A 72,089-nucleotide genomic window follows, 5' to 3' on the forward strand; every position below is an offset into this window, starting at 1 on the left:
TTATCTTAAACTTTCACATTATTTATAAATATTGTATTACTATTTAAAAACACTGTAAATATTGTTTAATGCTTATTTTACGATAATTTAAATCCATCTAGGCTCCTGCCTAGATCTCGCCTGGGCACCTAACTGCTAGGTCCCAGTCCACTATTTGACTAGCGCCTAATATTTTTTAGGATCTAATCCTAACCAATTTAAGCTTCTTACATTGGCTTTGATATTATTGTTTACAACCGTTTTGGTGGAGAGACTATTTTCTGCTATGAATATTGACTCAAAACTTTGCACTGTCCAATATGAAAGCAACCGCTTCGATTGAATCTTGCACTCTTTTGAATTTCGCCCCTCTCCTCCTCAAATCCTGGCTTCGCCACTGCGTACCATGCAAGAAAAATTGTTCTTCATGTTTTCATTTTTCCATATCTTGAATAGTTAAGATCACTCCAAGTGTTTCATGCTTAATATACTAAATAATCCCAATAAAGTCTTCCTCTTGCACGAATCATCTTGCCTAAACCATTGATCTTCAAATCTAGACCACCCAATAATCGATAATCATACCGCCGATATCCTAATAGAATGTGCACACGGGTTTGCCTGGACCTAATCCCTACAATGGTTAGACTCAACCATGCAAAAGCTATGTTCAATTTTCCATGACCCCAGTATAACTTTTTTACTCCGTTAACAAATGAGAAACAAACCATGTTAATATAAAGCTTCACTATTTCTTTTTCTAACTTTCTGGTGTGGTAATTCAGTTGCAAGAAGAAATGCATCGTACTTGTAACCACCAATAGGCAATAGCATTGCAAGAAGTTATATTTCCACCTCATTCTAAATACAAGATGACTCACTAATTAACATTTTCAATCCATGCTATATTTCTTATCAGTATAGATTGCACACGAATCATTTCGAGCCTCTGCAAAATCATCCATCTGTACCATATACTAGTGCGTATAGAACACATCTAGTGAAGATAATTTGGAGGAGATAAGAATGAAAAGACGATGGAAGAACCGTAGAAGAAATATGAAAACTGGAGATGAACATGATTCTTTGGTTTAAAAAGCACCAGACTTGTCACATCTATTTGGGTTGGCCATATAAGGATTTGCTGGACTTATAAAAGACAAATTGGACTCAAACTTCATTGGAATGACCCAAAACTAAAACAAATAGCCCCAATAATAATAACTAAGAGGTAAATTAATATATATATATATATAGCAAATCTACAACTCATTTGATGAAACCGGACAACAATTTTTATAAAGGGTTTTAACATTAGTACTTGAAAAAGATAAAATTTTAAAAAATTGTAGTGTTAGATTATATATTGATTTTAATTATTTGAAGTGTACTTTTATTAAAATTTATATTCTATTTTTTTATTTATTTTGTTTTATTTAAAGGCTCCACATTAAATTTTGATTTTGTTAAATGCACATTTTAGTTCTTCTAATTATAAATAAACCTAATGAGAAAACATTAAAAAAAATTAGTGACACATAAGAAAATTATGTACATACATAAGTGTATAGGACTGTGCCAAAATATATTAAATTGACTTCTTTTTGTTGAAATGTTTGTATCAAAATATATTACAACAAATAGAATAGCTTCCCCCCGAAATTCGTTCCCTTACTAAAAATCAAGCTCATAGTCAGGCACGAGATGGGATGACAAATCCATGTAGAATTGAGCATGGTGCCCGTCAGTGGAGAGAGATAAAAGAACGGTGGAGAGCGATGGTTGGTTGAAGGTATGAAGCAAGACCTACTCCCTCCCAACCTAGGAATAATTGAAGAAAGTTATCTCCAGTCACCAACATTGGCATAAAAAAGTACATAAATCCTATTCGAATAAAAATAAATAAAAAGCAGTTCCATTATGGTGGTATACTAGCCACCTGCTCTGGAACTTCCATCGATAGCCCTTGATGGTTGGGGGGGGGGGCTGGGCGAGACCTTAATCAAATTTTATTGAATTGTCACTAGGTTTAGGACATTCTTAGCAATTCTTATTCATTCTCGATGGTGGCTAGAAGCTGACTGATCAGCTCGAAATAAAAACGCAACGAGAATGATCAGGAAGGGTTGGGCCTCTCTTGGTTGACCGAAGGCCCTACTTCTCTTCCTGAGCTCATGGACTTTATCATGGAGGGTAATTAGCGAATCGACTACACGGAAGAATCAATCCCCAATTCCTCTGGATGGAAAGGAAGAATGTGGACAAATGGAACCCTAACCGTTCACGAGAACACAAAAGCTTTCAAGCAGAGACAAAGCAGGCAAGAAGGAATTGACTTGCCGATTGAACAAAACGAATTATATTGGCATTTTATTCGATCTTGAGCACCAGAATCGTTAATCTATTAGTGTATCTAAATGTTTTGTATTGAAATGTCTGTATCGAACTATACTATAATGAATTTGTGTACCAGCATTAATCTGAATAAAATGACATGGAATATAAATGCTAACATTTAAATAACCAAGGGACTAAACTCAATTTTGAATCTTGTACTAAGCATTAATCTAAATTCATCTTATTTAGAGATTAAAATCTAGTTTTCTATTTTTGCTCAAAAAAATCTAGTTTTCTATTTTATAAAGGCCTGCATAATTCGTCACTTTTGTCCCTGAGATTTGAAATCGATAGAAGTGATCCCTGAGTTTGACCACCAACAATTATTTTGGTCACTCTGTGAAAATTTATGTTAAATCAGGACCAAAATCACAAAAATACCCTCAATTTAATAAACAATGGTCCAAAATGATTTGACAAAAATTGAAGATTTTTTTTTGTCATTTTATCCTTATTTAATTAAGATTTTTTACGGAATGAGCAAAAGGATTTATGGTGGACAAACTCATGGACCACTTCTATCGATTTCAAATCTCAGAGACCAAAGTAAGAATTATGTCCATCATTACAGTTATAGCTACAATAGTAACTTGGTACTGTTGCTGGTTTCGTAGTGGAGAGTCATTAACTGATTGGGATTAGCAAAGACGACAATATGTAAATAGGTTACATAATGGAACTAAAGTTGTGTACCTTCGAGTTACCAAGTATGTGTTTTCAAAACTTAATTGGTCCAAGTCTTGAAAGAAAGGGTAAGTTGCTTTAGAACAGACTGACAAAGAAACAATAGAAGGAGTGTAGGATTAGCATGGGTTAGGTGTGGGCTGCCCAGTCAAATGGAGGCTCAAATGCAAGATGCTAGCTGAATGATCGGCCTGTCTGGCATTCTTTCATTCACTTTTCGCTTTCAATTCCACTCCCCTTCAAATATAGGGTCGATTAAGATTTGCTTTTTTGGAATACCAAAAGCAAGCAGGATCACATGCGTAGCGAGATTGCTGAGAGTATCTATGTCAAAGAAACAATAGCAATGTTTTTAAACATTATGGGACATAATTTGTAATAACCATATGATTGTGTCATATGGCACTGTTGACATGTGGCATTAGATTGAGTTAGTTAAAGGTTGTTAGTAAGGGTATTTGGGTCTTTTGTAATAGGCCTAATGACTATAAAAAGGAACTTGTAGAGATCAATTTCGGTTAAGTTGTATTCGACAATTATGAGAAATACAGAGAGCATTTCCTTCATCTTCTTTCCTTGTTCATCTTTCTGCCATTTTATCTTTCTTCATCCTTCATAGATTCATAGGTTAATATGGTATCAGAGCAGGAAAAGGCTCATCACCAATTCCTATGCTAGGGCTTCTTCCGCTACTTTGGTGTTGTTTCTTGGGGATTACTAATGTTTCTTGATCGATTAGGTTGCTGGAGTCGATCGCTGGACTGTATGGTTTCTGCGATTTATTGATGAATTGAATCATAATCTCGGTTATTCAATTTTAAGCGATATTGTTCAACTTTCTTCATCTGGGTTATTTGCTGTCAGGTGATATTGTTTAACTTTCATCATCTGGGTTATTTGCTGATTTCTCGAATGTTATTTCTTGGTATTTGCACCATAATTGGATTGAGATTCTGTCATGTTTCTCTTGATTTTGTGAATTGGGTTGGATTTGTTTGAGGTGCAATGGTTAGTTGTAGTAGGTCTGCCAATTGAAATGTTGAAGTAATTTCAAGAAAGTGTCATTCTTTCTTTGTTCAAGATTTTTTTGCAAGAAAGTGTCAATCTTTCGATCATACAGTGTGGTTGGTTGTAGTAGTTCTGCCAATTGAAGAGTTAAAGTAATTTCAAGAAAGTCTCATTCTTTCTTTGTTCAAGATTTGTTTGCAAGAAAGTGTCAATCTTTCAATCGTACAGTGTCAATCTGTTGATCATATAGTTGCTTTGTTCGAAGCTTTCTTGATCTGCATAAAGTGTTATTCTCTCCAGTACAATTGTTGATCATATAGTTTCTTGATTTGTGAAAGTGTCAATCTTTCAATTATGACTGCGTCTGTATTCAATGTTGAATGTGTTTTGGGTATGATTACCATCAGGCTTAGGGAAGACAATTTTGAAAAATGGGCATTTCAGTTTCAATCTGTTTTGCGAGGGTATAAATTGTTTGGTCACTTTGATGGTACAACTCCTTGTCCACCAAAGTTTGTTGTTAGTCTTGAAGCTGGAGTAACTATGGAGGTTGCAGTGGAATATATTAAGTGGGAAGTAATTGATATGGAGTTATTGAGTCTCTTACTAGCTACTTTAACTGATGAAGCCATGAAATATGTGATTGGTTGTAGAACAACATATGAAGCTTGGATTAATCTTGTTGATTAGTTTGCCTCAGTTTCTAAGTCTAGAGTTAATCACCTGAAAACTGAACTACATATAATTCAGAAAGGGTCAGATACGATTAATAAATATATGTTGAGACTTAAGCACATTAGGGAGCAGCTCAATGCTGCAAGTGAATCTATCTCGGATAATGACATAATGATAGCAGGTCTTGCAGGATTGCCAAAAGAATATAGGGTCATTCGTATAGTCATTTTGGCCAGGGAATCAACACTTACTTTGAAAGAATTTATAGCACTACTGCATGGTGCTGAGAGAGAAATTGAGGGAGAATTGACTGCAATTACTCAGAATTTGTCTGCTTTATATGTTCAAGGGTCCAGTTCTAGGTCTAGTTCATCTGCATCAAGTTCAAATCCTCATAGTCATGATCATATTCATGCTATAACTACTGGTACTATAACTGCAATGCTTTATGATTTGAATTCTTCAACTCATGCCAATTAATAACCATACTATTCTTCACTTAAGTCATATGGTTATGGGCTTACTACTCATTCTAGTGGTCATAACGCACCTCGATCACAGTCTTCAAATGGTCAATTTACAAATAATGTCAATAACTATAGAGGACGAAATAATTATAGATGGGGAAATAGTTACAGGAATAACAATGGCTTTAGAGGAAGAGGATATACTAATTCTGGGAACACATCTAATCCTTAATCAAGTGGTTCAAGGCAATCTAGTACTGGAAATAACACTTGGTCTGGAAATGTTGAAGCTAGGGCCAATGTAGTAATTGAATGTCAGATATGTAACAAGAGAGGACACACTGCAGTCAATTGCTTTCACAGGAACACAAATGCTCCAACTACTGGCTTTGTTGAGTGTCAAATCTGTGGTAAGAGAGGTCATTCTGCCTTGGATTGTGATCAAAGAGGAAATTATTCTTATCAAGGTCAGCCTCCAACATCATCATTGTCTGCAATGAATGCACACCAGACTTCAACATTTATGTCTCAAGATGCTTGGTTGTTGATTCTGCTGCGTCACATCATATAACCCCTGATTCAATGTCCTATCTCAAGTAACATCATTTGAAGGGTCTGAGAAGATAACTATTGGGGATGGTACAGGTCTACCAATTAAACATATTGGTTCAACTATCCTTCAGACACCAACACATTCTCTGAATCTTAATAAAGTTTTACATGTACCAGCTATTGCTAGGAGTTTACTTTATGTGAAACAATTGTGTGCTGACAACAAAAGCTGGTTTATATGTGATGAATTATTCCAGATCCCTGTAATTACAAGTTTAAAAGGTTATTAGTTTGCTATAAGGAGTCCAAAGGCTTATTTGGGAAATGCAGTGCAGCATAATATTTAGCATCAAAGGCTCGGGCATCCAACTCATGATATAGTAGCTAGAATGTTAAAACAGTCAAACATTTCAGTTCAAACAGATGTCTAGGGTTCTATTTCCACTTAGGATAGATAAATGTACTTCTCATTTTGAAAAGGTACACATAGATATCTGGGGACCAGCTCCTATAAGATCTCTAGAAGGGTAGGTACTATGTAACATTTGTTGATAAATATACAAGATTTGTATGGATGTTTCATATGAGCAATAAATCTTATGTGTTTTCGATATTTGTCAAGTTTTATAAGTTCATTCTTAATCAGTTTGGTATGTCAATTAAGTCCTTACAAACAGATGGAAGTGGTGAATATACAAGAAAATGTTTTACTTCTTTTCTTGCTAATAAAGGTATATTGCAGTTAATATCATGTCCTTACACTCCATAACAGAATGGAGTTGTAGAGAGAAAACATAGACACATAGTGGAAACTGCAATTACTCTACTCACTAATGTTGGTTTACCTTCTGAGCTGTGGTATTTTTCTTGTGCGCACACAGTACTCTTAATAAACAAAATGCCTTGCAAAAGTTTATCATATAGTTCTCCTTACTTGAGGTTGTATAGGAAGGCACCTGATCTCTTATCACTTAAGGTTTTTGGTTCAGCTATCTTCCCATGGCTAAGACTATACAATATGAACAAACTATAACCAAGGTCAGCGATGTGTGTGTTTTTGGGATATACACAAGGTTATAAAGGTTACATTTGCTATAATATGCAAACCAAGAAGTTCATTATCTCCAGACATGTACATTTTGATGAATTGTTATATCCTGCAAAAATGACCAATTATAATAGGACTGGAGTGTCACAGAAACATGATGATTATCAAGAATCAAGAAATGTGCCTGTTATTATGTCTATACCAGTATCAAGCAGTCAGCAAGGTGAAGCACAGGAAGTTCCACAGAGACTATTTCTTCATTTTGCAACAGAAGTATCTTCTCAAACAAGTAATGACAATCAGATAGTATTTGAAACTAATGAAGTTCATAACAGTACATCTGAGGGTCAATTTGGAGACAGTGCATCGATTGAGTCAGAAATTCAGCGATCTGGATCATCACATACTCTTTCCTCTTCACCAAACATTACTCATTTGCTTCATGTCTTTGACCCTGCACAATTACAGGTAATCTTTCCGTTTACCTCATCTCCTATTAATCATCTCAGTCATCACAGAAACAAATCCAAATTGTATTCAAACCAGATTACAAACTAGTGCTATTTCCAGAAAAAGCTATGTGGAATATCTTGCTTCATTGCCTCAGTTGTCTTCTTTGCAACTTGGAGAATTATATACTGATGATCATTCTAGTGAATTCAGTGAGCAAATCTCTGGGGGGTTTTCTTTTTTAGCTGATACTACAGATAGTGAACAACCAAAAACTTTCAGAGCTGCTTCAACTAAGTCACAATGGCAGCTTGCAATCCAAGAGGAGTTCGATGCATTGAAAACTCAAGGAACCTGGCTATTGGTTCCACCACCATCGAATTGATCTGTTATTGGAAGTAAATGGGTGTACAAGGTAAAGAGAAATCCAGATGGTACTATTTCAAGATACAAAGCTCGATTGGTGGCTTAAGGCTATACTCAAGAACAAGGCTTAGACTATTCTGAGACCTTTAGTCCTGTAATTAGACATACTACAGTAAGGATAATCTTAGCTTTAGCTGCCTAATTCAGTTGGCAATTAAGGTAGCTTGACATTAAAAATGTCTTTCTTCATGGAGATTTGGAGGAAGAGGTATATATGAAGCAACCATAAGGTTTTATGGATCCTACATGTTCTAATCATGTGTGAAGATTAGTTAAATCACTTTATGGTTTCAAACAGGCTACCAGGCTCCAAGAGCCTAGAATTCTAAGTTCACGGGCTATCTTCCAACTATTGGTTTCAAATCATCACTTTCAGATACTAGTCTTTTTTTTTTTTTTTAAATGGATGATGGTGACCTGGTCCTTCTATTGCTTTATGTTGATGACATAATTCTCACTAGTTCAAATTCAGTCAAAATACAAGTTGTGATTGATGATCTTGCTAGTGTGTTTAACCTTAAGGATATGGGGAGGTTGTCATATTTCCTGGGATTGCATATACAATATAAAGATGATGGATCTTTATTCATAACTCAGGCTAAGTATGCTAAAGATCTGTTAAAGAAGGCAGGTATGGACAATTGCACACCTACTCCAACACCATCAAAGCCTCATACATAGGTTATTGTAGGAGAAGGTAGTTTTTTATTTGATCATAGTTGGGGCTTTACAATATCTAACCTTCACTAGACCCGATATAGCTCATTCAGTGAACTTGGTTTGTCAGTTTATGACACAACCAGCTAATATGCATATGTTCTTGGTTAAGAGAATCTTGAGGTATATACAGGGTACTGTTAAGTATGGTCTTCAATATGCAAAGAGCAAGAGTGTTAACATCACAGCCTTCTCAGACTCAGATTGTGCAGTAGACATTAATACAAGAAGATCAATAACAGTATTTGTTGTATATGTTTATACCATATTTAGGGCCTCGTATTTAGATCTTGTACAAATACTCGGGGGACTTAAATGTAATTATGTGATAAAGGAATGGGCAAATATGTAATAAGTGAGGGGCCCTTATTCTATAAAAGGACCCATAACCCTCATAATTGAAAGAGGTCAATTCCTAAGGCTCCTCACCCCCTCAAGCTCTCACTCTCAGAGCCTCTCAGATTCATTATAGAGGCTCTCTCTTCCCCTTCAGAAATACAATATCAGTGTGGACGTAGCCCAAACCTTGGGGTGAACCACGATACATCTTGTGTTATTTACTTTACTTGCAGATTCACGGTCGGATTTACGTTGTTCCAAGACCTCCAGTTTTGTGCATTAACATTTGGCGCCGTGTGTGGGAATCGACACAAAAAGTTATGTCGGTTCTCTCTCAATTTTTCACTTCCACCGTGAATCTGCAAAATTGGCAAAATCACAAAAAACCCAAAAATAGAAGAGATCCAAATCTCAAACATTCCCATTTTTTCTCTCTCATTTCTCTCTCTTTACAAAATACACAGATTTAAACAAGTTCAGTTGGCATCAAAGTTTGGTCTCGTCGGGCAAGCGAGTCATTCTATTCTTTCAGCGAAGGGAACCCCTCAGTATGTCCACTCACCTTATCTGCCACGATCCCACCACAATCACTCCTGATCATACATCCAAATTACATTCTTCTCCTCAAAAGCTATAGAGGAAACTGGGAGAGGAACAAATGGCAGTGATGAACTCGAGTGTGTTGGCATACAACTATGCAGTCTCCGGTGCCGGAAGATCTGAACTTGCAAAAGCAAAGACGACTTGCATGTCTCCAGTTGAATCAGCTGCTCAAACCAAAATAGTAGCAATCAAGGCCCAACGGCCTAGCACACAAAATAATCAAGTAGCTGCTGGAAGAAAGGCTGCGCTGCCCTCCCTGGCGGTCGTTGTTTTCACTGCTGTTTCATCCAACTTCGCTGCTAATGCTGGTGTTATTGATGATTACCTCGAAAAAAGCAAAGCCAACAAGCCCCTTCCCTTGAAGAACATCCCCGGAGACTACGTCCTCCCATTCGTGGGCCACGTCAGCGACCGCTTGGACTACTTCTACAACCAGGGCAGAGACGAGTTCTTCTGTGCACCATTCGATCACAATACTCTGCTCTGCACTTGCTCGCTCCTTTAGGGATCACCATCTTCTTTTGCACCACCGCCATGTGATGGCACTAGCATTTATATGGGTGCCCACAAGGATGACTGGATCATCATACTCGCTTAGTTTGCAGGTGATCATGGGTTTTTTCACCCAGTTTGCAAGTGATCATATGTTGTGGTCGAGCAAAGTGAAGCTTTCAGCCTACCCAACTACCCCAAAAAGTATTGCATCTTCTCTGGAGAGTCCATTGAACCATATCCAGCATTTGCATGTCACAACATGTACACAATTACTGAAAAATTAGTATATGTTTTGGTTCATTGAGTAAGAATAAAGACATGTTTACTAGAGTAGCATGGTCGATGTACACAGCAGTTCAGCTTGCTATGCATATAGTGCAGCATATGGACAGAGATGGCACTTCAGCTAATGATTAACATTGTGGATCTGATGCATACACGCTACACATGTGCCACTTGCACAACATGTTGCATGTGCACATGAAAACATGACTCACGATTTTTACTAGCGTTAGAGGAAGGGAGATGGTCAGAGCTATGTCCCGTAAAAAACCGAGCAAGAAAATCGACGGTAGAGTCAGCGTCATGCAGTTCACCTCCGCCGGATTAGCGACGTTGTTTAAACAGCAGCAACCGCAATGCTGCTGACATCTCGGCCAGGAAGATTTACGTGAGGAACGTCCCGTTTGATATCTTTTCAGATAGAGTGTTGTCGGCTTTCTCGGCGTATAGAGAGATTGAAGAGAGAAAGAGAGATTGAGAAAGACCAAGAGAGAGAAATCGGAGAGAAGATAAAGATTGGAGTTTGTGTGGTGGAAAAGCAGTAAAGGTAAAGCAGATTTTCTTTAAACACACAGCTATAAAGTAAAGGAATTCAGATATTTAATGATGCCAAGCTGTTGTCATCCCACTACAAGGTCCCAGCATCCCCTTGTGTCAGTGCCTTGGGACGTTGGATTGACAAGACACCAAGCACCATTATTCATAAAAAGAGCGGTCCTCCAAGAAAGCGAAAGCAAAAGAGAAAGCAAAAGCAAGGAATAAACACCCCACTAGAATGATGTGATTTACTTTTCTCATTTCTGAATGATGTAAATTATTTTTCTTATCTTTCGGAAACATTTATATAAACCCCATCAGAGAGTAAAACAAAAAAAAAAAAAAAAAAGGCAAAGCCCAAAATAAATAGGCTGGAATGTTGTGTAGAGGGCGAAGGCCCATAAGCCCAAAATAGCTCCAACCAGGTGATCAAAAGTACGCCCAGTATTCCATAATTATTCGACAACCTGCCGCTATTACCACAAACCAGGTGATTAAAAGTACGCTCAGTACTCCACAATTATTCGGCAACCTGCCGCTATTACCACCAACCAGGTGATGAAATGTACAACCCATACTCTAATATCATTTGGCAACTAGCCATTTATGCCACCAACCAGGTGATGAAATGTACAACCCGTACTCTTCTTCATGCCACCAACCAGGTGATCAAAAGTACGTCCAGTACTTCAAAACATTCATGAGCATTACTCATGTCAATCATACATAAACATTCATGACCATCACTCATCCAATCATATATAAACATTCATGAGCATCACTCATGTCAACATTCATGAGCATCACTCATGTCAACATTCATGAGCATTACTCATGTCAACATCCATGAGCATCACTCATGTCAATCAACATAAGCATTCATGAGCATCACTCATGTCAATCAGCTTCAAAAGCTTCATTTACAAAAGCTCTAGCTTCAAAAGCTTCATTTACAGAGCTCTAGCTTTAAAAGCTTCATTTACAGAAGCTCTAGCTTCAAAAGCTTCATTTACAGAGCTCCAGCTTCGAAAGCTTCATTTACAGAGCTCTAGCTTCAAAGCTTCACTTGCAAAGCTTCACCTATAAAGCTTCAGTGCAGGGTATACAAATACCGCCTCCGAACAACCGCCACTTCGGCCCATACATGGATTCAATTTGAAGTCTCCAGCCAACAAACTCTATTAACCGAAGACTTGGGGGACTACATTATGTACCATTTATTGGGCCTCAACTGGGCCTCATGAAAAATACTTGGGGAACATAGCCCATTATTTATGTATTCAGGAACGAGCCCTTATTCTATAAAAGGGACTCCCTCACCTTCATTAGAGAGCAACGCCGCCAACTGAGCAACCGCCTCGTCGCGAGCATCACTCCTAGCCCATCACTTATGTATTGAGGAGCGAGCCCTTATTCTATAAAAGGGACTCCTTCACTTTTATTAGAGAGCAACGCCGCCAGCTGAGCAACCGTCTCGCCGCGAGCATCACTCCTAGCCCATCACTTATGTATTGAGGAGCGAGCCCTTATTCTATAAAAGGGACTCCTCACCTTCATTAGAGAGCAACGCTGTCAGCTGAGCAACTGCCTCGCTGCGAGCATCACTCCTAGCCCATCACTTATGTATTGAGGAGCGAGCCCTTATTCTATAAAAGGGACTCCTTCACTTTTATTAGAGAGCAACGCCGCCAGCTGAGCAACCGTCTCGCCGCGAGCATCACTCCTAGCCCATCACTTATGTATTAAGGAGCGAGCCCTTATTCTATAAAAGGGACTCCTCACCTTCATTAGAGAGCAACGCTGTCAGCTGAGCAACTGCCTCGCTGCGAGCATCACTCCTAGCCCATCACTTATGTATTGAGGAGCGATCCCTTATTCTATAAAAGGGACTCCCTCACCTTCATTAGAGAGCAACGCCGCCAGCTGAGCAATCGTCTCGCCGCGAGCATCACTCATAGCCCATCACTTATGTATTGAGGAGCAAGCCCTTATTCTATAAAAGGGACTCCCTCACCATCATTAGAGAGCATCGCCGCCTACTGAGCAACCGCCTCGCCACGAGCATCAACTCTAGCCCATCATTCATGTATTGAGAAGCGAGCCTTTATTCTATAAAAGGGACTCCCTCACCTTCAACGCCACAAGCCGAGCCAACTAAGGCAACATAAGCCACGAGCCGAGCAGCCTCGCAGCATGAGCTACTTCTAGTTTAGCATCATTTCAGATTGAGCACTGCCTCATATCGAGCATCAGTTCAAAACAGGATCTAGTTACTTCGGCCCACACATGGACTGAATTCCAAGTCTCCAGCCAAAAGACTCTCTTGATTGAAGAATTGGGGGACTACTGTTTATACCATATTTAGGGCCTCATATTTAGATCTCATACAAATACTTAGGGGACTTAAATGTAATTATGTGATAAAGGAAGGGGCAAATATGTAATAAGTGAGGAGCCTTATTCTATAAAAGGACCCCTCACCCTCATAATTGAGAGAGGCCAATTCCTAAGGCTTCTCACCCCCTCAAGCTCTCATTCTCAGAGCCTCGTATATTCATTACAGAGGCTCTCTCTTTCCCCCTCAGAAATACAATATCAGTGTGGACGTAGCCCAAACCTTGGGGTGAACCACAATACATCTTGTGTTATTTACTTTACTTGCAGATTCACGGTCGGATTTATGTTGTTCCAAGACCTCCGATTTTGTGCATCAACATTATATCTTGGGGACAATCCTATCTCGTGGCAGTCGAAGAAACAATCTACTGTGTCTCGGAGTTCCACAGAAGCTGAATATAAAGCGTTGGCTCACTGTGCAGCGGATATTTTTTGGATTCGATCAGTGTTCAAGGACATTCATCAATGCATATCAATACCACCTTCTTTATACTGTGACAATTTATCAGCCTTAGCATTGAGTTCAAATCCTGTCTTCTAATCCAAAATCAAACATCTAGATACCAACTATCACTTTGTACATGAAAAGGTTCAGAAAGGTGATCTTACGGTTCACTATCTTCCAACTGACGATCAAGTGGCAGATGTGTTCACAAAGGGATTACATAGTCCTATCTTTCTTAAGCATTGCAGAAAGATTGGATTAGGATTCATGTCTACAGCAAACTCAGCTTTAGCAGCTCAGCTTCGTTTGAGGGGGGAGTAATAACCATATGATTGTGCCATGTGGCACTGCTGCCATGTCGCATTAGATTGAGTTAGTGAGGGTATTTGGGTCTTTTGCAATAGACCTAATGACTATAAAAAGGAAGTTGTAGAGATCATTTTTGGTTAAGTTGTATTCGACTATTGTGAGAAATACAGAGAGCATTTCTTTCATCTTCTTTCCTTGTTCATCTTTCTGCCATTGTTTCTTTCTTCAATCCTTCATAGATTCATAGGTTAATAATTTGAAGTATATATTCATCACACTTCAAATATGTCCAACTATAGTAATACTGTCTCGCGTATAGTAATGACAAGTGTGTAAATAAATTGTTTTTGTTTACATAGGCCATTGCCCCCAAGATTTAGTTATTCTTTTTTTTTTCTTCCACCAAAAATTTTCCATTGCATCGGAGAGCAATAGCTTATTCGTAAATTGGTGAAAGCAAGGAAGCCCTCAATCCATATATAGATAACATCTCGCAGCTTCGTCTAAAACCTTGGAACCTACGCATGCACATTCGGAATGACCTTTCTCTTTGTGGTATGGCTAAAGTTTGAATTATGTATCAAACAGATCGCTTGCTTTAAGGTGCTTACAATATGTATTGACCAAAAAATAAACTACAATGTAACATATATGAATTAATTCATCAATGTAACTTCATTAGTATATGACATTTTAAGATTTACAAGATTGGTATATTATTGCATTTCATCGATACCATTGAACGATTACAGTGTTGCTAACAGACGATCTATCAACTTGTACAAACAAACACAAAGAAAAATAAATTCATCCATTTCGGAGAATTACAACTAAAGAGGTCTTTCGAAGAACAAGGAATCCAAATGCAAGTAATTATTGTATGAATTATTTCAAACTTTACTGCGTTTCAATGCAAGGTAAGCCACTAACCTATATGCGAAAAACATAAACAACATGACACATATGCTCGTCGCAGGGCTAATTTGCCCTACGACATCTTGCTCGACAAACTTGCAACTTGCTTTGTGATCACCTGCATGATCATGGTGATGAGATGAGCAGGCCAAGAGGGATGATAATTTACTACCTTCCCCATATTGGATATTGATTAGCAGCCTATAACTATAAAAGGTAGTAGAAATATATTTGAGCCAAGCAAAACAAGACGGAACCTTATGCACGTAATATCCTCCAGTCAGCACAAAAGCTAGCATTGTCACTGTTGCTATCGTGGAGGCCTGTTTGGCATCCATGATTGCCGCGCCTAAAGCAAGGCCAAGCCCTTGAGACACTAGCACGTAGCCGAGTAGAACCAACAATGTTAATAGAAAAGCGCCCATGTCGGCTTTTAATCCAGCCATCCAGTAAGCCATGACAAGAAAGATTGTAGGAAGAATAAGCTCCATCGGTAGGTCTCCGACCATTCGAGCCATGAAATACGAAGAGAGAGTGTACATACCCGAGGCCTGCTCCTTAATGAAGATGGCACGTTCTTGGGGAAATGCAAATACCGAGTTGAAAGAAGGTAAGACTCCCCAAAATATAGAGATGAAGAAGAGAAGGCCTAAACGATCCTGGATATCTAAATAATCTGATTGCCACCACATTAGACCAGCTAACAATGCACCGGCCACTACCTGTAGAACTCGGAGCGAGTTGAAGGACTCATGCTTTCGTTCCTTGAGGCTTCTTTGCAGCAAAATATGGAATTGGTTGAACCAAGTGGAAACAATATCACCAATACTTGTTCTCCGCTCTTTTGAACAATGACTCTGAACGTAAGTCGTTTCTTTTGTTGCTGCACTGGTATTGTCCAAGCATTCAGCTTTCACCTTGGGAGCCAACAAGGTATTGTAGGAGTAAACAAGGATTTCTTTCATGTTGGGCTTATCCCTTTCGCCTAGACCATTAAGTTGGCACACTCCTGCATACATAGTTCAATGAATTAGTTACTTTCTAATTTGAATCCCTTTTTTTGGAAGGTATATATATATAGTTCTCCCACCAAAGTACACATGGATAAATTCCAGACAGTAAAATTTCAATCCTCCCAAGAATTGAAGACCATGTTTTGCAGCTAAAGAAATTGCCCAAATTTATGGCAGAACATTAAAGACACTTTTTATTTTTATTTTATAAATCTACATACTGATACATTTGTTTGTGGTCACTATGATTCATCAACCATTACACCATCTAACTCAAAACATCAGTCTTTTACAATCAATATTGATCTAAACTTTCATTATCTAGAATATTAACTTCATCGAAACCATGAAGTGGTCTATCAAAATATAGATAGCCGAACGTAATATTCTCATATTAATAATTAAAATAAGAAAGAATTTGGATTCGGTCCCTAATCACTAACACTCTTTAACTAAAACCTTAATGGTATTCAATTTTTTTTTTTTTTAATCAAAGTCCCTTGACTTTGAAAACCTCATTATATCAATATTAATATGTATTTTTCTATATGTTTGACATTTATGAGATTTATAATCCCATATTGTGTGTGTATATATATGGCATATAAATCCTAGATTTAAAGTCCCTCATTATATTACAATGTAATAATATGAAACGGCTACGGTAAAAAGTTTTCAAAAAATTTTATTGAATAAATGAATAAAAACAATGTAATAATATGAAATCATAAATAGCAAAAGAATGTATTAATAGTGTTAAAAAATTGTAAATAAGCTGTATAGTAATGTACCCAAAAATTCATATATATACATTATTTTGATTGAAATTTTATTATACCAAAATCTTAGAATAAAATTTTATTAATTTGAATACTTTAATTGAAAGACAAAATATTAAATTTTAGTATTAATTTCTCCCTATAATCTTACAAAGATTGATAATTCGTCTTACACTTATCAGATTTTTTAGTTTTTCACAAAATAAAACTTTTTATTTTATATTTTTAAATAAGGGTACATTTGAAATTGAAAAAGGGGTAAATTTATAGATTTTACATTAAAACTGGGTTCATTTTACATAAAAAAAATGGTACATTTACCAAAAAAAAAAAAAAATTGGTACATTTTACATATAAACAAGTGGTACATTTATAAAGTAGAATGGGTAAATTATGGGTACAAATAAAATAAAAATAAAAATAATAAAATAATAAAAAAAACTAGACTACAAATAAATCTTTTAAAGAAAAGGGCACAAAAAGTAATTAATATATGGGTACAACTAAAAAGAAATTTAGTACAGATTCAAAAAAGGGTTGCAAATTAAAATTGGGTACAAACTAAAAATAAAAATATATGATACAAAGTATAGCCATAAATATATATATATACACACACACAAACATACCAAATGTAACGTTTCTAATACTAAATTAATATATTTTAGAAATTTAATTTAATTATGCTAATATGTAAATATTTTATTACTGAAATAATGACACTCATTAAAACCTAAGGACCTTGATAAAAAATTGCAAAGAAATAAGGTTTTAATCAATGGAATATAAGAAAGAGGAATGGGAACCTAATTTCTCTTAAAAATAATCATCATGACAACAATGAAAAATGCTCAAGTCCTAAATCTAGTCTAATAATATTGTAATATCAATGAGGAAGACGATGTTTCATTATAAAATCATTTAGCAATAAAATAAATAGTTCATCAACACCTTACAAATGTAAGGATGGTATTTCCTTACTTGTCAGGGTCCAAGTGTTGTTTACATAATCTAAAGTAGATATAGCTATCTGCATGGATTCAATATTTCGTTTAAAACATTGAAAAGAATGTGGAATTACCGAGTATGATGCGGTTGACCACATTGGTCCATTTATTTATTTTAGTTTAAATCATCAGTCATCACATTGGTCTGTTTACCGAATAGCAAATTTTGGTGGAACTCATATAGTCATATTTATTTGATTATACTACTACGTATAATCTAATGGTTGAAAACATAATCTATATAATCTAATGGTTGAAAACATAGCCCATATGTGTCATCATGTGCAAACAAATAATAAGTTAACAAGGTGAGCATCCACTAATGTTGCTGCTGCCACTAAAGGGGTGGCCACCACTTACTCTGATTTAATTTAGTGGAAATGTTTATACTAATTTTACTTTTGAACTTTTTAATTTTCAAACTAAAAAAGGCATAGACAGTGACCAAGAAAACCCACTTAAATTATTCAAAGTGGCCAAATTAAACGAATGCTCACATTAAGTTGAGGTGAAAATTTGTTGTAATCATGTTACGGTATTGGACTATATATCCAGTCCACTATCCAAATTCCTACTCAATAATTTCAAGTTAAAAATATCATGATCATACATAGATAGACTATATTGACATACACGGTTATGTACGAAAACATTAAAACGACTGTTTTTTAATCAAATGATCAAATAATTATATCATTTTGTGTGATTTCGCATCATTGAGGACATACTTAAAATTGTTATAAAACACAATTAGCCCTAAAAGTTGCACCTTAAGTAACGTTATTTCAGAAATCGTTTCATTGTAACTCCTCATAAAACGGTTCGTTTAGGAAAAATCAGTTAAATGAGATCAAAGAGGTTTTACCAAAAGTGGGACGCAAGTATTATTCCCGATAAAAACAACATATAGATATTTACTATTTTGCAGTCTTATGCTACTATATAAGTACTAATATCATTTAATTAAGATGATGGAAAATATAGGCTAATCTATCTATTAAGATTAAGATTAAGATTATGCGGCAATCGAGAATATGTTTTATAGATAATTTAAAAGAGTAATATACATATATGAAGGGCTCACCAAAGAGGAAGAAGATTAGCCAATTCAATAAAGAGACAATGATATGATTCGCCAACCTCCAAATGTTTATGCTTCCTTAACTAATTGATGTTTTCTCGCGCCACTAATTCCGTCATCAATTTCTCCATCTCAATCCACAATGTATATCTCATTATATTGTCTAGGAATAGATTAAAGGACAAGTTAAACAAGGGACAAGAAACCTCTCTATGTTTATCTAATGCTCTAAAGTTTATCATTTTCTGCCTTGAACAAGAATAAAAAGGATTAAAATTCCCAGATATCTAGTCAAAGAGCACTTGTTCTACGCTTAATTGTGTATTGGTCTGACATAATATTTGACAACTACTGAAGCCGATAAACCAGTCCCATTTCAATATTCTAGGTTCTCAAACAATGCCATGCTAAAACTTGATCCTTCAATGGTGGAGTGAGTTTAGTAATTTCGAGATTTTAAACAAATGGTAGAAGCATCGTGGCCGTTGGCTACATGTTAGAACAGAGAAATTTTCCAGGTTCCCAGAACTGTAGCTCAAGATTGACAGTCGGTGTTCCTACCCAATAGAAATTAGCCGTGTGCCTTTTTCTTTTAAGTTGCGAGCTAGGGTTGTCTTCCTGACGTAAGGAGCGTGTATTTTACGAAGCAACATAGCATGCATGATCCACTATCCTCAATGAAACAAGACAGGTCAACTTTATTGGGAATTCAAGTGATGGGATTCAGTGGACGGTCCAAATTAAGACGTGTAGCCCATAACATAGATAATTGAATCGCTGTTGAAATTAAGGATATATGATATATGGTGGTAGTGGCTAACATCCCACTCTGCATACTATATTATTTCGTTCCTCAGCACACTATCCCAGACCGCATATTTCTCCCTCATTAATCGGCCTCCTACTAAATTAGGAATACTTTGCAAGTCGAAATCCATCAATGAAAACCATGGGTGGCTCTGCACCGCATAAAGCATTATCCTTCCCCACCTGCTAATGATTTGTTTTTATTTTAATTTTTGAAACAAAAATAGAATGATTTGCATAGAACCCATATCATATTCTAATAATACAATACGTAAGTTTCTATACACGTTTAATTTATTATTAAAAGGATGCCAGTGAGGATTAAATAAACAAAGAGTCTTTTTCAGGTACCAGTCAATGGTCAAAACATTAAGAAAACATTAGGGAGAGAGAGATTCTGTATGTGGGATTTAGATCTTCTCCGCATTCTCTCATTAGAGATTTCGAAGATCAATGCATCATAATCGTTCATTAAAGATCATGCGGTCACAATTAAATACTTTTTATATTTTTAAAAGTAAAGTAATCTTCTTTTGCGTGAAAAATATAAAAAAAATTATTGCTGTACAATCTTTGATGAAGGATTATGATGCATTGATCCTTATGATCCCCAATGAAGGATCCGGAGAGGATCTAAATCCGTGTGCCGCATGAGTAGTGATCGAGCTCTCCAATTCAAGAAAAGATCAGCCATCTAGTGAAAAGAAAAACAGACACGTGGAGAGCACCAAAGCATTTTTAATATGACCACCATTAATATCCAATACTAAATAGGGATATTTTAGTTAAATACCAATGCTAAGAAAACGTTTAACGAAAATGTTTTAGTATAAGTATAACTAAAAAAATCAATCAAAACAAATTTTATAAAATATTAAAATAATTCAAAATAATTACACGATTGCCATTCAATTCTATCCCATTTTTCGACTAGATAATTTTTTTCCTTCAACTAGTTGAACAATTTTTTTTAAAGACCAGACGATCAAATTTTAGAGATCTGTCGATCAAACTTTCCATTCTCAATATCACTATCCAACAATGATATTAAAAAAAACATATTAAGTAATGAATTTTCTCATAAGTTTTATAATTTTAATGTGTATACAAGTCAAAAAAACAAAAAAAAAACAAAAAAAAGAATGGACCAACACGAAAAAACATAATTGCACAAGAAAATGTCGCACATATTGTTTTTTTTAAGTTGCTGTTAAAAGTGACTTGAACTTTTTCGGTGACATGAAAATACATGCGGCCCCAATGATTGTTGTTGGCGACAATTTCTGGCAATAGAATCAGTGGTATGTAGGCCATGTTCCTATGCTTATAAGAGTATTGGCCTATAATTTGTGACTTGATCCAAATCAAATGAGAAGGAATTGCTGGTTTTCTTAAAATTGGTTTTTGTGTTTTTAAATTCTTTATTAAAATTGATATTTAATCTGGATTTGCCTTTGCTAAATATCTGTTTATTAACAAAGGAAACGGTATATTAATGATATTTATTTATTACATTATTCACAATTGAGACTCGAAAATCAGGATTAAGAATTAAAAAATGCCGTGTCTTCCTCTAAAGAACACTAGTAATTAAGCACAAATAGCTACTTGACAACCTAAGTTGTGGACTTGTGGCAGTTAATGATCAATGCGCCATGACACCCTCGATAAGTAGGACGCAGCCATGAGAATGTAGCGACCCATCACCCATACCATATAATATATACCCATGATACAAGTCCATAACATATTCAATAAGTACATCGATCCACAGCAGTAACTCACATCCTAAGTATGGAGAAGTAATTGCCCCACATATATATGTCTGGTCTCTCTCTACTACTCCTGACTGGGACTGACTTTGGATGTTTGGATCACCCCAATCACTCATTCTATTTGCCCACTATTCCAGCATAACCAATTATTTCTACGTTGAAATCTCAACTTTATTTATGATCTCAACTTTATTTACGATATTAGTGTTAGGTTTTGGCAACTCTAATGACCACACATATTTTATGTCGAACACAATTTAGTTGTTCACAAGTGAGGGAGCTAGCTTTCAAATAGATTAAGAAATGTTTCCCATCAGAATGATGTGGAAGTTGATTGAATTATTACTTAAATGACGTGGAAGTTAATGATTGAATTATTACTTAAATGTTAATTAGTATATATATTTTTTATTGATAACATATCATTTAATTTGCAAATTTAATTTATAAAGCATTATTCAAATCTTGGTTACGCACCAAGATTTGTTGAGTTAAAGAATAAAAAACAAAACATCAGATTTTGGCAGAATTTAAGTAAGCTAGGAAATCAATTTAACTTAAATAATAATTATCTTCCAAAAAAAAAACTTAAATAATAATTAAAAGGTAGGAAAAGGTAACATACCATTAGCGAGATCAAGGAGGAAGTCAGCAGGGTTCATGGGGAAAGCCGGCGCGAAGCCAATAGATCCAAAGTAGTTGATCGCCTCACTCCCCTTTCCAAAATACAAACACCTTCCGTCGCACAACACCAACACCGAGTCCAACATCTGATACACTTGGCTCGACGGCTGGTGTATCGACGTCACGATCGTCTTCCCCTTGAGAGCCAGCGACCCCAGCGTGCTTAGCAGTCGGTGCGCCGCCGTTGAGTCCAGACCCGACGTCGGCTCGTCCAGAATCAGTAAGCTTGGATTCATCAGCACCTCGTGCGCTATGCTCACCCTCTTCCTCTCCCCTCCCGACACGCCACGTACGAAGGTGTTGCCGATTATGGTGTTCTTGCACTTGTGCAAGCCGAGCTCGGAAATGACGGACTCGGCGGCGGAGACTTTTTCCTTTTTGGAGAGGGTGCGAGGGAGCCGGAGGAGGGCGCAGAAGACGAGGGTTTCGCGGACGGTAAGGTGAGGGTAGAGAATATCGTCCTGAGGGACGAAGCCGGTCCGACGGAGGACGGTTTTGGTAAGGGCTCGACCGTTGGCAAGGACGGTGCCCTGATGTTTGCGGTTGAGCCTGCCGGCAAGGGCGTTGAGGAGCGTTGATTTCCCGCTTCCTGATGGGCCGAGAATGGCTAGGATTTCTCCGGAGGACGCCATTCCTGTGATTCCATGCAGAATAGTCCGTTCTTGTTCTTCTTGTCCGGGTTTGTCCTTGTGACCAAACAAACAGTCTCTGTACTGTGATTTGTTGTCTATCTTCACTTTGTAACACACGTCCACGAACTGCATCATCACCATCATCATCATCATCATCATAAGCAGCATACATATATATTTGTATGTGAACTAAGCACTACTACGTACAGTCAAGAAAATTGTAGTCAACTCACAATTCGATTTTAAATCAAACTACATATGGTTATTTAACAAAAGTTAACTTTTATTGTTGTATTTTCCCTTTCGTCTTTAGATAAAAGAAGGAACTATGGCTGTCCAGAAGTTTTTTAGACGCCGAGGTGCATAGGAAGATGGACATGTTGTATAAGAATCTTTTCTCAAGATATCTTATAAATTGTTGAGGTCGTTGTTCTGGATATTGTTCCTCCAGTGAGAAAATAGGTAACTAGCTAAGGCAGAGTCAAGTTAATTTAAATATTGGTCAACCGTGACATGCAGTTGCGAATATTGTTAATTGTTACCTTGAGAGTGATGGGAAAGCAATTGGAGGAAGATATTAAGGAGGGCAAGTGATCCGGTGAGTGATCTGATCGGTTGGGAGTTTGATCTCCACCATTAAAATCCATCTCTGCTGCTACTGTATATGTAGTTTCTTAGTTAATAGTTATTTGAAGTAATAATAGAGGTATGTGTCTAGAACTTATAACTTAGAACTTAGAGAGAGATTAGAGAGAGAAGCATATGAGAGAGCAAGTGAAGGGCCAAGGGGGCACAAGAGAGGGTATTTATGTAGTTAGGTAATGTGGGAAGGTGGAGGTCTTTGGGGTGGGTGGGGGGTTGCACTGCCACGTCAAAGTGACATACCCACAACAGATGTGCTACGTGGCAGCTCCGTGCAACATTTTGCAGCTTTTCGAGACGGATTCATGGAAAAAGTATAAAGAATGATGAACATGGATACCTTCCCCCCTTCCCCCACCGAAAAGGATCCTCGCTGGATTTTTTTTTCTGGAAATTTCGAGGATTTCGTGAAGTCGTTTATCTTACATCGTGCAATGAGTTTTCGTTAAGTATTATTTATATTTAATTTTAAATTTTAAATTTCAAACGATTTCTGACCACATGATGTACGATAAACGATCACGATTACAGAATCTCTGGGATCCCTAAGAAAAGGATCCGGCCTTCCCCCACTTCATATATCTTTTTCTTTTTCTTTGATTCTTTTTCTCTATATTTTTTCCCTTTTTCTTTTGTGTTTTCTTTTCAATTGAATACGTAAGACCGGAGAGATTTTTTTATGTACCAAAAACAGGACTCAGTCTATAAGTTTCATTATATTAGGAAATAGATAAAAAAAATTCATTTGTATCATTACACTTGTATCAAACTCGTTTCATTCTATGCTTGAAACGACCAGGGACAGAGAGACAGACAGAAGTCGATACAAGCAGAATGACTAACCAAAGTACGTTCAGTTTCATCACCTAGGCCGGACCAAAAGCGAAAGCCTAGCACTAAGTTCAATCTCTAGTGACAACGATCCCAAATACCTATCCTCCAAAGGCATAGTCTTTTAGTGCTTTCTTCTTCATTTCAAGATGCAACTGTATTTTCGGTACATTAAAAAATCTCTCGTGTGAAATGGATATCCAAGCTATAAAAAACTGATTTTGGGAAGAGCACACATACACAGGGGAGGGAGAGGGAGCAAACTCTGTTAAGTTGTGAAAAAAGTGCATTTAGAAGGAGAAACTAAGCTTTGAAAATTTGGAATGAACAAGGGAGAGAAAAATTATCAGATGCTGTTTTTTTTTTTTTTTGAAGAATTGAGTTAAATTAAGAAACCCAAGGCTAAGAAGCCAAACAGAAGCAAGAGAGCCTACGACAAGGCAAACACAACGAAATAAAGACCAAGCAAAGCAGTGAGCAGGGATACAACAACCGACACAATCACTAAGAGATAGTGTCACCCCAAACCCACCACAACCTGCTAATGAGGGCAAGGCAGTCCGTCATTACTTAATACATGAACTAACGAAGATGGGGGTCTGTCAACCCAAACAAAATCACACATCTCCGTAAAATCAGCCGACGCAAGAACATCCGCTGCCAAATTGGCTGATTTTGGAACCCAAGACCAGCGACAGTTCTGAAAAGCTGATCCCAACCTTTGAGCTCTAGCCAAAATGGGGAAAGCCTCCCAACTGCCATTTTCAAGAGAGCCATTTAAATAGGAAATAGCCTGAAGAGAGTCAGATTCAATGATAACAGAATTGAAACCCAACGAGGCACCCAATTCACAACCACGCAGGATCGCAAAAAACTCAGCCACAAGAGAAGAATGAGCCAAAACAGAAGACCTTACCGCAGCCCGGAAACGCCCACCGTCCTGTCTAGCAACCACCCCCGCAAAACCCATCCGAGATGATTTAGACCAACTAGCATCCACATTGATTTTAACAAAAGGAGAAGAAGGAGGACACCACCTGACAGCAACCTCCTCCCGAGAAACTGAGACAGGCCGAGCAATACCCACAGAAGACACAGCAAGCAAAAAGTTCCCAAAGGCGGTCGACAACGAAAAAATAACCTTAGACAGATTGACAGGAACCTGGTTGAACACAAAATCACAGCGAGCTTTCCAGATGAACCAACAAGAGAACAAAACATAAGCTTGGAACCACTGCCTGTCAGCCGAAGAACCCCAGTTAGGAGAAAACACATCCTGCAACCACCGATCCCACGAGACAATACCGGCAGCGTCCACTTTGTAATTCAACGCTCCACCAAACCAAACAGCCGCCACCCAAGGACAGCGAAGGAAGACATGCTCCACAGTTTCATCAGCATTCTGACAAAGAGGACAAGAGGGAGATGAGGATAACCTTCTTGAAAAAAGAGCCTTACCAGTAGGCAGGCCAAGATGCAACGAAACCCATAAGAAATGTCGAATTTTGGGAGGAACAGCCAACTGCCAAATGCATTTCCACAGAGTTTTAGAAATCGAACGAACAACCGGCATCCGATGATCCCTCACCTCAATAGAGCGAACTTGCAGCCACCTGTACCCCGATTTCACCGAGTATTTGCCATTCCGGTTAGCAGCCCAAACAAGCTTATCCTTCCACCTCGAGTCTCCAATAATTGTTTCCTGGATAGCCCGTTGATCTACTAAAGAAAGAAACGGTCTTAGAAAATCAAAATCCCATTGCCGGGAAGAGGAGTCAATGAGGGAGCTGACCCGTAAGTTCGACGTAACAGAGACAGAACCAAGCGGCATAGGGTGCCCCGAAGGGAGAGAGGGCAGCCACCTATCTACCCAAACCCTCACCTCCTCCCCACCCATGATTTGCCAATGAGATCCGCTAGCAAGAAGCTCCCTGCCCGAGAGAAGACTGGACCAAGCCCAAGAAGCCCGAGCCCCTTTTTTAGCCTCCCAAAAAGAGCAATGCGGGAAGTACCTGGCCTTAATAACCCTCGCCCACAATGAATTCGGCTCCGTAAGCAAACGCCAGCATTGCTTAGCAAGTAACGCATCATTAAACTCCTAAAAATTTCTAAAACCCAGGCCACCCATATCCTTGGGAAGGCCCAGAACCTCCTTAGACACCCAGTGGATCTTTCGGTTCTCCCCATGGCTTCCCCACCAAAATCTCGCAACCAGGGCATCCAACTCATGACAGACCACAGAAGGAAATTTAAAAATGCACATAGGATAAGCAGGAATGGCCTGGACCACAGCCTTAATCAGAACTTCTCTGCCCGCCCTCGACAACGCACTCTGCTTCCACCTTTGGAGCTTTCCCAAAATTCTGCCCTTCACATAAGCAAGGCCATGCTTTTTGGACCGACCCAGATGGCTGGGACACCCAAATAAGTGCCAGGATTATCCACTACAGACACACCAAGAATGCCACCCAAATTGGCAGCCACCCCTTTCGGAACATTCGCACCAAAATAAATACTGGACTTCTGGAGATTCACTTTCTGCCCCGAAGCTTCACAGTACCTATCAATAATAGAGAGCAAATTTCTACAATAATTATCCCCCGCACGCAAAAAAAAGAAGAGTTTCGTCCGCAAAGAACAAGTGGGAAATAATGGGCCCCGATACACCAATCCTAACTCCCTCCAGCTGTTTGTCGTCAATCGCAGCTTGAATCATGCACGAAAGAACCTCCCCCAGAATGATAAACAGATAAGGAGATAAAGGATCACCCTGCCTGAGACCTCTGGACGAAGCAAACTTGTTGCCTGGCTGCCCATTAAGAAGGACAGCGAAATTAACTGTAGAAACACAACCCATGACAAGCCTTCTCCACATACAACAGAACCCCATTCTCTCCATAACCGCATTAAGGAAATCCCATTCAACTCTATCATAGGCTTTCTGCATATCCAATTTGACTCCCATTTCAAACTTCCGTTTCGCAGTTCTCCATTTCAAAAAATGGAACATTTCATGAGCAATCCCGATATTATCCTGAATTTGACGACCCGCCACAAAAGCATTTTGGGAGGGAGATATAAGCATAGGAAGAATCACCTTTAACCGGTTTGCCAAGACCTTAGACAACACCTTGTAAGAATAATTACACAGGCTAATAGGCCGAAACTGCGAAACCGTCTCCGGGTGCGGAACCTTTGGGATCAGAACAATATACGTAGCATTAAGAGAAGTCGGGCTAGACGACCCCTGCATTAACTCCCTCACCAAAGCACAGACATCCTCATAGACATGCTCCCAAAATGATTGATAGAATATGCCTTGAAAACCATCCGGTCCTGGAGCTTTAAGACCACCCATTTTAAAGATCGCTGTCTTGATTTCATCCTCGGACACCGGCTTAAGGAGCGCCAGATTCATATCCTCCGTCATTCTCGGGCTAATACAATCCAACAAAGATCCCTAGTTCCGGGCTCCCCCAGTAGTAAACGTGTGAATAAAATGATCCTCCACCAATTTTCGAACACGTCCCGGTTGCTCCACCCAGTTCTCAAGCTCATCCTTAATTTTGATAATTTGGTTGCGTCGTCTTCTTTGCAAAGTAGAATTATGAAAGAACTTTGTATTGGCATCCCCATCACGAAGCCATCTAACTCTAGAACGCTGCATCCAATAGCTTTCCTCCTGAGCCCTCAATTCATTGACGAGCTGAGTTTTCTGCTTAATGACTTCAATATTAGAGCGCCAATCCTTTTGAAGCTCCTGCAACTGATGCAGTAGTTCCTGAATCAACATACCTCTCTTCTTGAATTTATTTCGGCTCCACCGAATAAGACTAGATTTGCAATCGTTTATTTTCTTCGTCCACCTCACCAAAATCTCACTCGGAGCCTGCCTATTCCAACAAGAGCGTACCACCTGATCACAATCAATCTCTTTAGCCCAGAACGCCTCAAACTTGAACGCTCTCCGCCCCCGCATACTCTCCGACTCGGTTTGAATAATGAGAGGACAATGATCAGACCCCATAACCGTCCCATGCGTAACCAAAGAATTCGGCCACAAATCCTGCCAAAGCCCGTTTATCAAAGCCCGATCAATCCGTTCCTCCACCAGATGACCATGGCGCATACCATGCCAAGTGAAAGCAGGACCATTAAAGTCCAAATCCCACAAATTGGTAACCTGCATGAAAGTCTCCAGATACCTAGGCCTGTTGTAGAGAACCTCCACCCCCCCAGACTTCTCATGATCCCAAAGAAATTCATTAAAATCCCCAGCACAAAGCCACGGAATATCAGCAGGAGAAAAATGACTCGACATCCACTCCCAAAACTCAGCCTTATCCTCCCTGTAGGGAGTTCCATACACTCCAGTAATACGGACCCAATTACTGTCCCCACCCTTGCGCAAGATAACATCAATAATATGCTTAGAAGAAAACAGAGATTGCACCTCCACTGAATCATCCCACCACAAACTTAGCCCACCTGCCCTGCCAACCGGAGAAACATTAATACCATAATGAAAACCCATACGTCTCCTAACACCATTTAATCTATGATCTTTCATTTTAGTTTCAGATAAAAAGATCATAGAAGGTCGTTTGTTTCTAATAAGCCCATGGAGGACCCTAACTGCCGTGTCCGACCCTAGACCACGGCAGTTCCAAAACACCAGAATCATGGCGATCTTGCTGCTGTTGAGGGCCAGCCGCCACCACCCCGAGCCAAATTGCCCGCACAAACAGTCCAGACACAGCTCCCATTCTCTCCCGCATCAGCCTCCACCTGATCCCACAGATCACTTACTTCCATAGTGCCGTCCTGTATCACTTGTCTATCAGCGTCCGGGTTGGGCCCTCTAGTTTTCTTTTAGGGGGATGGAACTAAGTCCATACTCGATGGCTCCACTCCTTGCTTAATGCCACCCACCTCATGCCGCAACAGGCTTGAGCACAGTCGAGAGGTAGAAGCCAAAGTCCCCGTGAACCCTTCTAAATCACCAACTGGTGGAGTCCCAGAATCTGCCTCACTAACATCCCGAATCCGAACCGAATGCTCTCCTTCTCCCCCCTGAAAGACCACTTGATTAATTACTGACGGGAAACTCCCATCACCGCACTCCCATCTCAGGTGGCGACGCAGCTGAGGCACTACCACTTGAATCTGACTAGCAGGACAAGCTTGGAGCTGAAACCTACGCCATTTTTTCTTGTCACGAACATGGGAACCAAGCTCTCCAACAGTCACCCCAAAAGTGTCTTTCCTGCTCGGAGCCTCATTGTGGATTGAACGCTGCAACCTCAACTCAGGACGATCACTGCCCCTAACCATTCCAACCAACCTCCGTTCGCCTACTCCCAATCGCGACGGGCGCACATGCTCCACAAACTCGCGAACAGGAGGAGCTTTGATCCAATCTCCAAAGCCCTTCGCCCTATCCATATTCGCCGCGAAAGAGCACTCCGTATTAATATGATCAATACACCCACAATGATAGCAAAAATCTTGAAGCCTCTCGTATCTAAACTCCACCCAAGTCTCACGGTTTACCTCCCTTTTCAACCAACATCCCAGAACAAGCGGGTTCTCCGAATTAACTAACACTCTCACCCTTAAGAAGCCTCGAGCTTTTGCTGGATTCTCCATCTCCATAAAAACACCAGCCGTCTTAATGAGCCGAGTAACATTCTCCTTGGAAACCAAACTTAAAGGGACTCCCCGAATTTGAACCCAGAAAGGAACAGTCTTCATGTCAACCTCTTCCAAAGCAAGGTCCGGGGGCCAAGCTTTCACGACAAAATTTTTCTTCATGACAGCCCACGGCACCTGCGCCAGGATTTTCTTAGCCACACTCTAATCCGGAACCGAGATAATGAACACATTCTCTCGGACCCATTTAATTCCCACTTCACCTAGATCCTTCCACACCGAGTTAAGGATGTTTCTGATACCCCACCTATTCAGTGGCTTCTGCGTCAAAGCCATACCAACTAACTTAACACCAATCTCCATCGTAGACAGATCTAGCGAGCGATCCAAATGAACAACTAGCTCTTCCACACCCGAATTTTCCATAAGTAGCAGACTCCACACCTTCGACAGCCCCAGAGATGCCGCAGAGTACTTGGAATGCTCAGAAAAAACCCTATGAGCTTTCACCGGTGACAGACGTAACTCTTGAATCTACCTCAAATCATCGGTAATAGCAAAAAAAAAGTGCAATAACTATGTCAATAAAAGCATCAGCCTGCACATACCTACCATTTGGGGACAAAAGGGGATGAGCTCCTTTAACGCTGCCAACCAACATCTCATAAGACCTATAAAGACCATCCCAGCATTCAATGCTTTGAGATTTGTCAGAACCCACCTTAACTCCATCCTCACAGAGGCCAAATTTGTGCCATACTGTCAACCCCACATCGAAACCAATCGTACCTAGATATAAGATCTCAACCCCCAAATTGACCACCCAGTATAACCCTAACCCCCAACTCAGAGAATAGAAGGGATAAAATCCCTGACCACTCTCCTCCATTCTAACCCGCCCCACCAGAAGAAGCTTGAACCCAATCGCAGAACACAAGACGAAATTAAAGCTCCACCAACCCCAATTTGACAACCCCCCTACAGAAATCCAGAACCACAGCAAACAAACAGGACACGGACAGACAGCCCCACCAAAGCCCCACCACAATCAGAAGAGATGCAACCCCGAACAAAGACGATCGCAGAACAATAAAGAGCTCCACCTACCCCTCAAAACTTCGCCCCAAAAGAGATCCACCCACCCCTCGCAAACGACGCCCTAACGGAGATCCATCAACACCAGGTGAGAACCCAGAACCAGCAGGAAAGAGCACCCACACCCACACTAAACTCGCACAACGGCGGATTCTCACAGAGGAGAAAAGGCTCTCACGACGGAGAGAAAATTTAATTCTCCAGATGCTGTTAAGTTGGAAAGAGCACACATACATAGGGGGAGAGAGAGGGAGCAATTCCTGTTTTAAGTTGTGAAAAAAGTGCATTTGGAAGGAGAAAGTTAGCTTTGGAAATCTGGAATGAATAAGGGAGAGAAAAATGATTAGATGCTGAGAGAGGCTCTGTCTAGGTGTTAGGCATTGATCACTACTATAAATAATTTTTAAGCAATTAAAAATTTAGAATGAGTGTCTAGACTGGCTAGGCAACCGTCTTGTTTGCCTAAACCTACTTAGGTACCCGTCTAGCCTACCTATATGAACATAAGTAGGATGGGTGGGTTAACTAGGCCTGGGTGAGTCTAGGCAGATTGGGTGGTTTTGTGACATTTTATTTTTATTTTTTATTATTGTTTAAGAAAATAGTTTAGGATTGCGACTCTAACTTAGAAAAAAAAATTCTTAACTTTTTTTTGTATTTTATGTTTTCAATATGTTGTATAACTAGTATAGATTAAAGTGTATATATATATATATATATATATATATATATATATATATATATATATATATATATATATATATATATATATAAAATTAAGTAGTGGATGGTGTTGGTAGGCGTCAAAGATATGAAACTTGTGTAGATGATGAAAACATGAAAAATGTTACTTATGCAACATTCAATTCAAGGATACGTAGGCCGTTGAAATACGGTCGCTGCTACACACCAAAAGCACAACGGAGAACCGGGAGATATTTCAGAAAGCGGCAGACACCTTCATTTTACACCCCACCGTCCCACATGTCTTATATATAGACATAATGTGCATGCCCTTATGGAAAAGAATCTCCATTTTTTCAGAAAATGAGGATAGTTGTGGGTTCGATCTCACTTTTTGTTCATATATATGTATACTAGCCTTCACGCGCGTGCATAATGCATTTTTTGAATCACAATGTGCTACGCACGACTTATACGTTTTAAATGTATTTATATGCATGAATTGCTTCAATAATTTTTTTATGACAAAAAGAAAGTCAAATATTTGAAGTAAATGAATAATATTAGACTATGCTATAAGAAACCTCTCATAAACCAATTAAAGCAGTTGAATCCACATAATAAAATCGGTCTTTCAATTTCCATCTACATTCTATTGAATTTACATTAGGGATAAAGAAAATAATATTTAATAAACAACTGATTGAATCACATTATTGCTAGCACATTGTGACATTAAGCCCACCCGTTCACCCTTAGTGTAGATAACATCATTTGTTAAAAAAATATATATATATTTGACAACTAATTGATTCACATTATTATGCGTGTGTGAAAGACATTTTTTATAACTAGCACTACGCGTCTCTTAAGTGTTTAAAAATAGAAAAAATAATATTTAATAAACAACTGATTGAATCACATTATTGTGCGCGTGCGAAAGACCTTTTTTATTACCGGCGGTACTCGTCTCTTAAGATATTTTGAACGTGTTTTAAAATAGAGAAAATAATATTTAATAAACAACTGATTGAATCACATTATTGGTAGCCTATTGTGAGGCTAAGCCCATCCCCCTCCCCCCTCAGTGTAGATAATATCGTTTGTTCGGAAAAAAAAATCATTTGACAACTAATTGAATCACATTATTATGCGTGTGCGAAAGACTATTTTTAAAACCGGCACTACGCGCATTTTAAGATGTTTTGAACATGTTTAAAAATAGAGAAAATAATATTTAATAAACAACTAATTGAATCATATTATTGTTAGCCCATTGTGAAACTAAGCCCACCCCCCCTCTCCTTTAGTGTAGATATCACTTGTTAAAAAAAATTAATAATAATTTGACAACTAATTGAATCACATTATTATACGCGTGTAAAAGACCTTTTTATAACCGGCACCACACATCTCTTAAGATGTTTTGAATGTGTTTAAAAATAGAGAAAATAATATTTAATAAACAACTGATTGAATAACATTATCAATAGTCTATTGTGAGGTACTAATTATAAAAATAAAAATAAAAAAACTGTACACAAAGAATTAATTGTTAAAAAACATTGTTTATATAACGAAAATACCCCTGCATTATTTGGTGCATTATATTGTTGCTTTTGAACTTTTTTTGTCTTGGGGACATTTGTGTCTAAAATTTTTTGGTGAAGCCGTGACTCCAAATTGGGGCGCTAGCTTTATATATGCAGAAGATATACATATATATTTGACATACATTGTGGGCTCGATTGATATCCAAATTTTGTTCATTTTAAACATTGTTCAAAAAAATTATTTATTTATTTAATTATTACGATACAACAAAGAGTTCGTCAATTTCTTTAAACTTAATTAGATGTCTCGAATATTTTCGATTTGACTAATATTTTGTAAGAATGATTAATGAGATGTAACTTGAAAAATAAATAATTTGAATTCTTAAAGTTCAACTTGATGTAGTCCCCAAACTAATCTCCATTTTTGTGAAAAAATAAAGATCCTTTATCCTTAAGATCGTTAAAATTATAATCCTTTATTTTAAAGATCGTTGAAATTCGATCACACCTTTGTTTTTTTTAACAGAATCTCACTTAAATTTCTCCTGCAGCCAAACTAGGGCTGCACCGAAATTCAACTAAAAGCAGTGGGGTGGGGTGTGCGGTACACCGCTGATCTTCGGTTACGGACGCGTGTCCAACGACAGACCCTTGTGGCACGTGACGCCCGCCCCACTATCCGTTGTTTTCCTTCGCCCCTTTCGTATACTTGTGCCGGCCTTTTGGGCGTAATGGAAGATTTAACTCTTCCGCCAATATATATGGGGACTTGGATTGTCTGCCCTCTTAGTTATGGTGCCCTTCCATGCCCTCATATTTTGTGCGGTCACGGTTAAGCCACGTCAATATTTTATATTAATTTTTTAATAAGATAATAAGACAAAAAATAATAAAAATATAAAATATTGACGTGGCTTAACCGTGACCGCACAAAATAGGAGGGCATGGAAGGGCACTACAACTAGGAGGGCAGACAATCCAAGTCCTATGGGCCTTTAGGATGTTTAACTTTTGACAGTAGTATTTAGGGTGCCTTTATCGGAACCCAATTTTAAATTAAAGTTCAGCCTACAAACAAAAAAATATTAGATTGCTGTTATTCTCATCCCCAACATTATTTCTGCACTCTCTTTTTAATGAAAATTTTAATAACGATCATGGACTAGAGCAAATTGTTCAATTTAAATATAAAGACGATCATGGCCTACAGCAAGTTGTTCAATCATGGTCCTTTCGACCCCGACAGGCCCAAAGGAACAGAGGTCCAAAGAGAAGTCAATGACCAATGAGTATGGAAAGGTGAAGCTGATCGCTTCAAAGAGCCCAGGTCCTTTGAATGTCTAGTCAGCTATCAAGCCGAGCACTTTCCCTTAAAGTGCTTTCCAAGCACTAGATGGTGAGGTAGTCGCTAACGATGGATCTTCATGCCTAAGTCAGTTTTTTTTTTTTTTTTTTTTTTTTAAAGAGCGAAAGTCTAGGGCATAGGTGAGTAGCAACAGTTTATCAGAGATTGGTAAAGATGAGGTAAATTTATAAGGAGGTGGCCAACCTAGGTGTAGGGTTTGCCCTACACGTGATGGTTTCTCATTAGTCAATGTGAGTCATCTGTAAGATGGATGAGAAAAGAAAAATCCCAAAATATTAATTATAAGATAATAACTTGGGATGGTTATTGTAGCATCCTTGATTGATTGCGATGAAGACATTCTTGTCTTCTTCGAAAAAAAAAGTTCACCCATCGTCTCTATAATTTTTAGAATTATTTTTTGCTCTGCATGAAGGGCACCACACTCAATGTAAGTTGAGTTCTCATCCTTCTTTTTTTTTGGTTCGAAAGTTGAGTTCTTATCCAAAACTACTTAATATAATAAGAGTGGTCAAACATTTTAATGCTCTTGCAAGCAGGGTTAATTAACTTTTAAATGTAGGACCTTTTTTTTTAGGAAAACTAATGAAAAAGGGCTTGAAAACTTTGAGTTTTAACGATAAGGACAAAATAAAGGGTAAAGTGAATAGTACCATGTTTGACTTTTTAGTCTTAAAATGTGGTTTTTCGTTAAAATGAACAGTACCGTGAACTTTTCGTTAAAACTTTTTTTTTTTTTTTAACATCCTCACACGGAGTAGATGTGCTGAAATTTTAAATCTAACTAACACGTGGACAATTTAACTAGTGACATAAAGTACCTGTGGGTCGTTGGTCATTTTATTTGGAATAATAACTCTTTTTGATATCTAATGATTCCTTTCACCCAAAACTAATGGCAAACAGGGTGAGTGCCCAACTCGTTACAAACCCTTGCTATTTACGTTTCTTAACTTTCCAGTATGAAACAATACTTCACACAAATGTCATAATCAGAACATTGATTATTTTCTTAATAATCAGATAAAAAAACATCTATAAAAAAATGCCAATTAAATTAAGAAATTTAATCATCAACCTGCATAATAGAACAAATCAATTGTTTTCCTATCAAACTCATTATGATTGAGTTCTACATTTGTGTTAATATATGTATATATATATATATATATATATATATAATCATCAATTTTTATTAATTTTTCGCAGAAATGATGGTTAGGAAATAAAGATTCAGATAGTAAAATACGCGAATAAAAATTGGTACACAACAAAATGGATTAGTCAAATAGATATATCTGACTACCTCCAGCATCCACTCTCTGGTCCAGTAGCCCTCCTCCTCCCACATGGGATATCAAGTAAAATTCACTCATACAGCTGCCGCAAACATCACATGAATTCACAGCAAACAGCATATATTTTAAACAGTATTTGGTTACAGAATATACATAAATAATATACAGAATCAAACAGCAGAGATCATACACTAGTGTTCCTTCGTTGTCTATGGAGTTAAGGACATATTAATCCCAGTAAAATATTATATATTTTCCGAATTACATGTCCTCCTCGTAGCAAAAGCCAAGAAAAAACTAAAAATAAATTTAGAAACGAAAAACACACAATTAAGATGAGTGATCGATCGAGGACAATAGGGATCGTAAACTCATCGGGAACGGCGATTAATCAGATGATAAGAAGTTGTACTCGGCCTTTGAACGTGTATGAGTGATTCAGAAACTGCACAAGTTGTCTTACAAGATAATGCAGAAAGATTTAAAAATCCAAACCTTTCACTCACACTCCTTGAGACCTTGGCAGCACCACTTGAGTATCCTTGATCATCGTCGTTGTTGTTGCCGTCGTCGTCCTTGGAACACTCAACTAGTGCAGCAAAGAAAGGATCCCTTGGGAGATTAGCAGTATGCCTTTTGGAGTTGTGTCTGATCTGAATAATATCATCCATGATCAACTTCTTGGAGGAGATCTTCTGAGTACTGAGTGTGGGAGGAGGCTGTGGGAGACGCTTCAATGAGGAATGTAATTGTAATTCCTTGTTGTTGCTGCTAGGTTTCTTTGGAATACCGGGAAAATGTTCCCAAGAGAATGGGACACCGGAAAACTGGAGCGGGGTTGCCGGACTAATAGGAGGAGAAGAATCATGGTCGAGATTACAGGACGATGATACGAAAGATGAAGACGACGACCACGATGAGGAGGAAGAAAATGATGGTGTTCTTTGAGAAGAATATTGATACTTCTTCATGGCTGGAAATATTGTGTCACAATTTTTTGAGACAGTTTGGGTTTGGCATCGTCCACCATTTACATGATCAGAAGGTGAGGAGGACTCCATGTGATATATGGAAAGTACTTTCGATTCACCCTTTCCAGCTTTCTCTGTATAAATATTGGATGTTGCTACGTACAGATCCCATTGTCTCTTTAAATATTGTAAAAATGTATTCAATGATGATTATTGTATTCATTAACTTGTAAAACGACCCGAGGAGAATTGATCAATATGACAAAGTAAGGAGAGAGACGAGGACTGTCACTCATGACTACCATGTATTGATATTTTTATTTCAAATGTTACGTGACAAGTTTTGACTTATTGTGTGGCTTAATTAGCTCATATTCCTCATTTCTAGGCATGTTTACTTAGAAAGATTGGGAGTTGGGGTCAATTTGATTCTCGAATTCTATGCCTTTATTAAAATATAGGAAAGAAAATCAGTTCACCTCTAAAATTTCTCATGCGTTTACTAACACGTTAGAAATCTAAATAACAGAAATCAAACTATAGAGTGCTAGCTTATTGGGAAATTTGGAAAAATAACCAAAATTAGAACTCTAAATAGAATTATAGCCACCCTTTTAAATTTATGATAATTATAACCAAAATCTAATATAAAAGTACTAATACACCCTTATGATTAAAACTTTTTACAAAACAAATCCAAAGAAATTCAAAGCCTCACTTCAGCAACCTAGACAATTCTAGCCTTCTAAAAAAGCTCAAAAGCTCAGCCAATTTCTGATGAGAAGTTTTATTAAGCTCTTGGTTATTTTTTCATCTGATATTAACAATTACTTTTCTAAATTTTTCAAAAATCCCAATCTTTGTCATCTTCTTCCCATCCCAGCAAAACCCAGAGGTTGGAGCCTCACGCAACGTTACAATGTGTTTTTGAAAGACAATCATATCATTTATTCAAGGTAACCACTAAGCAGGCTCTCCCCCTTTATTTCCCTCTTGCATTTCTCTTTGTTGAAGATCAAATTGGATTTAAGTACACGTTAAAATCAAATTGGGCTGTGATCTTGTTGACCCTAAAAACTACCTAGCCTATGTGGCGCGCAGGGCGAGTAACTAATGAGCTAACTACATCCTTTAGTTGATGTGGGGCATGCCAACTCATTGGCTGAGCTCGCCTGAGGAGTAAAATGTGTTGATGTTGCGTTGAGTGTGCGACTGACTTCTCGATCTTGCGACTGTGGCCGAGGAAGGAACATGTCTTGGCCTTTGGGTTCTAGAGCCTGAAGACTAGGCTACTAATTCTGCAAAGTTCACAAATCGTCGGCGTCGGATTCGGTCACAGTGATTATATTTGTAAGGGTATAAGCATGCCGAATCGACACTAGAGTATAGGGGCACAGATACTCAAAACAGATATATGTTTTGATGGTAAATGTGGTCCCGCCGTCAGAATGTCGAACTCTAAAGCTTACTTGTGAGTATTCAATCATAAAACAACTCGGCGTTCAATGTGTTGAGCCCTAGTAAACTGTAACACCTCACCTCGCCGAAAAGGCTAATGAGATGACCTTTGCCAATAAAGACCCGAAAGTCTTTCTCAACCGCGATTTGGATAGACAACCAGTCGGCCTCGATGCAGTGCTGTTTTTCCAAACTGAAGGTGTTCCGTGGTTGGCTGGTTCTACGGCGATAGTGTTATTTATCCAAACTGAAGGTATCACCGGTTGCCTTCACAGTGCTGTTTATCCAAACTGAAGATGTGTTGCCGGAAAGAGAAAATAAAGATCTCAAGGCTGTTGAGAGAGTTTGCGCAGGGCAATTTGTGTATTGAATTAGAGATGCTTGAATGATGCACTCCTCCCTTTAGTTATAGTAACAAACCTGCTTCTGATCGAATCAAAACTATATTCGGATTAGGACTCCTTACCCGGATCCAATCTTATCTCGGCCAGTCCTACTTCTATTAGGACTTTGAACTCCACCCCTAATCAGGCCGCATTCATTCCCAAGTTTCAGCATCCTCATCCTACTGAGACTCATTCTTGTATCAGGATTCAACTACCCCATCTGTCCGTCTTACAATGGAACTCACCCACTTCCTCTTTATCTGGAGTATTCCACTTTTTGATAGGACACGGGTGGCCTTGGCTATGCAGCCCATGAACCGAATGACCCCCAGCGACCCTTGAACAAGGCTTCCGGGCCGAGAACAATTCTAAACTCGGCCCAAACCATTATTTTGGGCCCAAACAGATCTGTAACAAGATTTATAGAAAAAGGATTGTGCTTTTTGTAGATTAGTTGTTTGCGGAGTTAATTTCCAAAATAAAAGGTGTTGGAATCAGATAACACCAAAACGAGTTTTGTGGTTACCGCTCTAATCTTTGCAATGGTGGGCGTAATTACTTCCCTCATTGTTAAAATGGTATATTAGTATTTTTATATCAACTTTTGGTTCTAATTATAATAAAATTAAAAGTATGACTATAATTCTATATGAGGTCTAAATTTTGGTTATTTTTCTAAATTTCCCTAGCTTATTTGATTCTTCTTATTTTTCGTATTTGTAAGTTCTCTTGTTCATTCTTTATTCCATTTTTGGTAAGTATACATTATGAAATATTCGTTCTAATAAAAGATAAAAATTAAAGACCAGTGAAACAATGACTACAGTTAACCTGTTTGGTAGAGTTTTAAGTTCAATTAATATGAATAACGAATTTGATACTAAATAACTACGTTTAACAATCAACATGAACAGAATGAGAATTTGAGTAACGATGTGGTGATCATAATGACATGTTCTGGAATTGTCTAGTGTGGTGGGGTTATATTTTACAAGGAGGAGTGGTTGGGAGGAATCACGTGAACATGGGTTCAAGTCAATTAACAAATCCCTAAAAGCCTCTTTAAGATTTGTGTGTTTCTTTAGGTCAATTTTTTATTTTTTTTTAGAAACGATAGATTTATTAGATTAAAAAGTCGATCAGATTCGAATTTACATTATGGTGTAAGATAAATACTTATTTTCATCTGTGGTAGAAGGTGACTTGTATGTATTCAATACTGTGTTTCTTCTATATTTTCTTTTGTTTATTTTTTTATTTTTTTATTTTCCATTGGCGAAATTAATGGGAAACAAATTGACATATCATATATATAGAAAGAGGGTTTTTAATAAAGAAATAAGTAGCCTCCAATCAAGATAGCTACTACCTTCACACATTCATCTATATATCTTAGTCAGTGTTCAAGAACCTTTGCTTTTTTTCTTTAACAAATTAATAATCACTTAATGCAAGATGGTAATTTGTGATCGGAGGCATTAATTCAATATTTTTGAAGTGACAGTGAATAAACCGCATTCAATATGAAAATGAGAATGCCAATGACTCCACAAAAACATGAATTACGACATGACAAGATTTTGTCGTTTGTCCATCGGTTATTGTCTAGTTTGGCTAGATCCTCCAATATGATAAAAGATGTCACTTTTTAATACCCGTTATGTGCTTCATTCAAGTGTCTATAAAACATTTCATACTCTTTTTATTAAAAGGTGAACTGTCGATCTAGTTCTTAAATTTTAATCTGAGTAAAAATTAAGTTCCTAAGTTATTTTTTTCGAAAAATCAGTCCTCAAACTTGTAAAATCTAAAAGTACATCTTTAATATTAGATTCGAATATATTGTATTCACTTTTTCGTCAATTTAAGTCACATGATTTGCATGTTATAACTGTAGAGAGTAGATTAGTACTTTTCATAGTTTAAGGACTGAATTTTTCCAAAGAAAGAGTGTATGAAGTTAACTTTGAAAGGTAATTAGACGTTAGATTCACAATCTATATGCAACATTAAAGGCTTATAGGCAAGAAAATGGCTGCAATATCCTTTCAAATGTGTCATGTGAATTAAGTTGACGAAAAATTGGAAAAAAATAGCTTTTACTATAATATTAGGGATGAAATTAGCATTTTTTTAATGAATTCAATGACTTATTTTGCTGAAAAAAATAATTTAGGGATCTAATTATTCATTGAGATGATAATTTAATAACTAAATTAGCAGTTCACTCTTTATTATAAATTAAAAGAAAAAAACATAAAGAAAACATCTTCATCCTTGCATGGAATTTTGTCATGTACAAGTACAACATTGTATGCTCAGACTCCTAAAAGTTGTTGTATTATATTCAAAGTCTACCAAATAAGTAGAGGATTAATGTTTTAGAAGTCTCTATATGTCCAAAACGCACTCATTGTGTTGCATTGTGGACCAAAAAGCATTGGCATTCGAAGCTCATTATTCGCTTTCTGCAAAATTTTCCAAAGATGTAATTATTATGAGATTGAAAGCGTGCTGAAACAACATATGATGACCAACAAGTTGGTACGCATTTTCGGATGAATCCGATAGGAAATATCTCTTTATAATTTCAATCCAAAAAGTAAAAGTTTTGGAACTGGATGTTAATTCCAATTTCGCAATTTCATAAACTCGTGGAATCTCACGAATTGTATTAGTTTTAAATTTTCAAAATTATGGGAGTTGTATATCTTCATTTATACAAAGATCAAAAGTATTTCATTTCTGTGACTCTCTCTACATAATATATACTTTTATAGTTCTCATGTTTTTTTTTTGTATGTATTTTTGGAATTTTAGTTTCGAATTTGAATCAAATGAAATATTTGAAACTTGGTTATTTCCCCTTCGACATTACCCTATCTAGGTCATGAGCGTAATGAAGAAACAAGCTGAAGTGTGGATATTTGTATTATTGCTGATTACATAATGGTAACGATAAACTAGTCGATGACTCACATGTGAGAAACTATGCAAATCCGAATTGAGCCCAAGCAAATTCCTATAGAATCTCTAGTTTGAGAGGGCAGAGCTGCCCTAGTCACGCATGTCCCACCCAATTTGAGAGGGTGGATGTGCACTAGTCAACCAGTCCTACTGAACTTTCTCTACGCAACGAGTATATGTTACTCGCATGAAAGTGGAACTCAATATATGGCCAAGTCCTTAATTGGAACGATTAAAATTACTACGCAAAGAAAATTGTTCCGATAGAAAGTACTTTGCACCCAAAAGAAATAACATACAATGAGAACTAGTGTTGTACAACACGTTTCATGAGATTCTATGCTCATCACAAAAACTCTATGGTGCTATGGAGTAAGTGATGCTCTGAATTTTTAACCGTTAAATATTTGTTTATGAGTTTTTTACTAAGGATGTAACGTTTAAAAAACCATGAGTATCCGACACTCATGAGCATCATAGAAAATCCCTCGTTATCAACCCCATTACCCAAAAGACTCTGACCACACTGCAACTCTATAAAGTTGTTCGTCCATGACATCCAACCCAAATGCCTTGGTACTTATCAGAAAATAATAAAACGAATGAGACGTTGAACAAAGAAAGAGATGGTTTCCTAACCATGAGAATTGTCTTCCCATAGTCAACCGCTAAAGCCTATGACCACTTCCATGGTTTCCTAACCATGGACGCGTCTCAGAATTTCTCACAATGACAACACGGCAGGATAATCCTTTTCCAGCATGCTTCGGTCCGACTGAACCATATTATTCTCAATTATATTGCATCTATAGAGACAACTTTACCTTTGGAACTCTTCCTAAGAGTCTACTCAACATAAGCCCCACAGAAACAAACAAAAGGAAGGATAAAAACCCCCGGTTCACTGGAACCACGGCTCCCCATATGATAAATTGACTATTTACAGACAGAGAGACAGAACTTTTTGTCAGTCCAAAATGAACCAATTTAGCTCACCCAAGAAGTTCAAGCAATCCGGAAGGCTAAGGTTAGGAGTTGGCTAATGAAGAATGGCCAGTATGCACCAATATAAAGCCAAAGAAAAGCTTTCACACAGGCTAACCAGTCAACAAGCCTAAAATGATATGGTGCTACTATGACTTTGGTGTCTCCCACAAATCGTCAACTTAGAAAGCTAATGATTTACATATTCAAACCAACATATGAGGTTCTTAAGTCCGGCAGCGGCAAGGGCCTAGAGGCTGGGAATGACAATTATAACCGTTAAAACTGATAACCGTGGATAACAAACCAAATGGATTGGATTTGGGTATGAAAATTTAGGTATATTTTGGATATAGGGAAAAACCGTGAATAATATTTGGTTATGGTTTTCGATATGATTATAGGAGTTCCCCATCCATATCCGTCCCCGAATCCGAATCGAATTATATATAATATAATTGTTTTATATAATATATATATATATATATATATATATATATATATATATTATTCACTGAATCAATTACCTTGAGAATACAGAAGTTGCACTGTGTGAATTGCATTTTATGGGCGTTGCTTAAAAAGTTATGATATGAATCAAAATCTATGAATAATCGAGACCAATAGTACTTATGAAAGATATTAAAGATCAGCCAACATTATTAATGTTTAACTTTAATTTTTATGCTTCACAAGATCCATTCATTAAATCATTTTATACATCAAATATTTAATGACAAAATTAATATTTACTAAACTATTATGCGTCAATTAAACAAATATATTTTTTGTATTGACGAATATGAGTATAACCGTTAACCGATGGGGAATCCGTTACCCGGTAGATATAATTATGGATAATTCCTGATGGTTAATTGGTGGTTAAGGATATGGTTAATTTTCATGATTATGAGGATGAATATAACATTTCTGTTCCGAACCAAAACGTTGCTAGAGCCTAGGCAGCTTCTTCTTTCTTCTTTCTTATTTTTTTTAATTGTAATTAAATTAATTATATAACATACAAAATTATAAATAAGTGTTTACCTATTTTTTAAAAAAAAATACATAATTGTCTTAAGATACATAAATTACAAAATAGAATCATATATATAGTATAAAGTATTAGAACATATTGAAAACATGGGGAACAAGTATCCAACAAGCTTCTCACAATTGATTAAAAAAATAAAATGCAAAATGAAATTTATCTATTTTTTGTCTAAGCAAGAGTCTTGACCTAAGTCATTTTCTTAAATAAAAACAAATACAATAAAAAAAGTCAAAGAACAGACCAGCTCGACTAGACCGTCTAGGCAGGCTGGGCGGGTGACTAGACCGCCTAGGCAGGCGGGTCTAGGCGGGTGCCTAAGCAAGTCGAGACGCCCTTTCTTATTTTCTAATCGGAGATGTGGTCAGCCGCCTAGAGATTAATTGGGACGGTGGTTAACCACCTAACGCCTAGGTAGGGAAATTTAGAACAATGATTACTGGTTTGAAAAGATCAGACGTCACAAGATAGTGTATCAGTGAAGGGAAAAGCGCATGCCAAAAACAAAAACAAATAGAGCATCACTGAATTAGATGACAATACAGGATCAGAATGCATTACAATGACGAGATGAAAACAGAACGCAAACATAACTAAATGTTAAACTGCATAAATTATAATTCAGAAGGTAACATTTCAGTCTATTTCGCGAGTACAAGATCAATGAAAAACAATACATCGCTCGAGAAAGTTGAGAGCATGTACATAAGAAACAAGCCTTAACGAAATACACAAGGGCATAGTTCATAACATTTAACTCACCACAAGAAAACCTTTATCAATGAATCATAAGCTACACGTCACTAGAATGGATCTACAAACACAAAAAACCGACTGACGAACATAACATTAACCTACAGCAAAGGCTTTCAACAGTTGAATATATAGCTATACATCATCCAATGTGCGAAGCCAAATAAGCATACAAACCAGCCAACTACTTACTCATTTTGAGACCAAATAAACTTCGGGTTTTTTAGCTTTGCTCGGGGTGTTAGCATTTGAAGACGAATTAGCAGCCGCAGAATTATTGGCAGCCTCACGTGCCCTCTTATCAAGCTGAATGAGACTCTGGGTAGCCAAAATTGCCTGGGGCACCAAATCATGAGACGCCCGAGCATACAATCGCTTTACTGCAACAGAAGCGGCATCCTTAACATCCTGAGAATTCAATGGGGCCAACAAACAATGCCCCAGTATTCGCAATGCAGGCTGCAATAGCTCCCAAGGTAATGGAATTCTGGATCCCTTTGACTCCAAATGTACACCATTGCTACCAGTTTTCTCAATTCTCACCGTCAACTGATCCATTTCTTCGGTCACATCGTCCATCTCATCATTGGCGCCCTCTAAGAACAATCCCGGATTCATATCCGGCTCGTTGGTATCATCATCACCGAATTGTCGCAGACAAGAGCAATCCTGGCCGGCCCAAGAAGCTAGGAATCGACAAAAATCGATCTTGGACCAAGTGGGCATCTGGGAAATGTGCTTGTAATAGGAATCGAGGGCAACGCCGACGATGCAGGCACGTTTCGTGGACTTCACCGCGACCTGGGGCTCAAGCGGCGGAGACAAAACCCCAATGGATTGGTGGGGGGCAGTGGAGAGAGTGAGGGCGTTGGACTTGTTGAGGCGAGGGGTGTGGTAGAGAGAGGGCTGAGAGAGATCGGGAATCGAAACGACGACGGGCTTGCCGTTTCGAGCCTTGGTCTCGGCGGCGTAAAGGGCGAGGAGAACGGCTTCGAAGCCGGCGAGGGAGGGAAGAGAGGGGGAGTCAGAGGAGGGAGAGTGGACTCGGGAGAGGTAGAGACCGGAGAGGAGGGGGAGGAAGGAGAAAACGACGAGGCGTAGATGGGGGTCGGAGGAGAGGAAGGTGTCGTAAAGCCACTGACAGAGGGGGTCGGATCCTGAGCCTGAGAGAGGGGAGGAGAGGGCAGAAGATACGGCGTCGTAGGATTGAAGGGAAGAGAGAAGGGAGAGGGCGGGGCGATCGGAGTCGGCGAGGGAAGAGAGGGATTGGGAGAGGGAAGAATCGAGAAGAGAGGACAAGGAGTGGATGCGGAAGCGGGCTTTGGAGATGGACTCCCACCAGGAGTGCATGGGGTCGTCGGCAGAGATGGAGTTGGAGGTGGAAATAGGGTTAGGGTTGGGTGCGGTGGCGGTGGTGGTAGAGGAGGCAGAGGATGCAGGGGAGTTGGTGCTGTGGTTTAAGTGGTGGAAGTCCATAATGTTGACTTTGGGTTTTGACTGGGTGGGGAAATGTGAGTGAATGAGAGAGAGAGAGTTCAAATTTCAAAGAGTAGGGATTGTGGTTTATTTCTCCCACACGGCGGCAGACGTAGACCTAGTTTTGGAGTGAGGTGTTTAAAAAAAAAGCACCTATGAAAAAAGTTGTGAGGGTTTAAGGTGTTTGGTAAACTGAAAAAAAAGGCTTATTTTGGAAGCTGCTGTGAGAATAAGCTGAAATCAAAGGAAAAAGCTGAAGCTGCTATTTGCAGCTTTGGAAAACTGGCTTTTTTTCAAAGCACACGGAGCTACAATGCTTCTTTAATGAAAAGACCCACTATTAGACTGTTTTTTTTTCTTTCCAAAAGCACTTTTACAAAAAAGTTTACCAAACACTCTGCTGATTTATTTCACAGCCGCTTAGGGCTGGTTTGGTATTGCTGTGCTTTGAAAAAAAGCTGCTGTGAGAATAAGCGGCTGTGCTGTGAGAATAAGCGGCTGTGAAATAAAGCTAGTAGAGTGTTTGGTAAACTTTTTTGTGAAAGTGCTTTTGAAAAAAAATCAGGATGATAGTGTGTCTTTTCATTAAAGGAGCACTGTAGCTCCGTGTGCTTTGAAAAAACTGGCTTTTTTTCAAAGCAGCAAATAGCAGCTTCAGCTTTTCCTTTGATTTTCAGCTTATTCTCACAGCAGCTTCCAAAATAAGCCTTTTTTTTTCAGTTTACCAAACACAAAAATGACCCTCAGCTTTTTTTCACAGTGGTTTTTTTTAAAATCACCTCAATCCCAAACGGGGCCTTATTCTCACAGCACAGCCGCTTATTCTCACAGCAGTTTTTTTTCAAAGCACAGCAATACCAAACAAACCCGTAGAGGGTGGGTTTAAGGCACAAACAGTGGGAGGAGATCACAGCAAGAGCCGGGAGGGAACCACGCCAAAGACTGAACAAGTATTTATCAGAAACATTCGTCAACATTTTTTAGTCAAGTCACTTATTACTACGGTCTAATGATATTTCATTTTACTTATAAGTAAGAGGTTTTAGGTTCAATTCTCGCTAGACGAATTTGAATTATATTATTATGCCTCGCCAATTATGAGGCTTACCCACTTCTCTATTCCTTAGTCTAGACAATATTGTTTGTTAAAAAAAAAATATATATATATATATATATATATATATATGAGTCAAGTATTTCCGTTAACATACAGTTTATGAGTTAAGTATTCTTCGGTCTACATTCTGATTGGAAGTAATTGCAAGCATAGATGCACCACGACGTATTGTAAGGGTGAACAAGCACTTATTTTTTGTGTTCTTTTCATTATTCGACAAATGTATTTAATTATGTTGTATACATTTTTAAAGTCAAGGAAGAAACAAAGTTTGATACTGTGATTTTTTATGAAATGGTAAAGTAAATTGTCTTTTTATTTTAGCAATGTTAGCAGGAATGAAAACTTAAAACCACAATAGGAGTGACATCATATCTTTTTCTTTTTTTTTTCAAGTCCAGACTTTATACCATAGTCTGAAATATCGATAATATCAACGAAATATCGAGGATATTTCGGTTTTTTCGAAGCACGGATATTTCGGAACATATCCATGTACATATCGTACAAATATCGACAATATGGAAGATAATATCGGAAAATATGGATGTTGATAATTTCGCTCACACTTCAGCAATATTTTGTCAAAATATCGCTAAAATATTGAAAATATCGATGTAAAGGAAGGAAAAAAAAAGGAAATTTTTTTCAAGTGCAAACTCTATACCATAGTCTGAAATATCGATAATATCGACGAAATATCGAGGATATTTCGGTTTTTTCGAATCACGGATATTTCGGAACATATCCATATACATATCGTACAAATATGGACAATATGGACGAAAATATCGATGTCGATAATTTCGCTCACACTTCAGCAATATTTTGTCAAAATATCGGTGTAATATCGCTAAAATATTGAAAATATTGATGTAAAGGAAGGAAAAAAAAAGGAAAATTTTTTCAAGTGCAGACTCTATACCATAGTTTGAAATATCGATAATATCGACGAAATATCGAGGATATTTCGGTTTTTTCGAATTACGGATATTTCGGAATATATCCATATACATATCGTACAAATATCGACACTATGAACGATAATATCGAAAAATATCGATGTCGATAATTTCGCTCACACTTCAGCAATATTTTGTCAAAATATCGGTGTAATATCGCTAAAATATTGAAAATATCGATGTCAAGGAAGGAAAAAAAAGGATAAAGAAGAAAAAAAGGGAAAAAGGGAGGATAAAAACACAAAGGGGATTTGAACCTCTCCATTTTACTCCTCCAACACCTTAACCACGATATTTCACTTATGTTTTAATGATAATATTCTAAAATATTTATATTTATATGAGTGGCATGTTAACAATTACATGCAAAACTATTTTGGGGATTTATCATTTGATTAATACTCTTTACAATAAACTTACTCTACACGTAGAGATGATGAATATAGTGAAAAATTTGAACCTCATAGGAACTTTATGTGGTACTAAATCATCATGTATCTTACCATGCAATGTATAAAGTGTAAAATATTGTAGTAAATCATTATATATAAATTATTATGGTGTGTTTAATCTTTTTTTCATTAATTACTACATATTTTCTAACTTAAATCAGTTAAATCCATCATGTAATGCATTTCCTTCTAATTTTTTTTGATAAACTAATAGATAATTGACAAAATAAACATTCTCAAAAGTTTCAATAAAAAATTCCAAGTTTTTCTTACAATTTCCGTGGTTTTTATTCAATTTGTATCGATATTGATAATATCCTGATATTTCCATCGAAATTTCTATGTTTTTGGATTACCGATATTTCCGATATCATCGATATTTTATACCATGCTCTATACACATCACACTGGAAGAAACAAGTGCAACAAAATATAACAAAAAAAAAAAAATAGGGAGCTTAACGAAAACAGCTTGGGCCAATTTTTTCTTAGTAAAAAGTCACCCTAAACTTTTATTTAACCAAAAGGGCTTGAGATTTAATCATAAGGACAAAACTATTCATATACCAACCCTACAAACATTAAAAACATGGACCAAATTAAAGCCTAACCTGCATTAAAATACTTTTTTCCATAATTACCCCTAACAAAGCCTAACCCAAGCCCGTTAGCCAATTCCCAAATATTACGATTTTACCATATGAATCCTCACTGCCATTAAGGCAGAGCACCAACCATTTTCATCAAACGGTAACTTCGAAGTAGTACAATTCGGGCTAGTTTGGAATTGTGGTGCTTAAAAAAAACAGCTTATTAAGAAAATCTGGAATATTAATAAGCTAACTACGTCATTTGGTTATGTGCGGGGTGTGCCAACTCAATGGCTGAGCTCGACCAGGGAGTAAAATGTGTTGATGTTGCGTTAAGTGCGTTGCCGACTTCTTGATCTTGCGTTTGCGGCTGAGGAAGGAACGCGTTTCGACCTTTGGGTTCTAGAGCCTGAAGACAAGGTTGCTAGTCTTTGTGAAGTTCACAAATCGTCAGCACCAGATTTGATCACGGTGATTATATTTATAAGAGTGTAAGCATGTCAAACTGGTCCCAGACTACATAGACACAAATACTCGAAAGAGATGTATGTCTTCATCATGTCGTTCGGCCGTCGAAATGCCAAACTCTAAAGTGTACTTGTGAATATCCAATCATAAAATAACTCAATGTTCAGCGTGCTAAGCCTAGTAGCCTGTAACACCTTACTTCGCCGAGAAGGCTGATGAGATGACTTCTACCAACAAGAACTCAAAAGTCTTTGTCGACCGAGACTTGGATAAATAACCAATCGGTCCAAAAGCAATGTTGTTTATTCAAACTAAAGGTGCTCCTTGATCGACTAATTCTACGGCTCTAGTGCTGTTTATCAAAACTGAAGATGTGTCGGCGGAAGAAAGGGGGGAAGGATAAAATCTCAAAGGTTGTTGAGAAGCTTTGTGTATAGCAATTTGTGTGTTGAATTGGAGAGGTTTTGAATGATGCACTTCCTCCTTTATTTATAGTAGCAAACCCCTTCATGGCCGAGCTAGAATCATACTCGGATTAGAACTCTTTAACCTAATTTGATTAGGTCTCGGTCAATCCTAACTCCAAAACGAAGTTGAACCAAGCTCTTTAACAAACTAGATTCATCCCCTAATTATTAGCACATTCGGCTTCAAAACTCCTTGTTCCACTAGGAATCGACTACTTCACCCTGTATCTAAACTAATCATCTTCACAAAAGGATTTGGCCGATCCTAACTTGATGGCCCACAAGAAAATTCTAGATAAATGCCATTGGGCCCAGAATAATCTAGGCTTGGCCCAAAATAATATTTTGGGCCCAAACATTGTCCCCTCGCTTTTGAGGTCTTTGGCCTTCAAGTCTTGGTCGAGTCTCGACCTTGAAGAAGCAAAATAAACCCTATAGCATATTCCTTCTAATAAACCAAAGGATATTGAAAAGCCTTAAATATCTCGAATACTCGTAGGGAACTCGTCTGTTTAAGATTGACCAAACTCTCTGCCGAGTCATCCAATTCTGAAGGGCCAAATTCTTGGCACAATACCCTTGTGAAATCATCCCAACTTGGGTAATTTCCAAGCACCGAGTCCATTGAAACCATTGAAATGCACTACCTTCCATATGAAAGGATGCCATCTTCACTTTCTTCAAATCTTCGATATTAAAGAAATCGAAGTAATGTTCCGCCTTGAAAACCCATCCTATTAGATCATCGGCGTCATTGAATCTTGGGAATTCCATTTTCAAGAATGGAGGGCGAGAGAACTAATTGAAAATTTTCCTTAATTCTTGTCGATTGGAATTGAGATTCATCATGTCCTGTTGTTGGGAATCACTATGTGTAGCTTTGGATGATTCGCCCAATGGTCCACCATTCAATTGCGTCATGAAAGCTTGGAATTGCTGCATTAACAACTCCTGGTTCGATTTGAACTCCGACTGTGCGGCTCAAAATTCATCCTAAGACTTCTTGAACCCGTCGAAGTTCTCTTCCAAGCTCGAAACTCTTGAGTCCATGGATTTACCCGAGGCTAGCCGCGTCATACAACAAAGAAAGATTAAGTGATCGAAAATGAATGGCTCGATACCAATGTTAAGACCCTCGACGTTTTCTACAATTGTATAGAGAGAATACCAAACAAAGTACAACAACTATATTTCATTAACTATCTAACTTCTTTTACAAGCCAGTATTTGTAGTAGATTCTTCCTAACAACTTGTAACTACTAACTAACTATTACATCCACAACGTACACTTGGCATAACAAGATGATGCCAACTGTTAGCATCCTAACACTTCCAATAAAATGAAAAAACTGATGCGTAAAATAACTAAACACACAAATTAAACCCTATTTGTGACAATTGTAGTAATGATGTAAGTAGGGATCGTTCTAACCGGGGATTAACTAGGGGTGCTAATCTAATATAAATTGATTCAAAAACACAAAAACTAAACTTAAAGATTCTAACAAAACTACTATGACTCAAAACGGAAATAAAGCATTCAAAATTACCTAAGACAATCAATTTGACTCAAAAAGAAACTAGAACTTGTTTTGGACGAAATCTCAAGTGTTTATAACTCCAAATGCTTAAAAACACAAAATAACAAGATTTGAATGACTAAGACTCAACAAAATGTGGGGGAAATGAGTTTGAACGAAAATAAATTTAATGGGCAGATTGTAAGGAAACAAATTGTAAAACAAGATTGTGATGAATCAATAGATGATGGAATAGCTAAGGGGTTCTTCTCCACACATGAAATATATGCAATGTAAATCAAATTCCAGTTATCAATTTAATAAGTTATGAACCTCGACACTCCAAGTTAATTAGGTCCGCTTAAATTAACCTTCAGATTTCCCTAGAATCATTAAATTGGATGAATATGCATCGCAACCAAATTCTTTCTAACAAGTTCTCTATATGAACAGCATGATAAAGACACAAGTTAGAAGCATTACGTTCCTTGGAAATCATAAGCATCGACAAGGCAATTGTAACTATGAAAAGCATGATACTCTTGCCAAGAATCTACTTAACATGATCGTGACTAGCGACCTTCACTACTTGTGAATATAATTTCATAACAATTAGGTGAAACAAACTTATATTCTAGCACCAAATTCAAGCATGCCAATTAAGCGTGCACTCTCAATTAACGTACAAGAATAAGTTCTAAATCAAACGGTTAAGCAAATTATATTCACAACTTATGTAATGATAACTGGAATTGATCAACTTATTTCACATATAAAATCATGGTTTTGAATACACCCTTAGCCAAAATGAAATTAGCCAATCATACTTAAAGCAAAACAAGGATTACATGAATTAGACATTAAAATCCAAAGAAAGAAAACACCTAAAAATGCTCCAACTTGGTAGCAAGTGCATCCAAGAATTCTCCTTTGCTTGCTTGCGGCAGATTGCTTTGTGGATGGATTTTTGGGTAGTTTTATGATGTAGAATGGATGGGGAAGGGTATGGAAAGGTTTAGGGTAAGTGTGGAGGAGTGTTTGAGGGTTTGAGGGTGGTGGAGAACTAGGCAAAGAGGGTGGAAGAAGGTGGAGTGACTGTTATGTTTTCTAGGCACTAGAATGGTGTTTTTGGGGTGTTTTGCTAACTAGAGGTTGTATGGACGAATTTTGTGTGATGAATGATGAATATGGGAGATTGTCCTTTGGCCAAGGGGTGTAAACATGTATTTATAGGCCCCAAAAACATTAGAAAATCAGGTTAGGTTAAGGATGAAATGCATGGCAATTTGTGTGTGTGGTGTGCAATGGTCCAAGGGTGAAAATGAAGTAATGATGCAAAGTGTGAAGGGTAAAATGGAGTGGTGTTGTAGCTAGGGAGCATGAATGATTGTGTACATTGCATAGAGATGGAAAAGGAGGTGAAATGTGTCAACAAATGGGTCAAAGGTGCAACAACATGTGTTGCACATGGCATTGGATTCCAAATGTGAATGATGGAGCATCAATTGGTGCATGTAATGGATGTAAATGTTGTCTAAAATATAATGAGTGAAGGGAACAAGAGGTATCAAGCAATTGAGTGTAATAATTAAATGAATTGAAGCATGAAATTAGAAATTATGTAGGGGACAAGAGTGATCAAGCATGGCATGGAATCCAAAGGGAATTCTATGTGGTTTGCATGGCAAGGAATGCAAGTTGGGGTGACAGATTTTTGGGCTGTTTTCTTCATCTTTTGGACCATAATTCTTCATATTCTTGGCCTCTTTAGTTCTCAAATTCGTCCATCCACTTGGCCCATGCATTTGCTATCCATTCCAAGCCCGAAACATGCTCCAAAGGCCTCCAAAATGCATCTTCTTGCCTACTTTGTCCATAAAATCTGAAAACACACGAAAATGACTTTAAACATTAAAATAACTAAGGAAACACGACATAAATGCACAAGAACAAGCCAACTAAGTCGCATAAATATGCTCCTATAAAAAACAAACAGATAAGATATAGTTATTTACTTGATAAGACAAATAATTACACCTAAACTTTGAAGTTGTTCCAGTTCATATTCCTATAAAGAAAGTAATCAAATCCTTTGCAGCCTGAATGAGCTATGAACCTGTAAATTTAAGACGATCCATTATATACAGAACAAAAGGAAATAAGGGAAGATCATTAGAGAAGAAGAATCAATTACATACAAAATTATGCCAAATCATAGTGTGGACGCAAATTTCTTCCTCCTTGATCTTGGACAAAATTGCACATACAAAATAATTAGGGTAAATTACATAGTAGCCCCTCAGGTTTGAGGTCTATTGCAATCTTATACAACATCTTTAAAACATTTCACTTTCATACCTCAAGTACTATTTTATTTCAATTTCATACAACCGTTAGATTTTCCATCCATGGATCTGTTAAATGCTGACGTGGCTGCCACATATATGACACGTGGCTGCCAAATGTCTGCCACGTGGCAAATAAAAATAATTTTTTAATTTTTTTTAAAAAAACCTGAAATTGGAAGAAGAAAAAAAAAAAAAAAAGGGACCGAACCCAGAAAAAGGAGGAAGAAGAAGAAGAGAAGAAGAAAGAGGAGGAGGATGAGGAAGAAGAAGAAGAAAAAAAAAGAAAAAGAAAGGGACCGAACCCAGAAGAAGGAGGAAGAAGAAGAAGAGAAGAAGAAAGAGGAGGGAGGAGAAAGAAGAAGAAGAAAAAAAAGAAAAAAAAAAAGAAAGCGGTCCGAATCCAGAAGAAGGAGGAAGAAGAAGAAAGAGGAGGAGGAGGAGGAGGAAGAAGAAGAAGAAGAAGAAGAAAAAAAAAGGACCGAACCCAGAAAAAGAAGGAGGAAGAAGAAGAAGAGAAGAAGAAAGAGGAGGAGGATGAGGAAGAAGAAGAAGAAGAAGAAGAAGGAAAAAAAAAAGAAAAAAAGAAAAAAGAAAGGGACCGAACCCAGAAGAAGAAGGAGGAAGAAGAAGAAGAGAAGAAGAAAGAGGAGGAGGAGGGAGAAGAAGAAGAAGAAGAAGAAGAAGAAGAAAAAAAAGAAAAAGAAAAAGGGGTCCGAACCCAGAAGAAGAAGAAAGAGAAAGAGAAGAAGAAGAAGAAAGAGAAAGAGAAGAAGAAGAAAGAGAAAAAAAAGTGGCAGATATGTTTTTTTTTTTTTTTTAAATTAAAAAATTATTTTATTTGCCACGTGGCAGACATTTGACAGCCACGTCAGCATTTAACAGATCCATGGATGGAAAATCTAACGGTTGTATGAAATTGAAATAAAATAGTACTTGAGGTATGAAAGTGAAATGTTTTAAAGATGTTGTATAAGATTGCAATAAACCTCAAACATGAGGGGCTACTATGTAATTTACCCAAATAATTAACACATTTGGTTAAGGCCAAAAGTCTCACGCGTCCACGATGAATTGGAGGGGGGCTTGTGGCCCAAGAACCTCCGATGCCAAAGTTAGAATTTAGAGAGAAGTGTTTAGAGAGTTTTTGAAGTTTTGCAAGAGTGTGGATCTAGGTTTTTAGAGAAAATAGGGTTCAATATATAGAGCATGGCCGGTCCCCCTTTTGAGAAAAGGTGGCTGGCCCTTTGGGGTATTTTTGTGTGAAATGGGTGATTTAATTGGTAATTAATTAGGAAGAAATCCATTAATTAGCCAATTAACTCAATTTATATGGAATGTTTTGAAGGTTATGAAATAATTACCTTGTGGAAAATATAGGATGAGGATGGATGAAATAATTTTGAATTTGTTACCTATTTGGGCACCTTTGACTTGATTGAGAGATGATTGTCCACTGCTCATAGGAATCCTGATGTGCCTTAAGGGTAATTTTGTCATTTTAACCAAAAAATCCACGTGTCGTCTCTTGATTATTTTTGGCTCCACACATAGAATACTACCTGCACTCTTGAGTATGATAAACTACATTCCTCTGAATCTTACACTAATTAATAGCCAAGCAACTCTTCGTTGATCAATATTTTAAACAACGTAAAATATTTAATAGTCAAGCAACTCTTAAACCTCAATCTGACAACCATTTTCATGGTTTGACAGCTTCTGAATCAGTAGACATGTAAAACTGGGAAAGCTTTACTTGCTTGCATGGCATCTTATTTATGCGAAGAAAAATTGATCGAAACATGAAGTAACAACAATAGACAAAGCATACTCAGATAAAGAACATGTTTACTTCATCAATTCGAGATAATTTTGTGCTCAATGAAACATAAAAGCACAAATACATAGACCCGGTAATTTTTGACACGACACGATGACACGACATGAAAACGACACGAAAATAACAGGTTTCGCGTCAATATGATAACTTATCGGATCATTATCGGGTGACCCTTTAAGAACCCGTTATTAACGGGTTCTTAATGGGTATACACGCGGGTAACACGTGGGTAACCCGTTTCGACCCGTTAAGAAAAAAATTATTTTGATAATTTTAAAGTTTAATTACTAAAAGATTTATTATAAAATACAATAGCCATATTAATATATACAATATATTCTATATTAAATATATAGTTTTGTATTATTATTCTATATAAGTTTTAAAAAAGAAGTTTTAGTCATTATTTATTTTTCTTATGAGAGTTCATTATTATCATTACTAGGATAAATTTTACTTAACATGTTGTTGTCCAAAATTAAAATAAACTAATATAGTATTTGTATAGGCAAAAACTAAGAAAACATACATACAAGTATGAAAAATGTGAAAGAATAAACACTCGTAATTCATCATTATTCCTCCACGAGTAGATAATTGTTATATTTACATTATCGTTTAGATTTTTAAAATCCTCCAAACGTTCATGGATAATGTTTTTTATTTGAGGGAAAAATTAATAAAATTAATAATAATTATTGTAGAAGTGTAAAAAAAAAAAAAATATACAATCACTCATAGTGACAAACTTTACAACTTTCATGAAGGTGTCAGCTTTGAAATCCAACACTATAATTCATAAACCTTAAATTTATATTTAACCGTCAATTGCCATTTACGCTTTATTCTTCTTATTGAATTTCGTATTTTAAATTTTCTTTTTTCAAAACATGATCATTTGGCAGATGTAAGAAGATGAACGGTTCAGATCTTTGATATCACGTTTCGATATTTACAGTTAACTGAAATATGAGTCGATGTCATATAATTTATAAAAACTTTATAAACATCAAGCAATATTTTCACTAACTGTAAAACTATGAATATAATATCAACGATCCAAACCGTTCATCTCCCTCCATCCTCTAATAGATCAAGTTTTCATAAAAGAAAATCTGAAAAAACAAAATTTGATGAGAACAATGAAGCGTAAATGTAAACAACATTCAACGGTTAAATTTTGATCTATAATTTATATGATTATAGCGGCAAATTTCGAAGTTAAGCTTCTCATGACAATTGTAAAACTTGTCATTATGATCGTTTATATATTTTTTCTATATTTTTTTACACTTTTACATTAATTAAACAACTATTAAAGACTTTAGGTAAGTGAAAATATACTTAAAAGAAAATTGCGTTTTTATGTTTTGTATGTGACAATATAGTATGTATATATTTATTTAGTATTATGTTTTTCATTTCATTATTTATTGGTTTAAAGTATATTTTCCTTAACGGATAACGGGTCGGATCATATTACCTGTTAATATTATCTGGTCGATTTTGGATCGGCTCATTTTATTTATTTTTGGTAGTGTATATGCATTCTTGTCTCCTCACTCCTATTCAAATAAAAGGAGTAGTAGTGCTACCCGTACTTTTCCCCTTTCATAAAAGCACTTACAGAAAGCAAGGGTTCCAAGTCTTTCTTTATTTTGGTCCAAGTAAAGAGCAACGCAATAAGGATATCACCCAAAAAAATAAGCAAACACTCTCACGAATACTTAAAACACCAAATGAACAAACCCAAATTCTATAATCAACCCCAACGAAGAGGAAATCCAACTGAATATAAGGAAACAAGAAGAAGTTGAACCGATTACAAGAAATAAGAAGAAGTTGAACCCAAATTCTTAATCACTGTTCTTGGACCGACTGTAGATGTCTTCCCATGGTTTTTCTTTGTTTCCCTTGATTACAACAACAACAACAACAACAACAAAGCCTTTTCCCACTAAGTGGGGTCGGCTATATGAATCCTAGAACGCCATTGCGCTCGGTTTTGTGTCATGTCCTCCGTTAGATCCAAGTACTCTAAGTCTTTTCTTAGAGTCTCTTCCAAAGTTTTCCTAGGTCTTCCTCTACCCCTTCGGCCCTGAACCTCTGTCCCGTAGTCACATCTTCGAACCGGAGCGTCAGTCGGCCTTCTTTGCACATGTCCAAATCACCGGAGCCGATTTTCTCTCATCTTTCCTACAATTTCGGCTACTCCTACTTTACCTCGGATATCCTCATTCCCAATCTTATCCTTTCTCGTGTGCCCACACATCCCACGAAGCATCCTCATCTCCGCTACACCTATTTTGTGTACGTGTTGATGCTTCACCGCCCAACATTCTGTGCCATACAACATCGCTGGCCTTATTGCCGTCCTATAAAATTTTCCCTTGAGCTTCAGTGGCCTACGACGGTCACACAACACGCCGGATGCACTCTTACACTTCATCCATCCAGCTCGTATTCTATGGTTGAGATCTCCATCTAATTCTCCGTTCTCTTGCAAGATAGATCCTAGGTAGCGAAAACGGTCGCTTTTTGTGATCTTCGCTAGATTGCTCCGGTCATTAGTGTGGATAAGTATATAAATGGATAGAGATAGGAAAGCAAACACAAGATGTACGTGGTTCACCCAGATTGGCTACGTCCACGGAATAGAAGAGTTCTCATTAATTGTGAAGGGTTTACACAAGTACATAGGTTCAAGCTCTCCTTTAGTGAGTACAAGTGAATGATTTAGTACAAATGACATTAGGAAATATTATGGGAGAATGATCTCGTAATCACGAAACTTCTAAGTATCGGAGTGTGGTGTCGTCTTGACTTGCCTTATCTGTCTCATAGGTAGATGTGGCATCTTCTCTGGAAGTACTCTTCCTCCATCCAGGGGTGGTATCTTTAACTGGTGGAGATGCACAAGGTAATGTATCAATTTCACTTGAAGCTTACTTGTAGTTTCAGGCTTGGTCAAGCGCGATACAAACCATGTAGTAGGAGTCCCCCAAGTTGCCGAGCTAGGGGGTCTGCTGAAAGAGGTGACAGACAAAGTAAGCAATCAGAGCTCCGACTGATTGTTCACCTTCTCCCCATCTTGCAGCAACATGAAGGATAAAGAGAAGAAAAATGAGAAGAGATGATATGAGATACTTTTGCTTTTGAAGAAGTAACTTTCCACAGGCTTATTCTTGAACTGAGCTGAAGGGTTTTCTGGTTTCCTCCAGAGTATAAGGCCGACTGAAGAATTTGAGGGTCAAAACAAGTCCATCAAATCTAGAGTACGTTCCACCCTGCTGATATGGGATACTTTTGCTTTTGACAGAGTAATGGATGTATCGGCATGTGTGCTGTTACGCTTGTCTCCACATGCTTCCTTGTATCCTTCGCACTTGCCCTATCTGTTCCTCAAGCAGATGCGGAATCTTCCCTGGAAACATAAGATGTTGAAGATGAGTACTCGAGAGCAATGCCAGGTAAGTAATCAGGTAAGGGGTTCCAGGCAGTCAGTTCCTGGCTGGAAGCTTGATTCCAAGTGCTGACTGATTGCTCTCTTTCTCCTTGTCTTGCAGGTAAAAACAAGGCCAAAGGAAAAGACAGGGAAAAAGCATGATATGGGATACTCTTGCTTTTAACCCTGATGATATGAGATATTCTTGCTCTAGTATAGCTTGTTTGCAGAGGTATTATCGGGGGGAAAGAAAGCTGAATATTTCGAAAGGCTTCGTTGGGAGTGCCCTCACAGATATGATGAAGGGTTGAGCATTTTTGCAGGTCTGCCTGTCCGTTGGGGATGGAGGTCGACATATATAGGAGTCTCCCTAACAACAAGTAGTAATGCTATTCCTTTACCCTGCTTGGTCATAGCACGGTAGTGGGAGCTGCCAGTTTCACATGTTTTAACTCTGTCAGAGCACTTTGAAAAAAGTGGTCTGTGGTATCTGGCTCTCGAGATTCGGAGAACGATGCCTCTTCGATTTTTGAGAAAGCAATCATGCTGGGGGTCTGGCTTTCGAGATTCGGAGAGCAGTGTCTCTTCGATTTTTGAGGAAGTAATCATGTTGGGAGTCTGGCTCTCGAGATTCGGAGGGCGGTGCCTCTTCGATTTTGGAGCAAGCAATCTTGTTGGGAGTGTTGTCTCGAATGTGAGTAAAGGTTGGGCATGTTTGCTAGTCTACCTTGCCACGAAGCACAAAGGTTGACACACAGGGACTTTCCAATTATCCAGCAATGGTACTGTTCCTTTACCCTCTCTTCGATTTTGAGAAAGTAGTCATGTTGGGAGTTTGGCTCTCGAGATTCGGAGGACGGTGCCTCTTCAATTTTGGAGCAAGCAATCTTGTTGGGAGTGTTTTCTCGAATGTGAGTAAAGGTTGGGCATGTTTGCTAGTCTACCTTGCCACGAAGCATAGAGGTTGACACACAGGGACTTTCCAATTATCCAGCAGTGGTACTGTTCCTTTACCCTTGTGGGTAATAATATGGTAGCTAGACCTTCAAAATTTATGTGTCTAAACTTTGTTAGTGCTGTTTCTTTGCTATTCTTTTACCTTTCTTGGTCAGAGCGATGTAGTGGGAGCTGCAAGCTTCACGTGCTCAACTTTGGGAGAGAACTTTGGCAAAGTTATCTGTGGTACCTATGAGCTATTGTTGCGTATGGGAAGTGGGTGATTGAACAGTAAGATTCATGTGCTTTCTACTTCACCAGAAGTCTTCGACAGAATGCCCATAATTTCTGCAAAGCTGAGTGTGCGTGTGACAGGTGCTAACAAGGCTAGAAAAGTAGGTGCCTCTTCGATTTCTGAGATCGGCCCTCGTGGTCTCTGAGCAGCCCAGCTTTTGAGAAAGCGAGCGCCTCTTCGATTGATTCGGAGAACGATGCCTCATCGATTTTTGAGAAAGCAATCATGCTGGGGGTCTGGCTCTCGAAGATTCGGGGAGCAGTCTCTTCGATTTTTGAGAAAGTAATCATGTTGGGAGTCTGGCTCTCGAGATTCGGAGGGCGGTGCCTCTTCGATTTTGGAGCAAACAATCTTGTTGGGAGTGTTTTCTCGAATGTGAGTAAAGGTTGGGCATGTTTGCTAGTCTACCTTGCCACGAAGCACAGAGGTTGACACACAGGGACTTTCCAATTATCCAGCAATGGTACTGTTCCTTTACCCTCTCTTCGATTTTTAAGAAAGTAGTCATGTTGGGAGTCTGGCTCTCGAGATTCGGAGGACGGTGCCTCTTCGATTTTGGAGCAAGCAATCTTATTGGGAGTGTTTTCTCGAATGTGAGTAAAGGTTGGGCATGTTTGCTAGTCTACCTTGCCACGAAGCACAGAGGTTGACACACAGGGACTTTCCAATTATCCAGCAGTGGTACTGTTCCTTTACCCTTGTGGGTAATAATATGGTAGCTAGACCTTCAAAATTTATGGGTCTAAACTTTGTTAGTGCTGTTTCTTTGCTATTCTTTTACCCTTTTTGGTCAGAGCGATGTAGTGGGAGCTGCAAGCTTCACGTGCTCAACTTTGGCAAAGTTATCTGTGGTACCCATGAGCTATTGTTGCGTGTGGGAAGTGGGTGATTGAACAGTAAGATTCATGTGTTTTCTACTTCCCCAGAAGTCTTCGACAGAATGCCCATAATTTCCGCAAAGCTGAGTGTGCGTGTGACAGGTGCTGACAAGGCTGGAAAAGTAGGTGCCTCTTCGATTTCTGAGATCGGCCCTCGTGGTCTCTGGGTAGCCCAGCTTTTGAGAAAGCGAGCGCCTCTTCGATTTCTGAGATCGGCCTTCGTGGTCTTTGAGCAGCCCAACTTTTGAGAAAGCAAACGCCTCTTCGATTTCTGAGATCAACCCTCGTGATCTCTAAGCAGCCCAGCTTTTGAGAAAGCAAACGCCTCTTCGATTTCTGAGCAGACGCCTCTTCGATTTCTGAAGCTCCGTCGAGTGCAGATTTTTATAGGGGCTGGCATTAAGTTCCAAAGCACACTTGAATCTCCACCAGTAGAAGCTTCATTCTTGCACTTCTAAGATCTTGATTTGCCCGACCTCTTCTCTCTTCAACACCTTTGAAAATGTCTGGCCCCTCGGACCGTCGTTTTGACTTGAATCTTGTTGAAGAGGCAGCCCCGCCTTCTCCAGACAACATATGGCGCCCATCTTTCGTCTCCCCTACTGGTCCTCTTACCGTTGGGGATTCCGTGATGAAGAATGATATGACCGCTGCGGTGGTGGCCAGGAACCTTCTCATTCCCAAAGATAACAGACTACTTTCCAAACGGTCTGATGAGTTAGCTGTTAAGGATGCGCTGGCTCTCAGTGTTCAGTGTGCAGGTTCTGTGTCTAATATGGCCCAACGCCTATTTGCTCGAACCCGCCAAGTTGAATCATTGGCGGCTGAAGTGATGAGTCTCAAACAGGAGATTAGAGGGCTCAAGCATGAGAATAAACAGTTGCACCGGCTCGCACATGACTATGCTACAAACATGAAGAGGAAGCTTGACCAGATGAAGGAAACTGATGGTCAGGTTTTATTTGATCATCAGAGATTTGTGGGTTTGTTCCAAAGGCATTTATTGCCTTCGTCTTCTGGGGCTGTACCGCGTAATGAAGCTCCAAATGATCAACCTCTGATGCCTCCTCCTTCTAGGGTTCTGTCCAGTACTGAGGCTCCAAATGATCCCCCTCCGGTGCCTTCTCTTTCTGGGGCTCTACCGACTGCTGAGACTTCTCCTAAGCAACCTTTGTGAAGGCTCCCTCTTGTGTGTTTATTTTGACTCATGTATATGTACATATTTGTAGCTTATCGGGGATATCAATAAATAAGCTTTCCTTCATTTCAACGTACTGTGTTAAAAACACCAAAGCCTTCTTCGCTAAGTTCTTTGAATTTTCTTTTGTTGAAGCATGTATGTTGAAGCTTTCTGAGTGGAGCATGTAGGTTGGGGTAGTGTTCCCTTAATTTTCCGAGTGAGGAAAACTTCTCGGTTGGAGACTTGGAAAATCCAAGTCACTAAGTGGGATCGGCTATATGAATCTTAGAACGCCATTGTGCTCGATCCTGTGTCATGTCCTTCGTTAGATCCAAGTACTCTAAGTCTTTTCTTAGAGTCTCTTCCAAAGTTTTCCTAGGTCTTCCTATACCCCTTCGGCCCTGAACCTCTGTCCCATAGTCGCATCTTCTAATCGGAGCGTTAGTAGGCCTTCTTTGCACATGTCCAAACCACCGTAACCGATTTTCTCTCATCTTTCCTTCAATTTCGGCTACTCCTACTTTACCCCGGATATCCTCATTCCTAATCTTATCCTTTCTCGTGTGCCCACACATCCAACGAAGCATCCTCATCTCCGCTACACCCATTTTGTGTACGTGTTGATGTTTCACCGCCCAACATTCTGTGCCATACAGCATCGCCGGCCTTATTGCCGTCCTATAAAATTTTTCCTTGAGCTTCAGTGGCATACGGCGATCACATAACACGCCGGATGCACTCTTCCACTTCATCCATCCAGCTTGTATTTTATGGTTGAGATCTCTATCTAATTCTCCGTTCTTTTGCAAGATAGATCCTAGGTAACGAAAACGGTCGCTCTTTGGTATTTCTTGATCTCCGATCCTCACCCCTAACTCGTTTTGGCCTCCATTTGCACTGAACTTGCACTCCATATATTCTGTCTTTGATCGGCTTAGGCGAAGACCTTTAGATTCCAACACTTCTCTCCAAAGGTTAAGCTTTGCATTTACCCCTTCCTGAGTTTCATCTATCAACACTATATCGTCTGCGAAAAGCATACACCAAGGAATATCATCTTGAATATGTCCTGTTAACTCATCCATTACCAACGCAAAAAGGTAAGGACTTAAGGATGAGCCTTGATGTAATCCTACAGTTATGGGAAAGCTTTCGGTTTGTCCTTCATGAGTTCTTACGGCAGTCTTTGCTCCTTCATACATATCCTTTATAGCTTGGATATATGCTACTCGTACTCCTTTCTTCTCTAAAATCCTCCAAAGAATGTCTCTTGGGACCCTATCATACGCTTTTTCCAAATCTATAAAGACCATGTGTAAATCCTTTTTCCCATCTCTATATCTTTCCATCAATCTTCGTAAGAGATAGATTGCCTCTATGGTTGAGCGCCCTGGCATGAACCCGAATTGGTTGTCCGAAACCCGTGTCTCTTGCCTCAATCTATGCTCAATGACTCTCTCCCAGAGCTTCATTGTATGACTCATTAGCTTAATACCCCTATAGTTCATGCAATTTTGTACGTCGCCCTTATTCTTGTAGATAAGCACCAAAGTGCTCGTTCGCCACTCATTTGGCATCTTCTTCGTTTTCAAAATCCTATTGAAAAGGTCAGTGAGCCATGTTATACCTGTCTCTCCCAAAAGTTTCCACACTTCGATTGGTATATCGTCTGGGCCTATTGCTTTTTTATGCTTCATCTTCTTCCAAGCTACAACCACTTCTTCCTTCCGGATTCGACGATAAAAAGAGTAGTTTCTACACTCTTCTGAGTTACTCAACTCCCCTAAAGAAGCACTCATTTCATGTCCTTCGTTGAAAAGATTATGAAAATAACCTCTCCATCTGTCTTTAACCGCGTTCTCTGTAGCAAGAACCTTTCCATCCTCATCCTTGATGCACCTCACTTGGTTTAGGTCCCTTGTCTTCTTTTCCCTTGCTCTAGATAGTTTATAGATATCCAACTCTCCTTCTTTGGTATCTAGTCGTTTATACATATCGTCGTAAGCCGCTAACTTAGCTTCTCTGACAGCTTTCTTCGCCTCTTGCTTCGCTTTTCTATACCTTTCACCATTTTCATCGGTCCTCTCCTTGTATAAGGCTTTACAACATTCATTCTTAGCCTTCACCTTTGTTTGTACCTCCTCATTCCACCACCAAGATTCCTTTTGGTGTGGGGCAAAGCCCTTGGACTCTCCTAATACCTCTTTTGCTACTTTTCGGATACAACTAGCCATGGAATCCCACATTTGGCTAGCTTCCCCCTCTCTATCCCACACACATTGGGTGATTACCTTCTCTTTGAAAATGGCTTGTTTTTCTTCTTTTAGATTCCACCATCTAGTCCTTGGGCACTTCCAAGTCTTGTTCTTTTGTCTTACTCTTTTGATATGTACATCCATCACCAATAAGCGATGTTGATTAGCCACGCTCTCTCCTGGTATAACTTTGCAATCCTTACAAGTTATACGATCCCCTTTCCTCATTAGAAGAAAATCTATTTGTGTTTTTGACGACCCACTCTTGTAGGTGATCACATGTTCTTCTCTCTTCTTAAAGAAGGTGTTGGCTAAGAAGAGATCATATGCCATTGCAAAATCCAAGATGGCTTCCCCATCCTCGTTTCTCTCCCCAAAAACCATGGCCACCATGAAAACCTCCATAGTTGCCTGTCTCCCTGCCCACGTGTCCATTTAAATCTCCTCCTATAAATAACTTCTCCGTCTGAGCAATTCCTTGCACCAAGTCTCCAAGGTCTTCCCAAAATTTCTCCTTCGAACTCGTATCCAACCCTACTTGAGGTGCGTACGCACTAATCACATTGATAAGTTCTTGTCCTATTACAATCTTGATTGCCATGATTCTATCTCCTACCCTCTTGACATCTACAACATCTTGTACCAAGGTCTTGTCCACGATGATGTCAACACCGTTTCTCGTTCTATTTGTGCCCGAATACCAAAGTTTAAACCCTGAGTTTTCTAGATCCTTTGCCTTACTACCAACCCACTTAGTTTCTTGTAGGCACATAATATTTATCCTTCTCCTCACCATAACTTCCACTACTTCCATAGATTTTCCCGTTAAGGTTCCTATATTCCACGTTCCTAAACGCATTTTGCTCTCTTGAACTCTACCATTCTGTCCTAGCTTCTTCACCCTCCCCCGTCTAATAGGATCAAAGTACTTCTTTTGTGTGTCCCGGGTAAAGTTGATAGGAGCATATGCTCCCAAACAACTTTGAGTGGAGTCGTTCGAAAAGAAGTTTCTATGGCCCCCTTGCTCATTTAACACTGCATCCGGGTGCCGATGGAGATACAGCGACCCTTGCTCACTTATCACTGTGCTCGGGCCACACAGCGCGCCACTTACGGGTGACGCCCTAGCTTTAGCGCGATTTTGTTCTGGATTCATTTTCATAAGGATTCGACGTGATCATGGAGTGCCGGCTGTCGACTACCTGACGCCCTCCCCCTCCTCTTTTATCCGGGCTTGGGACCGGCCATGTAAGACATAGGCGGAGTTTTTGTTTCCCTTGATTACAAAGTAAGAAAATAAAAATCCCTTCTCTGATATAGTGTTCATACTACATATATAGGTTTAATCGTATATTACAGTATTAAGATAAACTAAACTTGACAAAAACAATTAAGGACATCTGTAGAGCCTTAAAACCATTACAGAATAGAGCAATTGTAACATTTTTCTTCCAAAATGGAAGAAGAAAGAAGTATCCTTTGATCGCCAATAAATAAATAAAACATGGAAGAAAAAGAAAATAGAAATATACCCTTCACGTAGCCTTTCAGAGCACGCCAGTTCTTTCAAATCAAACACATCCACGCACTTTGACACACCTGACGGCTTTACAGGCAAAGAGTAAGAAAGAGAGGAACGTGAATTGAAAAATAGGAAAAACAGAATGGGAAATATGAGAGGCTTGTTAAGAAAATGGGCATGCCCATAAAATAAGGCATAGATCGTCGTCCTACCTAACAACCGCCGTCCCGTCAAAACATTGTCCACCAATTGTCTATAAAAAATTATGCATAGGAAATAGAAGCAGATAAAAAAGTCCGAGCGCCAAATTAGAGAGTAGATCAACCATCTAAATGAAAAAAAAAAACATGATCAAGACCTCTTCTGCCCCGCTCCTGAGGTCCAAATCTATAAGAAATAGAAAGGGTTCAAACTTTAATGATCATTTTGTTTAAATTAGTTAAAAACAAAATCATGGACAGAAGGAAAAATGAAAAGGGATGAAACTATATTACCCAAAACAGAACAGGATGACTCAAAACTATTTTTGTTCCCTCTTCTTCTGCTGTTTCTCTTCCTTCTTCCATATTTTCCATGTGAAACAAACTTCAAAACTGATTACACAAATAAAAAAGGTTCATACTTTTAATTTCCCAGAAACCACAAAAATCAACATTTCTACTAAATTAATTAAAATTAATTCATGGACAGGAGGAAAAAAGAATTAAACGAAGTTACCCAAAAGAATGAAACCACCAACTCATATATTGAAAATGAATCGATCACTGGGGATTCACCAATCAGCCTATATAATATGGAGTTAATGATAAAAAGGGAAATTAAAAATAAATCAAACATCAAAGTAACACACCTGAGAGTGAAGACGATTTTGTTTTTGTTGGAAAGGAATAAAACCAATTGTAACTGCTAATTGCGGTTTTAAATTTGAGCTCCAATTTTTTTTTCCACATGTTATAATTATAACTGCTCAGTTTAGGAGGATAATTATCTCTTATTTTTCAAAATAGGAGGATAATTATCCAACTTTTCCTCCGTGTTCGTCTTCAAATGCCCAGCAATCAATTGCATAAAATGTGAACAAAATCACATTACATTCCATTCCATAAGAAAAATATAAATTAAGCAATAAATTCGATAATACACATATGAATTATTGCCCGATATTTTAGATTGAAATGTAGAGATAAATTTCAGAAATTGAAGAAACTTGGTGTACCTGTAAAAAAGTGGATGGAGATTGAATTGCGTCGTCCTCGTTCTCCCTCGTAAAACCATCGCAGATTTTGCGGTAGGGAAACAAAAAAGGTAAACTCTCTTCTGATAACTGTAAAATTGGAATAAAAAGGTAAACTCTTCCGATAACTGTGTCTATTCCACGTTCTGAACTCTATCTTCTCCAGTTTGTGTTTTCTGCACAACCTGGAGGTTTGAATGCCACATTCTACTTAGGGTTGCTTTTTGTAATTTTTATAATACAGTTTTATGTTCAGTTATGAAGAAAACAAAAGGACAAAGAAGAACTTACAAACCAAAACATACGGACGATCTCTTGCCGCTAGATTTGCAAGGAAGCAAAATCTTCAGCTAATGCAAAACCTATTTCATTTGGCTGGTTTTAATGAAACTGTCCTTGATTAAAAAAACAAAAACAAAAACAAAAACAAAAAAAACAAAAAACTGAAGTAAGTGGAGCGGTTGTATTGAGGAAAACATGGGAGCGGTTGTGTGTGTAGAGAGACAGAAAGGGAGAAGAAGCGGTCGTGGGTTTTTATCTTCTCTTTTTTTTTTCTTTTTTTTCTTTTTTTTTTTCTAATTTTTAATTCTCTTTTTGTTCAACATATTTTTCTTTCTTTGTTTTTGAAAAAAGTATCTCTGCTATTTTGTTTTTATTATTTTGAGCTAGTTGTGGATTTTTTTGTTTAAGGAGCTTTATAGTCCAATTATTTTTTGTGAAGCTTTGAGAGACCAAACTCTCCTTTTGACTTTCTAATATTAAAGATTAAAGATGACATGTACAGTTTAGTGCACTGAGCTAAGTACAATAAAGCGCCGACAGAACTTCAGGCTCCAAAGTCTCTTCCTGATCCTCTTTAGGATGGAAATGATCTCATTTGGAATCTAGCATTTAGAGGCCCATAAACTGCTTTATCCTCATTAAAACGACATAACACCTTCTGGGTGTAGTTCGATTGCTGAACAAGAATTCCATCTGAACAATACTCAATCTCCAGGCCGAGACAATATTTGTTGTTCACATTTCCCTGACTTATCAAATACTAATTCACATGGTATACCACATCCTTCTAGATTGCTTCAATCCAAAGAGTCAACGCCTCAACCTAATCGAGAGGGTGTTTCGTGTCCAGTCAATGTAAGTCCTTCAGGAACTTTTATGTAGATTTCATATCAAGATCCCATAGAGATGTGCAGTTACCACATCCATAAGCTCCATATTCATTTTTTTGGAAACTACCAAACTGATAAGGTAGCAGAATGTCATGATGTCCATTACGGGAGAATACATCTCCTCATAATCAATCATTGGGCGTTGAGAGAAGCCTTGCACCACTAGGCATGCCTTATATTGCACTATTTCATTATTCTCACACACTTCCTTATGAAAACCCACTTGTATTCAACGAGTTTCACATGTAATAGTGTAGGAACTAAGGGGCTAACCACCTTGGGTTTCACAAGCGAATCGAGTTCAAATTGGATTGCTTATTTCCAGTTTAACCAATTTGTTCGATGTCGACCTTTATCAACGAAACGTGGTTTAATGTTATCGCTCAGTATGATATCAATAGCTACTGCATATGTTAATTCATCGTCGACTATTAGCTCATTGGTAATCCAAACATCATCCAAGTTAGCATAATGGACCAAAATCTCTCGGTTCTCAAGAGGCAGATTTGTCTCTTTTAGGATGTTTTCCTAATCTATAATTTATTCATTCATTGGATAAAATGAGTAGGTGATGGTCGGATTTACTCTAGTTTCACTAGGTTGTCCCATGGGTTTCCTCTTTCACTATTATGAATCCTCTACACCAACAAGCCTACCACACCTCCTGGTATAAGCAAATGATTGGCTAGCCACCAGTATACTGGATTCGCTACTAGGTGTGGCAACTGACCTTCGGGGGTTGTCCGGTCCACATTAGTGGCATCTCGTCATTCTGGAACAACGGTTTGACGTATCCATCTTTGAAGGCACATTTTCAGCTGGTATATGTGATCTCATCACTTTTACTAGATTGGTAAAAGCATCCGCCATGCTTTGAGCAACACTACGAAGATCTAAGATTCGTCGCACTTCAGTTTCAAACTGTGAAGTGCTGGGATCTCAATGAGACATAGTGGGAGTTATCCACAATAATTCACATCATTCTTTAGGAACGTAAATGTTCTTATCATCCCCTAACTACAAGAAGATTGTCTTATACAAGTGACAATTCGCGAAATGAGCAGTAAAGTGATCGCATGTCAAAGGTTCTAAGTAACAAATGAGTAAGGAGAATCATAACCAACATATATTCCCATCATTCTTTGATGAACCATTTTGTACATAAGAGCGGCACAATCAGCATATAGACCACACAACCAAAGATAGGCAAATACAAGATATTGGGCTCGTATCCAGTTACTAACTAAAGCGTAGAACAAGGTTGGGTTATGATGGGCCTCAAGTGGACCAGCATGACTACATGAAGTATTGCATGGCCATAAATAGCAGTTAGGGGTTTAGTACGTATGACCAACGATCGAGCGATCAATTAAAGACGTTAATGGACGCTTTTGTTGGGGTACACGATGTTCAACTTCAATCCCAATAAAATGCAATAGTCATCAAAGGATTTCGATGTGAATTCTCCAGCGTTATCCAGTCGAATCGATTTAATCGAATAATCAGGATGATGAGCCTTTAGCTTAATGATTTGAGCTAGCAGTTTGGAGAATACAGTGTTTCAGGTAGGCAAAAGACACATGTGTGACCAACTCATAAAAGCATTAACCAATACAATAAAGTATCTAAATGGTTTGCAATGAGGTTGAATTGGTCCACAAATGTCCCCCTGAATTATGTGAAAAAAAGGTTGAAAGATATGATTGGATCTTGTCATAGAAATGACGCATGATGAGCTTTCCCATTCAGCAAGTTTGGCATGCAAAGTTTTGCTGGATTTTGCCTAATCTTCATAGGAAATGATGCAAATAAACTCAACTCCATTTTCTAAAAAGGTTTTAGTGTGAAGGGTCTCTTGAATGGTCAATTCAGTGCCATTGGACAACATTATATGGGCATTTCCATGTATTTTGATCAGGTTGGATGAGCATGAGAAGGTTGTAAGAGGTGAATTTTTAAGTATGAAGTTAGTAAGATAGATGTGTTCACGTAAAATGGTGTGTGTGGTTGCACTATCTGTCGGACAACTAATTTCCCCACTAGTAATACCTATAAATAAATTAATTGGATTGGTCACAAGTATAAAGAAATTCAAAAGATTTCATTCTTTCAATTAATTATTCAAGGAAGTAATCCATAAAATTTAATACCAAAAATTAAAACAAATACCAACAAATTATGTAAACATAAAAGAAATTGTCACTACAACAAAATAGCTATTTGGCAAGGACTTTTGTCCTAGTTGAAAGTTGTTGTTTTGTCGCTGAAGGTTTTCAGCGAGGAAAAAAATTCCTTGCTCGTTCCTCATAGTTGGCCTGTCGGGAAATGTGTACAGCGAGAAATTGTTTCCTCACAGAAATGATACAGCAATGGTGGAACTTTTTCTCATACTTGAGTTAGAGCGGTGACAATTCCTCGCTAAAAGGGTTAGAATGTGGTCGCCACAACCTTTTGACAACCTAAATATTGACACTCCATAACTTGTGCAAGGATATAATTCCTCGCAAAAATAATCAAATTCCTCGCTGTAAATATCTTTTGGTGAGGAATTTGTAGGTGAGTTTTCAACGATGAACATATTATTTCTCGTTGTAGATCATATGTTGCGAGAATGAATTTTCTCATTGATAAGTATCTATGAGACACTCATTTCCTCGTTGTAGCAAGTCTATAGCGAGAACTTTAATTAAGGTAAAATTCCACACTGTAAGTTGAAGATAATTATTCTCATAAGTAACTGTTGACCCTAAAAAGTACCAAGCCTACGTGGCGCGTAGGACGAGTAATCTATAAGCTAACTACGTCCTTCGGTTGAATGCGGGGCGTGCCAACTCGTCGGTCGAGCTCGGCCAAGGAGTAAAATTTGTTGATGTTGCGTTGGGTGCGCGGCTGACTTCTTCGTCTTGCGATTGCGATCGAGGAAGGAACACGTCTCGGCCTCTTGGGTTCTTGAACCTGAAGACAAGGCTACTATTCTTACAAAGTTCACAAATCGTCGTCATTGGATTCGGTCACAGTGATGGTATTCGTCAGAGTAAACTCACGCTGAATCGACACCAAAGTGTAAGGGCACAAATACTCAAAGCGGATATAAGTCTTAATAGTGAACGTGGTTCGGCTGTCTGAATGCCGAACTCTAAATCCCACTTGAGAGTATCCAATCATAAAATAACTCGGCGTGCAATGCGCCGAGCTTAGTAAGCTGTAACACCTCACTTCGCCGAGAAGGCTAATGAGATGACCTCAATCAATAAGGATTCAGAAATCCTTCTCGACCGAGACTTGGATAGGTAACCAACTGTCCTCGCCGCAGTGTTGTTGATGCCAACGGAAAATACTGCAAGATCGGCTGATTCTACAGCGACAGAGCTATCTATGTCGACTGAAGATATCACTGGTTACTTTCACAGTGCTGTTGATGCCAACGGAAGACGTGTCAGCGAAAAGAGAAAATAAAAAATCTCAAAGTTGTTGAGAGAGTTTGCGCAGGGCAGTTGTGTGTTGAATTGGAGAGGCCTTTGAATGGTGCACGACCTCTTGTATTTATAGTAGCTGTATATCTGCTGCGACATCCAGGCTAAAATAATATTCCTCAGAATATTATCTTTAATATCCCACAGATTGCTTTTCAATTCTATCTCTTGCATGCAATCTTTTCTGAGCAATTAGTCTTTGATTTGATAATGTCTGACAACATCATCATCACCCTAAAAAGACCTAGCCACCCTAGGCTT

At 38.1% G+C, this 72,089-nt stretch overlaps 3 protein-coding genes and 2 long non-coding RNA genes across 7 annotated transcripts; all 5 read right to left on the bottom strand.

The window, feature by feature from the left end:
- Nucleotides 1-14,509: 14,509 nt before the first annotated feature.
- On the bottom strand, nt 14,510-23,275 carry LOC103443873 (ABC transporter G family member 25). The gene is made up of 3 exons (XM_008382769.4): nt 23,046-23,275; nt 21,813-22,629; nt 14,510-15,734 (listed from the first exon to the last, which is right to left on the bottom strand). Exons 1-3 carry the CDS (start codon nt 23,148-23,150, stop codon nt 14,701-14,703), a joined length of 1,956 nt encoding a protein of 651 aa, XP_008380991.1. The 5' UTR covers nt 23,151-23,275; the 3' UTR covers nt 14,510-14,700.
- Nucleotides 23,276-27,436: 4,161 nt separating this feature from the next.
- On the bottom strand, nt 27,437-28,660 carry LOC139196030 (uncharacterized). Its single transcript, XM_070821691.1, has one exon. The coding sequence runs from the start codon at nt 28,658-28,660 to the stop codon at nt 27,437-27,439; it is 1,224 nt and encodes a 407-aa protein (XP_070677792.1).
- Nucleotides 28,661-44,034: 15,374 nt separating this feature from the next.
- On the bottom strand, nt 44,035-45,784 carry LOC103443872 (uncharacterized). Its single transcript, XM_008382768.4, has one exon. It carries the CDS (start codon nt 45,671-45,673, stop codon nt 44,390-44,392), a length of 1,284 nt encoding a protein of 427 aa, XP_008380990.1. The 5' UTR covers nt 45,674-45,784; the 3' UTR covers nt 44,035-44,389.
- Nucleotides 45,785-53,245: 7,461 nt separating this feature from the next.
- On the bottom strand, nt 53,246-53,778 carry LOC139195876 (uncharacterized). Its single transcript, XR_011580945.1, has 2 exons — nt 53,449-53,778; nt 53,246-53,366 (listed from the first exon to the last, which is right to left on the bottom strand). It is a non-coding gene; the product is annotated as an uncharacterized lncRNA (long non-coding RNA).
- Nucleotides 53,779-65,724: 11,946 nt separating this feature from the next.
- Nucleotides 65,725-67,648, bottom strand: LOC114825203 (uncharacterized). Of its 3 annotated transcripts, XR_011581189.1 has the most exons (6): nt 67,475-67,648; nt 67,166-67,368; nt 66,667-66,733; nt 66,444-66,542; nt 66,162-66,336; nt 65,725-66,033 (listed from the first exon to the last, which is right to left on the bottom strand). It is a non-coding gene; the product is annotated as an uncharacterized lncRNA (long non-coding RNA). The 3 variants fall into 3 exon arrangements; XR_003773860.2 differs by lacking the exon at nt 66,667-66,733; XR_011581190.1 differs by lacking the exons at nt 67,166-67,368; nt 67,475-67,648 and adding an exon at nt 66,800-67,135.
- Nucleotides 67,649-72,089: the final 4,441 nt, after the last annotated feature.

This window comes from Malus domestica, chromosome 05 (genome assembly GCF_042453785.1).
Source record: "Malus domestica chromosome 05, GDT2T_hap1".
NCBI lineage: Eukaryota > Viridiplantae > Streptophyta > Magnoliopsida > Rosales > Rosaceae > Malus > Malus domestica.

Coding starts and splice junctions, on each gene's coding strand:
- LOC103443873 (XM_008382769.4), bottom strand. CDS start 23,150: ATGGATTTTAATGGTGGAGATCAAACTCCCAACCGATCAGATCACTCA. Junction 22,630..23,045: donor GCTTTCCCATCACTCTCAAG/GTAACAATTAAC, acceptor GTGATGATGCAG/TTCGTGGACGTGTGTTACAA. Junction 15,735..21,812: donor CCTCCTTGATCTCGCTAATG/GTATGTTACCTT, acceptor CTATGTATGCAG/GAGTGTGCCAACTTAATGGT.
- LOC139196030 (XM_070821691.1), bottom strand. CDS start 28,660: ATGATTCTGGTGTTTTGGAACTGCCGTGGTCTAGGGTCGGACACGGCA.
- LOC103443872 (XM_008382768.4), bottom strand. CDS start 45,673: ATGGACTTCCACCACTTAAACCACAGCACCAACTCCCCTGCATCCTCT.